General features: G+C 37.0%; 5 protein-coding genes across 5 annotated transcripts; 2 read left to right on the top strand and 3 right to left on the bottom strand.

Annotated features, from left to right (window-relative positions):
• Positions 1 to 5,411: 5,411 nt before the first annotated feature.
• LOC106180451 (T-complex protein 1 subunit alpha-like) lies at positions 5,412 to 16,941 on the bottom strand. Its single transcript, XM_087018928.1, has 12 exons — positions 16,764 to 16,941; positions 16,213 to 16,298; positions 15,470 to 15,598; positions 14,408 to 14,505; positions 14,064 to 14,174; positions 9,863 to 10,044; positions 9,316 to 9,442; positions 8,813 to 8,988; positions 8,430 to 8,553; positions 7,596 to 7,788; positions 6,951 to 7,114; positions 5,412 to 6,386 (listed from the first exon to the last, which is right to left on the bottom strand). Exons 1-12 carry the CDS (start codon positions 16,834 to 16,836, stop codon positions 6,173 to 6,175), a joined length of 1,677 nt encoding a protein of 558 aa, XP_086875054.1. The 5' UTR covers positions 16,837 to 16,941; the 3' UTR covers positions 5,412 to 6,172.
• A 118-nt stretch (positions 16,942 to 17,059) lies between these two features.
• LOC106176632 (uncharacterized) lies at positions 17,060 to 24,618 on the top strand. The gene is made up of 6 exons (XM_086994085.1): positions 17,060 to 17,261; positions 17,646 to 17,776; positions 22,761 to 22,961; positions 23,377 to 23,533; positions 23,762 to 23,920; positions 24,168 to 24,618. Exons 2-6 carry the CDS (start codon positions 17,743 to 17,745, stop codon positions 24,616 to 24,618), a joined length of 1,002 nt encoding a protein of 333 aa, XP_086850211.1. The 5' UTR covers positions 17,060 to 17,261; positions 17,646 to 17,742.
• Positions 24,619 to 26,654: 2,036 nt separating this feature from the next.
• Positions 26,655 to 35,710, top strand: LOC106180450 (uncharacterized). The gene is made up of 7 exons (XM_013564435.2): positions 26,655 to 27,564; positions 31,454 to 31,621; positions 32,313 to 32,410; positions 32,594 to 32,738; positions 33,130 to 33,279; positions 33,819 to 33,992; positions 34,306 to 35,710. Exons 1-7 carry the CDS (start codon positions 27,498 to 27,500, stop codon positions 34,392 to 34,394), a joined length of 891 nt encoding a protein of 296 aa, XP_013419889.2. The 5' UTR covers positions 26,655 to 27,497; the 3' UTR covers positions 34,395 to 35,710.
• A 6,935-nt stretch (positions 35,711 to 42,645) lies between these two features.
• On the bottom strand, positions 42,646 to 50,643 carry LOC106180447 (uncharacterized). The gene is made up of 7 exons (XM_087018856.1): positions 50,495 to 50,643; positions 45,016 to 45,155; positions 44,660 to 44,765; positions 44,343 to 44,461; positions 43,805 to 43,859; positions 43,208 to 43,341; positions 42,646 to 42,940 (listed from the first exon to the last, which is right to left on the bottom strand). Exons 1-4 carry the CDS (start codon positions 50,574 to 50,576, stop codon positions 44,436 to 44,438), a joined length of 354 nt encoding a protein of 117 aa, XP_086874982.1. The 5' UTR covers positions 50,577 to 50,643; the 3' UTR covers positions 42,646 to 42,940; positions 43,208 to 43,341; positions 43,805 to 43,859; positions 44,343 to 44,435.
• LOC147760192 (putative caffeoyl-CoA O-methyltransferase 1) lies at positions 42,788 to 44,389 on the bottom strand. The gene is made up of 4 exons (XM_086994086.1): positions 44,384 to 44,389; positions 43,805 to 43,859; positions 43,208 to 43,341; positions 42,788 to 42,940 (listed from the first exon to the last, which is right to left on the bottom strand). Exons 1-4 carry the CDS (start codon positions 44,387 to 44,389, stop codon positions 42,788 to 42,790), a joined length of 348 nt encoding a protein of 115 aa, XP_086850212.1.
• Positions 50,644 to 72,089: the final 21,446 nt, after the last annotated feature.

The raw sequence follows: 72,089 nt of genomic DNA on the forward strand, positions 1-72,089 counted from the left end.
TTGGCTGTTTGCTTTCTTACGGGAACAGTGACAAAGCAATTTCTGTGGTAATATAAACATTGGAAGATTTGATGGTATCTAGGATTAGCTTATGATGATTAGTATTACAGTAACTGTATATTTGAGCTGTACTTATTCAATCTACCCTTAATTGGTTCTAGATTGTCAGCTCGATCTTGATTTCATATATAACCCATGTCAGCAAAACTGTTGAAGCCCGTGAACAGCTTTGAACAGTCAACAATTTAGCTTCACAGTAGCCCTGACACTTGGGGCAATTCAGTCTGGTCTGGGTTCAATTTGTCAGCACTGAACTATTATGACTGTTCATAATTTTCTTCATGTCCTTAACTTTATACGCAGTGCAGTTATGGGTGTTAAACAGCTTGTTCACCATTAAATTTTCACTCTTCAAACAGCTTTTATTATAACACATTTTTGTAATTGAAAATTAATTGATTATATTTCAACATGATTTTTTATGCATGTCTTTGAATTTCAAAAAGCAAAACTTGGGATATTCGTTTTTTTTTGTTTTTTTTTCTCTCAAGCAATTTGAGCACATGACTATCGTACCCTGCTAAGAGCAGTGGTGTCTTAGGTTTTCCTACCTTACATTGAACCCCCTTAATAGCAAGACGTTCATGTATGAACAGAGCAATTAAATAAACGTGCAGCACTATTGATGGGATGTCCTATCGCAATAGCTCTTTAGTTCTGGCATTCCTTCCGATATTGCTCAGCTTCCCCCTCGTACTCCACCCAACCCCACCCCACTCACTGCTGAATGTGACATGGTTACACATTTGTTTTGTGTTCTTCCATGCTCTTGTCTCCACAGGCCGATATGATTGGGACAGGCAGCTAAAATGGTGTTGCCGAAGTCTTTTTCAGTCTTTCCTGATAAAAGCTGTCTATATTTCTCTGTTCTTGATGGTGGTATCATAGGGGACATTATTCTTATATCCAGCAGTCAACTCACGCAGTGACCTTGATAAAGGTTGTGTGTATTTGTTTGGTTGAATGCATTTCATGTATGATGATTTTAAGATTCCTCTTCTTTTTTCTTACACTACACTGTTAGTGTAGATCATTGGTTTTTTTGTGAATCTGGGGCCGGTTTCACAAAGCAGTAGTTAGTTAGCGATCGGTAGTTAGCCTCTCGCTAGTTATAGTGCCGTTTCACGAAGCAGTCGCTAGTTCTCTCGCTCTTTATTGTGTCGTTGTTACCATGGATATTTAGCGACTGGTCAGACCAGTCGCTAACTCTAGAGTTTCATCGTACGCATGCGTAATGAGTGAAATAAAAAGGTTGCTTAGTTACCATTGTCTGTCGTTTGTCTTTGTATCCAATATGGCGACGACCTTTTTTTGCTATCCGTACCCCCAGACGGCAACGTAGACTACGACGTTTTCATGAAAGGCAGAATCTATTAGAATATACACGCGATGATGCAATTTACGAGAGGTTGCGCCTAGCTGTGACAAAAAGAGCGGCTAAAAGGTGGTGGAGATCCTTTACGACGACCTCAAAGCAGACGTTCTTATGCATTTCCAGCCGCCGGAAATTGGAGAGTTAGTGCTTTCGCGACACTTTTACGCAAGAGTTCCACTTCCGGTAGACTGTTTCGAGACTACGGTGAGTAACGAGAGAACTAACGACCGAACTTTACGACTGAACTTAGCGATGAGTTAACTACTGCTTCGTGAAACACCCCTCGAAAATCGCTAAGTTTGCTCGTTAGCGAGGTAGTTCAGTAGTTAGTTGTTCTAACTAACTACTGCTTTGTGAAACCGGCCCCTGCCTTCCAATAGTGCGGTTGCTGGTGATGAGATATCACACGCACAATGTAGGTCACATTTCTGAGATCAATTCTGGAGGTCCCATTTCTCGCCTCAATCTCTTCTGGTTCAGAAGTGGAAGTCTGACGTTGTTGCACTTGATATCAAAATGGATGAGATGTTTGCTTCAATTTTCTAGAATTGCTGCATGAGTAAATAGATTGATGTAAAATTTTAAAAATAACCATAGAAAGCACACAGAGAGGGCAGATTTCTGCCATTGGCTAAACTCTGTGGGAACTGAGTATTATAGTTGGCTTAGACGGAGCATCTTCCTTTCCTAGCTGCTTAGCAAAAAAACTGGACAGCTTGCCTTTTGCTTAAAGGCACTGCTCCAGGGTAACTCCTTTTAATTCCTTATATATATATATTAAAATATATATGTGACAGAGAGAAATAAAGAACAGCAGTTATTTTACCCCGATCGGTTTCATTGCATCTTCAGGGGGTTTGTTTATTTTGATTGCTAAGTGATGTCATAAAGACTCAGTGTGGTGTCGCTGACAATGGATATTTGATCGTTGCTTTTACCAAAGTTTTAGGATCTGCTATTACCTGTTTAATGTAGGTTAAAACTTAATTTATAATTATTAATGGAGAATTTTTCTTTAATTTCCCTTTCTAGCTGTTTGGGTCTAATATATATATATATATATATATATATATATATATATATATATATGTGACAAAAGAATGTGGTTACATTACATAATAAAATAATGTGACTACATAAGCAACTTTTCAAAATTAGTACACATAGTCAATGTTATTCAATAAGTATTTCTTAGAGTGTCGGCGTTTGCTGACGAGTTCATTTTTAGAGTTCAGCGTTTTCTTTCCAAAGTAATGATGTAGAACTTTTCCCACAGGCAGAGCTGACACCGTTTGGTTATGTTTGAATATGGTCAAGCTTTCTTTAGTATTGACCATTTCAGCCCATAGTTGATTTTTTTGTCCTTAAGAGTCCAAATATAGCTGCTCAAAGAGGTGTGGTGACGTTTGGATGAGCAGTTGAAAGAGGTCTTATGGTTATTGTATCTATATTTAAATTCACATTCACATATACCAGTGTATTCTTTTGTTTCGCTTTTGCTTATCACAGTTGCCTTATAAACTACTTTTTTTCTAGACATTTGCCATTCATTGGGCATTCGCTTTTTATCCTCCAGTTACAAGTTATTACATCTGATACATTATCTACAACCCTAGAATTATTCATCAAACTGTTGTTCTTAGTTTTAATAATTTGGGCAATATTATCCATGCAGCTGTAGCTAACTTTATATATATATATATATTTACACACAATTCAAATTAATAAATAAATAAACAAGAGACATGTAATAACTGCGACTCCGAGTGTCACGATCGTCAGGAGGTTTATTTGAAAATGGTTTTATTAGCCGTTTAACGTACACGGAGTGACGACACTTGGGTCGCACGCCGTATTAGTTACGTCACCTTATGCCGACACATGGTAATTATTTCAGTTCTTTTATTCAGAGTATCTGGTGTTATCATTATTAACAGTTTTTCGTCCAGGCAAAAGTTGCATAGGTGCTGATTTCTCTATTGCGGCGCTGATTTCTTTATGATGTCCCATCTAATGCCATGCTGGGTGTTATTTTCTTTTAAGTTCCAAATGTATTTAGATAACTCAGTTTCTACAGCATATTTTTTGTATTGTGAGGGTCCATTTGCCAAACAGAGGCCCTTACATTTCACAAAGCATGTAATTGTTAGTTTTAATAAATTGTCTTTTCATAAGACACTGCTTTTGCTGCAACCAAGTATTGCTTTCTCATCAACTCTCTGAAAACTTCCACCTGTTTGGCACTGCATTACAAATATCAGTCGTCTTATACTGATGTTAGGACATAAATTTAACCATAACTTGTTCTAGCATCTGCACATGCGAGCTGATACTGCTGTGCAGAGATGTCAGTTCATCTTGGTCAAATGTCCTTTTCTGTCTGAGGTTTAAACAATCATGCCCAAGTCTTCTAGATTGCCATCTTGATGAATTGAAAGGGTTCATCATGATTTAAGTAATAGATAGACCCCGAGTCAGCGAAGGTTATGTGGCATACACGAGTGCGAAGCACGAGTGGATGTCACATAACCCTCGCTGACGAGGGATCTATCTTATTTAGACCACGGGTCTATTAGCGGGTTATAACGCATTCATGCGAGAAGTGTGGTTACGCGAGTTACACCACGTCCGAGTCTTTTGTTCTTGACTTCCACCGTGGTCTAAAGAGATATTTATGAACTAATTGGTAGTCTAGCAAATAGTATCATTATGAAATGTAAATAGTAGTTAATATCTGTTGGTACAGTGTGGTGTTGGAAAGAGAAACAATTTTAAAACTTCTTGAACTGACAGTAAAGGTCAATTTGGGTGGATTTCTTTTCATGATCTTTTTTTCTTCTATGGAACCTGTAGCTCTCTTTGATAGACTATGCTGCCAGATTTCTTTCCTTCATTCTCCCAAACGCACAAATGTTTGTGTTAGTAAGTGTCTCGGTACTCCAAGACTTGGTCAGGCTCAGACCCTTCTCCACCTTTCTTTGTACAAGCACTCTTCTTCTCCAGAGACATATCATACGTCTCAATACCTTTCTTGTTTGAATTTTCATTCTCCCTGGTGTATGGTATTTTAATATCAAGCTTAGGCTGTCATGTGACGTAATCATATTTTATTTATTTACTTTTTTTAAATAATTTTATATGGATTACGGATATTACTTTATCTACCATAGTCTTCATTCACGTCTTGGTGAAAATATCCCAATTTCATTGTGGAGGTCATTTTATACTAATCCTACACTAGCTACAAGTAATGATAATGGGAAATTTTGATATTTTTTTCATTATGATCACATTTATTAAATTTAATTAAATGCTCCGTGTGAGATTTCAGCTTATTGCATTCTTTGTACATGAATGTGATGGTGAATTCTTCGGGTGTTCAGGACTCTTCTGGAAAGTTTTTATCATCTTTACTGTGAGAGTGAAATAATTCCTGGAAAATCCCAGGATTATAATCACTTTCCCTTATCTTGGCATTCCTTTTGGTACAGATTGTTGAAATAAAAACCATGTTGTACAAAGAACAGAAACTAGACAAACTCAGATGCTTTGCATTGTTACGTAAAGGAATTCACTGCATTGCTATGCACATATATACATTTGATTTCAGAGATGGGACGCGTGTATTGAAGTTGGGATAGGTATAGAATATGAATTTATAAAGTTAATACCATCTCTCTATTGTCAATTTTTATGCCATGTTTCGCATAATTAAGAAGTCAAATTAAGTTTATTAAATTTAGCTTCTGATTTATCTGTTATTTAAGATTTAATTATTAAAGTTAAGTAACCTTATGTCAACGGTTAATTGTTAGGCAAGAGTAAAGTCACCATTTGTATATTAAAGTTAACAGATAATTAGGAAGTGCTTCATAATCTTTAGTGTAAACTTTGAGGAACTTGTTTGGCATTATTAAGATTTAAAATAACTGTATTCTTTGTTCACCAGTGGATTTTTAATAAACGCAAGGCAAAATATACTTTCAATTTTATTACAAAACAGTCGTTTGTCTGTATATATATATAACAAAATGTGTACAATAATCGCACTTCAGTATATGTATATATATATAAAAAAAAAAAAAAACACCCTTGAAGTAATCTCTGGAAAAAGAAGACTTCAAATTTTGCTAAAATTACAGGCTACTACAAGAAAACTTCAAACATAAATAACACTTCGATAACTTCTCAGTTTTGAGATTGTTTCAATCACTACGGGCAAACAGACACGACCAAATTCTTTTCTTGTTCTGACTGGTACAATAGCAGGCATGCATGTTATCTAGACAATTTAGCATAATGAGAGCAAAATAAGCATTTTGTATAAAGGCAAAAAATATTCAACATCCTTCAAAATTAATTAACTGGAAAGTTTGTTAAACATCTTAAGTAGAAGATACTTGTAAACAAAAGTAGACTGCAGAATTTTTTTCACAATGTCAATAACATCGCCTCAGACAAATGCCAATGGAATCATCTTGATCGTTAAAAACGACTTTTCTTAACATCCGAGTCACAATGAGGCAACTGCATTTGGATCTTTGACTTCTGTTTGATCTTATACCAACTGCACGTTTCATTCAACCCAACACACTTTCTTAAAACGGACTACTGTCTTACCCCTTAATCAGAATGAGTTCTTAGAACAGACTAAATCTCTGAAGGTCAAAATTGTGGAAGAATCGTCCCAATTTGGATGTATGTATGTTATACATAATTTAACATCTTAATGTCAATTTAACCATCTAGCGTGCCAGCATTTAGAGCATCTTGGTACGAAGGTCCTCCCTCTCTCTGTTCTGGGGCTAGCTTGATCATGTCATCTATTCTCAATATAGTAATGGCCGCCTCCGTGGCGAACTTAAGGCTCTTGATTTTGGACATGGCGGGCTCCAGGACTCCAGCGCGCTTGTTATCACGTACCACGCCTTCGTAGAGGTCCAGTCCCACCCTACAAGAAAAAGAATTGAAGAAACATTTGAATGAAATTTATTTACTTGTAAACAACTAGAAAAGAACTAGAAGGAGCAGCTCAATTTAATTATTATTAATGAATAGTGGATCCCCACCAAAATCTTATCAATTCTAAGCCTGTGCATTTCTGACCTATCCTAAAAAGTTTAATCAAAATGTCTAACTTTTTAAGTGGGGCTTTAAAGTGACAAACCAACAAAGACAACAACAACCTCCCTGACAGGTCATAAATACCTGGAAATGAAATTTCATGATCACTTTCCAACAGACTTAGAAGATAGAAGTTTTCAAAAAAAACATGTCACGCTTTCCTCAAAAGTAAACAAAATGTTATTAATTAGTCTTATTTCATAAATTTTCCCTGGCAAAAAAAAATTCCTATTCACAAGCCATTGACCAATTTTGAAAAACCTAAAAACTTGTTTTATGACTTAATACACAAACTTCTTTTCACTGCAATCGTATAAATGCAAACCCCTTATCTTTCAATTCCAGTAACAAAATCGGTATTTGACAAAATTCCGTTCTTCTGTGAACTCACCACTTCAAGTCTCTGTGTTCCACTTTAGTCTGTGATGTGTTATGATATGCCCTAAGTTTGGCTACGAGATCCGTGGAATCCTTGGCGGCATTCACAGCCAGTTGCTTGGGAATCACCAGCAAGGCCTGCGCAAACTCTGCTATCGCTAACTGCTCTCTGGAGCTCTGCAGATAGAAAAACAGTATAAGATCACAGACGTTCCAGATTCATTCTAGTGTAACATTTCCTTTTTTGCTATGGGTTAGATAATTTATTCTAACAGTTACAGCCAAAAATTTCAACTGGCTTAAAACAAAATATATGACGTTTAATCTATTTGACATTTCTTTGCTGAAAATGTAATTTTTTGGTAATGAAATTTTATAAATAAGTAGACTCTTAATCACCATATCTAAGTAACAACAAAAAAATACATTCTCTGCAAATAACAGATATGATCAAAGTTGTGAAACTTAATACATTTTACATCTTTAAAATTGTGCAAAAAGTTGTTTATTTATCATCACAAAATATGGACAGACTGTGACTTAAAGATGGTCTACAAAAACATGGAAGGTTTAAAAAATAAGCAATGTTTTCCCATCATCAAATCTTAAACAGATCCAAGAGAGTAAGGAAAAAGTCTCTTCGCTCATGTTCACTTACCAGTGAAGTAGCTAAATTCTCTAAATATATAGATAAGGCAGCTTCCACAGCGCCACCACCAGGAACAACACTTTTAGACTCCAACACACGCTTCACCACACATAGTGCGTCATGCACAGAACGCTCCATCTCGTCCACGTAGAAATCATTGGCGCCGCGCAACACAATGGATGACGCACTGCGAGCCTTTGGTCTGAAGAAGTAGTACAAGTTAAAATATATGTGGAAGGTTTAAGATATATATTTAAAAATATCAAAACCTTATTAATACAAGAAATTATACGAAATTATAAGAAATTAACATACAGGATTATTCAGGAAAAAAAGACTGATAACTATTCTTTCATCACCCTAAAACCTCCCTTACTTTGAAATGGAAAACTTTATGGGCACATCATATGTCGATAATAATCATAATACAACTCTAATGCTTGTAAAATATGTCAAACATCTTTTAATCTTGGTCTATTTATGTATATAAAAAAAAAGATAAGATAAATTGCACATCACATCAAGTTGACAGATAATCTTTTAATGAGTTATATCTTAGACTGTCCGAGTTGAAATCATTCCCATGCATCAAGAAAAGACAACATGGAATACAGTTCAAGTCCAGTTTGCTGTCTCCCACGCGTATAACTACTCACGCTAGCGTTTTCAGCATGGTAGCAAAATCATGGGAATTTGTATCCAAATATCAACAAGTTCATCAGAAGGTAGAGATTGTTTTCTCATTAACATTTTTGCGCCCAATAAGGGTGTGGGGACAGAAGAGGGGGGGGGGGGACGCAAGTGTGTTAGTGAGCAAAACGGCAGTCACTGCCAACTGCTTACCCCTTAATCAGAATGAGTTCATCATCACAAATTCTCTCCTGGACGACTTCTTCAGCGTAACCTAGGGAAGACACCTCAAAAGACTCTTCCCCTTCCATGTTAGCTAGCGTCAAGACTAGAGTACCTGGAGAAAAGTAATCAACTTGTTGAATGCTGAGAATTACTGGGAAATACAGGAACAAATACATAACTGATCTAAGTAAATAAGTTGTTTTATGTACAGATCAAAGCATATGTCTCTGCCATTTGTTGTTCAGGTAAAATAAGAAATAAAAAAATAAATTGAAATAAATTAATGTGTAATATGAATAAGAAATTTATCCCAAGTCCAACTTGCCCACCTCTCTCTCTCTCATACAGGCACACAAATCACTGCTCCTTACCTCCAGTTGCCTTGGCAATTCTCTTCAGATCCACCTTTTTACACCTGCGGACCCCAATGGCTCCAGCCTCCACAAAGTATTTGAGGCACAGGTCGTCTATACCACCGGTGGTGAGGACAACGTTAGCCCCAGTAGACAAGATCTTCTGGACGCGTTCTTTGGTAATGTCAGACTCCCTGGAAAGAGAAGATTACACTGCTTAATATTGGAAAATGAATTAATCAATTAATAAAACAAAACAATATGAGAGCACATGCAAAGAAATTGCCTTACTTATTTCATTGGCTAAAGTGTTTTCAAGATTACACATTTTCTAGTTTTGATAGTTCATTTGTAACTTTATTTCTTAGACTAGAAGATACAGAGAGAAGATACAGCTAAAGTGTTTTCAAGATTACACATTTTCTAGTTTTGATAGTTCTTTTGTCACTTTATTTTTGAGACTAGAAGATATGAAGAGTTGTTATCCCTTTAATTTTCTACATTCCCATCACTGGACTCACCTCTTCCTAATATCTTCTAACTTAGCAGGATCATCTACAACTACCTGCACTCCCATCTTCATCTTAGCCTTCATCAAACCAAAGTCCAGGAAGGCAATTTTGGCGCCCGTTATTTTCTTAGGCATGGCTGGAATAAGCAAAAATGTTCATTAGCTTGGTAGTTGGATCATGTATGATGAAAATCAAACACAAGCAAAAATACTTTCATACTGTAATCTCAAGGCTTGAAAGTATTTTGGCTGTTGTTTGATAATCATCATATGTTAGCTGGAATAGTTTAGAAGAGAGGTTGAGAAATCAGTTCCACTCAGAGGTGCTACCACCAGTGCCCTCTGGTAGGCATAATGTAAACGGGATCAGAATATTGTTACCTCTAATCCAGGTACAAAAAAAAAAAGAACTAAAGTCAGGTTTCCTGGCTAAGAACTTAATTACCAAGGCTACATGGGCACATCTTACCCTATCAGGAACAGTGTAACGGCACTCTCATGGAAATCCTAAGGGAACTGACTTAAGTTTTTTGTGAAAATGAGACCAGCCCACTCACCTTGCGATGCCACCGTACAGTTCAGTGCGTAGCCAGGTACCATGACACTCTCCCTGGCGCTGCGGCCATGGGCCTTCAGGATATTCACAGCTTTGATTGGGTAGCGGAACCCTCCCTTGGGGTCGCCCATCTTGATAGCCATGGCAGCATCCACCACCATATTGGCAAAGAATTCAGAGTCACTGAGAGAGGGGGTTAAGGAAGTGGCTAATAAAACTACACATAAACAGTAATTTAGGAATACAAAAAATGTATGTATTAATAAAATTTTGGACCTTACTTACTACAATTCAGGGACATTCTGATTTCTATATCTACATATTCTCAAATATAATTTAACTGGATAACTAAGAAAATATGCTCAAACCAAGAAAGTGTTACCAATCACAGCACACACATAATAAATAAACAAGGCAGCAAAGCTGTCAAATGTACAGACAAAAAACAGGAAATAAAGATGCAAAATAGGTCATTTTGTCAATTTTGATGCAATAATAAATAATGCTTATAATAGCACTGTCAGTCAACACTGAATTTTAATCTTGCACAACAGGTAACATGGTCAATAACAGGAGCGGACCCAGAGATATTTTCTGACAGTATTACAAAGTATCTATGTTGATCCATCCTCCATTTTGATGGTCTTCCAACAGAAAAAAATAGATACCAGTCAATATAAACTTAATAACCTGACTGTCTTCAGGAAGACCCAGAAGATGGTCCACCCCTTCAATAAAATTACAGTTTCAGGACCATGAGAGTTCAAATTCACACTATGAAACTCTCAATATTTGAAAAATGATGACAGTGCATAAAATAATATTACATAATGTTTAAAGACATAAAAAACAATACAACTGCTTATGTGGAAATACAGAAAATGTGCAGAGCCCCAGGCAGATGAGAGTTAAAAGTCACAAATGCAAGTGTTTGAGAAAAAATTATAAAGGAAAACATAACAAAGCTAGAAAAGCACTTTGAGAGTGCAGACCTCTGCCAAGGCAGCAATTGTTGATTATTATTGATAATTGATTGATTATTGTTCCAGACCACCACCAAAAATTAATCATTGTCCTCTTTGGCCCACTTCCGGCAGTTCCTGAAAATTTCTGCAAAATCAGTCCATAACTTTTTGTGTTATGTGGATGACAGACAAACAAGGGTGAAAATATGACCTCCTTGGCAGAGCTTGAGGTAAATATAATTCCAATGAAGATGCTATTCAAACTTTTAATCTTCCAGTTTGATATATATATATATATATATATATATATATATATATATATATATATATATATATATATATATATATATATAATTTAAAACTTATTTGCAATATTAAACAAAATTTACCTGCATAATTATCACTGCTTCCTTATTATTAATCTAGCAGAGAGCTTTACCTTTGGGAGTTTACAGGGAAATATCAACAAGTGTGCTTTATGTAATCTCATTTAATGGCCTATTAAGGCAAATGACTTTATAACTCTGAAATTAATCTAGTGATACCCAAGGGTAATTTACAGACTGACCCACTCAAAGGTCTTTCGGCCCATAAGTCACACTTTAAGAAAAGCACAAAACCATAATGCCCAAAATAGGAGACTACCAATCCTGATGCAATAATACATTATGTTTAACTGCACAGTCAACATCAACTTATGCACAACAGGTAACACAGACGAAATTAAAAGCATAAGGCTTCAGGCCCATCGGAGTTCAAGTTTATACTTAGAAAGTGCCAGAATGAGAAAAATGAAAATTTCACAAAAAATGCATAAATTCAATAAAAATGATAATCCAATAGAGCTGGTTTTCTCATATGAGCTGAAGGCCAATCCTAAAAATCGTACTTGTAAGTTAAAAATGATAATAAGTAGCACAGTTTTCTTTTCATAATGTTTGCAGTAGCAGTGCAAAAAGATTGTTGTCAATTTTGATGTAACATTACATAATAAATTAGAGAATAATTATCACCAATTTTTGTTTATTGACTATAAATAGGATGGACATGTAGAAAATATGATTACCATTCGGCTTCATGTCCATGGGAGCTCTGAGTCCCACAATGAATATGCCAAAAAGATAATGAATATTACACTAAAATGTATAGCTTCCAGAAAAAGAAGCCAATTAGACTGCTTTTCCAACTCAGGCTGCATTTTAGTCCTGTGTTTCTTTTTTGAAAGTTTGACAGTCATAAGTAACACAGTTTTCCCATAATGGTCATCAAGGCAGCAGCACCCAAAATTGTGTTTTCTTCTATTTTGATGCAACATTACATAATGCTTAACGGCATAATGACCATCGATTTTTAATAATAAAATATAAGTGTCATGAATTTTCAGAAAATGTGACTAGCATGGGTCTTCAAGCCCGTGGAGGTTCTAAGTCATACATTGAAAATGCCAATATGTGAAAAATTACATTTTCACAAAAAAACTGCTTAACTACCAGAAAAATTTACCAAACAGACTGCATTGCCTACTGAAGCTGTATTTTAGTCCCATGTTTTTTTCCTGTAAGTTTGAGAACAGTAAGTGACATGACTTTCATTAAATGGTCATCATGGGAGCAGTGCCCAAAATAGGGGTTTCTTCAAATTTTGATGCAATATTACATAATGTTTTACAGCATAATAACCATCCATTTTTCATAATAAATTATACCTGTCATGGATTTTAAGAAAATGTGACTAGCATGGGTCTTCAAGCCCGTGGAGGTTCTAAGTCACATCTTGGAAATGCCAATAAGTAAAAAATTAAATTTTCACAAAAAACTGTTTAATTGCCAGAAAAATTTACCAAACAGACTGCATTGTCTACTGAAGCTGTACTTTAGACCCATGTTTCTTTCCTGTAAGTTTGAGATCAGTAATTGACATGATTCTCCTTAAATGGTCATCATGGGAGCAGTGCCCAAAAAAGGGGTTTCTTCAAATTTTGATGCAACATTACATATTGTTTTGCAGCATAATGACCATCAATTTTTAATTATAAAATATTAGTATCATGGTTATTCAGAAAATGTGACTAGCAAAAGTCTTCAGGCCCATGGAACTTTAAAGTCACATATTGAAAATGCCAAAATGTAAACAAGACAGCACTGTTCTGAAATGGGTTTATTTCCATTTTTAACACTATTTTAACATAAAACAAAATAAACAGTTTACTGCCATTTTTATATGACCAATGAAGAAAATTGATGAGATGGGAAAAGTATCAATAGAACAGTGCAATAGAACTGCAATGATATGAGTTTATTTCCATTTTTGACACTTTATTACACAATACATGATAACAAGTTTACCATGTTTTTTACATAATCAACTAACAATGTTGTAAAGATGCAGGAAATATCAAACAAACACTTTTAGGCATCTTATTAGTTAAATAATGAGACTGTTAACATGCTTAAGAATTGAATCTGAGGAAATGTGAAAAAAACAGTATAACTTCTAAAATAATGGCCCGATTATGCTGATTTTCGAACTCAACCTGCGTTTTAGTAAGATTGACCACTCCTGTGAGTATAATTACAATTGGCCAATCCGTTTTTCTTATATTGTGTTATCAGTGTTGCATTTATATTGAAAATAGTGAAAAAACAGCATAAATTCCCTCAAAATAGCCCAATCATGCTGATTTTCGAACTTGACCTGCGTATTATGAATATTCATCAGTTCTGTAAGTTTAGTGTCAAAAGGTAAAATGGTTTTCCACTTATCATGTTATCGGTGCTGCATATATGCTGAAAAAAGTGAAAAAACAGCATAAATTCCCTAAAAGTGACCCGATCATGCTGATTTTCGAACTTGACCCGTGTATTATGAATATTCATCAGTTCTGTAAGTTTCAAGTCAAAAGGTAAAATGGTTTTCCACTTATCGTGTTATCGGTGCTGCATATATGTTGAAAAAAGTGAAAAAACAGCATAAATTCCCTAAGAGTGACCCGATCATGCTGATTTTCGAACTTGACCTGCGTATTATGAATATTCATCAGTTCTGCAAGTTTCAAATCAAAAGGCAAAATGGTTTTCCACTTATCGTGTTATCGGTAAAAGTGCACGGCGACGGCGACGACGGCGACGACAGACGCAGATGATGGCTATATGTACAGACACATCTGTGTCTGTACATAAAAAGCAAATAGGAAGATCATGATTAGGTAAAGATTAACGCTGTAACATAAAAGGATACGCTCCTATTAATTTACTAGACATGCTGGTCTTGGCTGCGTTCACAATGCACTCACGCCCCAATTCGTCTGTATTCAACATCAGGTGCTCCTGTATGTACTTGCAGGCTTCCCTGGAGAGAAAAAATGCATTATATAACTGCATTTGTTCAGTATTTTCATTGGTAGATTCTCTTCTGTTACCATTATATGTCAAGTTTTTTTCTCTCAACTTAAAGAAAAAAAGATTAACACATCTACTAGAGAAAAAATGTCTATTTATCATCATGATAATGATCTTTTTTTCTCATACTATCAGAGGGGGAATACACCTGATTTGGCTCAGTGTTAAGACTAAGCTACTTACTTGCAGGCCAGTCTGTATCCACTAATAATAGACGTAGGGTGGATCTTATTCTTTACTAGTTCATCTGCATTCTTCAGTAGTTCAGCTGCTATAATGACCTGTAGAGAACAAAAATTTCAAGGGCTGTTAATGAAATTTTGCACTTCTAAATCCAAGTTGGACAAGACATGAAATATGTTGCTGAATATGGTTGTAGGGCAGGGTGATACTTTCCATTCCAATAAAAATTACAAAATTAACTTATTAGTTAGTTATGAAGTGAATACTGCAAAATTCTTTTTTCATTTTATACCCTGATACTATACCCAAAGATTTCTAAAGCCACTTATACTATCCTTATTCACTAAAATAGCATGATTTATGGTGATAAATATATCAGTATTAATCATACATATGCAAAACTTCAAAGTAGCTGAAATATAGACAGGACATAGAAAAGATAAGACCACAATTTTCTCATAAAGCAAAACATTTTCAAACTGCTTCTGTTAATTTTCAAAGTAGCTTGTGTTAATTTCTATCCTAGAACAATGTGAGGGCACAGGTAGAAGATCATACACTGAAATAAATGTAGATCTTAGATCTAAGCACCATGTTCATCTTCCCCAGTGTATATACTGTGATTACAACAGGCGCAGTAACACAGCAAGTTGAATGGGGTGCAGCAATATTCTGTTGATCCCACAGTTATGAAATATGTTGTGTTGTTATTCAGTTGAGACATTTTCAAACCAAATGTACTAATTAAGACTTTAAAGATGACCATTAACTGGAAGGATTGATTGTGAAGTCATGATATGTTTAACAAAACCTGATTGATTATGATAAACCTTCTGATTGTTGTCTAATTCTATATGTTTGTGTGTGCGCATGCATGCGCGTGTGTTTGTGTGTGTGGGGAGGGGGGGGCTAACTATGCCCTACAAGACAATCAGAATGTTGACATTTTAAAATATTTGGTTACAGTATGCATATTACGGGTATAGCACCACTTTGGAAGCTTTGCACTTAAAGAGTCAAGACCAACTTTTTAGACAAAATTTCTTAAGAAGAGGCAATTACCACAGAAGTGGTTCCATCCCCGACTTCCTGGTCCTGGAGATCTGCCAGTTCACAGAGGATCTTGGCGGCTGGGTGTTCTACTTCCAGAAGTTTGAGTATTGTAGCTCCATCATTGGTGATTGTCACATCCTAGAAACAAAATCAATATATAAGTAAACAATGCAAATGAGAGGCAACAATGTTATTCATCAATAAATATCTTAATGATGACTTGCAGGGGGATGACTCATTTAAATAGCTGCCAAGTGTTCCAATTTCTAAATAACAGTTTAACCATTTGCATGTTTACTTTTCTGTTTTTTTGAATCAGGACACTAACCTAGTGTAACCATATTTATTATGAGAGGACAGTTTCATTAGCTCTATATGTATCAATTTAAATTATTGCTTTTCTTTTTCTGATGATGGTGACTGACAGTCACAGAAATATTGGAGGTAATACCCACATATTTTATAAGCTCTTGATAAAAGAAAAACAACAATTTAAAATTTAACATTTTTATTGTCTTTTTTAAAACATGCATCTTGGGACTATGATGAGACCTGCAAACTTTCATATATAGCAGTAAGTCTGAATGCCGCAGGCTGGGGCTTTTTTTTTTTTTTTTGTGATCTCAGCAGGGCTGTAATATAAGTCTGAAGGTTCATAGTCTAAAGGTTCGATAGTCTGAATTAATGCATGAATAAACCGTATAGTTTACTGGCAGTTAAGGCACTAGGGAGGTGTGGAAACCAATACTCACCCCCACGTCATCCACCAACATTTTGTCCAGTCCCACGGGACCCAGACTGCTCTTTACTATGTTAGCAATAGCTGAGGCTGCCATCACTGAAAAAAAAAAACACATACTGATTAGATGCTTTGGAGAAAAGAATGATAAAATTTTCCATAAATGTGCCTATTTGTCATTTTTCAGCATACACTAAGAACACAGAGAGCTAAACTTGATGCCTTGGTTACACGGTCGAGTCTCAACAAAGTCGAAATAGATGCAATGCTACAAATTCAATAATTAAAATACACATCTTGCTTTCAATTTTATACCTTGCAGGCAATTATTTTTAATCGTCGCCATGATTACAGCGAATAATTAGTAGTTTCAGGGAATGCAGTTACTGATTATTTTGACAGGTAACTACAGTCATATCATTAAATATGAAAATCACGCTGTCGCGCGCACGTGCTCAACGTTTCAAGTATAATTATGTATGAAGAGAAGAACGCAGTGCAACACTAGCAAACAATTAGGTAACTACATATATCTCTCTTTTAATCTCGAATATTGCTGCTAACCATTTTGAGTCCGTATCGACTCTCCCGTGGTTCTTTCTCCGAAGATGTGAAGAGCTCTCGCTGTATCCGCCATTTTGACCTACTGTAGCCTATGATGCTCTCGTCCTCGTGATAGCAGCAACTTTTTTCAGTTTACCACCAAGTTAAACAACAACTAAGATTGTACCAAATATTGATGCTGAATTTATAACGATTAGAGGTAATGTTTGAAAAAAAGATAGCTATACAAAATATCCCTTGAACTTTCACACATTTCGTCTCCACGCAATAACCTCGTTTAGAAAATGAACGTCCTAAGCATAACGATTTACCATATTGTAAACATCAGGAATGAGGCTATGCGGCGGAAAGTCCTATGACAAAGACGGAGCAGACAGGTCATGTACGGTCAAATCTGTTAGTATCTGTCTGCCGCAGTGTCCACATGTCTCCTGCGTGCTTTGTGTACTCGCAATAACTGCTGTCGATGTAGACTGCTTGGAGAAGAAAAACATATCGGTGAGTTTAAGAATACGCTGAATTTACATAGATACGTAGGACACCTGCAAGAAAAAGACGAGAGATGAGTTTGGGGGGGGGGGGGGGGGGATAGGCGACGGTCAAGCCATTGGACGAACAAAACATTATCCAAGGTCAAGCTGATGCAAGTTTTCTTATTGAATAATGCCTTATTGTTGCCATTGATGCTATATGGCTTAGGAAGTACATAACTAAAAGTTGTGCCCAATTCCAGATTGAAATTACTAAATATATTTGATTATAGTCAGTTAATTAATTAATTTATTTATATTTGATGTTAATTTCTTAATTCAGAGTTTGTTTCCTCATTTATATTTTTATTGACTTGCCAAATAAATATGTGTCCGTTTTATTTTGTTTCAGGGTTTAAAAGATATAGTATATTCTAGCTCTGCAAGCTTGGAGCAGGCAACTCCGTTACCTGTTTAGTTCGTGACTGCTATCTTTAATATTCTGTTTGATGTCATACAGTCAAGCAATGGCAGACAGTTCAGGTGAGTTGAGTACATAAGTAGTAATAGGGATGACTCCTTATCACCTTTCAAGTTTCAAAGCTAGGTATTATGATCTTAAATTGACTATTCAAGATAAACACCAATCTAAGTACAGTTCATGTTGAGTTTATAATATTAATAATAATAATAACATATATATATATATATATATATGTGGCACATCCAAACTATCCAGATTCATCCAGATATTTGGCTGTTGTATTTATGCACCCCTCACCCAACCACATTCTATGACCTAGCTAGCTACCATACCTATAACTGCACACCTGATTTTATTTTTCTGGATTTTTATAAAAGGTCCACCTTCATCTCTGCTGTATCAAATTGTTAACTAGAACAGCATATCTACTTGTACTGTGTAACTGTGCATGAAGAAACGAATTTATATTGCCTTACAGTACTAGTAAATGGTCCTTATCTTCATCCAGAATAAAATGTTGCACTAGTTAACTCTAAGCTGTGTTTACATCAAGTTAAACTTATAGGCCATTCACATTAGAACGTTAACCGCGGTCGAGTTTACTCCGATTAAACCGCGGTCAACCAAACCGCGTTCACACTGACACCGGCAGCGATCAGTAGCCATAGAATCTCAGCATGCGCTCTTACTAGAATCTGTGAAACATGACGGGAGCTCAAATGACGATACACTTGTGCGCGTGGGCTTTATATGTAGACATCCGGTCATCCGGTCAGGAGTTTACTCCGATTATACCCACCTCCCGATCTGGGTTTATTTCGACCGCGGTCAGGGCTACGTCGGCTGTCCACATTAAAAAAGTTAACCGTGATAGGACCGAGGTCAGGCCTTGACCGCGGTTAAAAGTGCTAGTGTGAATGGGGTATTAGTGAATAAATGACAGTTTTGCAGTCTGTCCCAAAGACTTACCAATATTAGTATTTGGGCAAAAATGGTGTCTAAAATGGTGTTCTGTGAAAATGAAACATTTTTACTGGGACAGTGTCTTTTTAGATAGGCAGTTGCCTCAGGTATCACTTAATGACACAAGGCTAGATTTGGATAATTCAGAGGATGCAATTCTATTGCAATTGAGCACCTGTTTTTAGTTTTTTGACTAGACGCAAGGTTTAAGTTAAGTCCTGTATGAATGCACCTAAAGTCAGCTTTCTACACCTTTAGTCAACTTGCATGTCAGGAAACATTAGGAAAGGTTGGACCCACTGTCCTTTCGAGTCCGTATCAATAACAGGTCTATAGCTGCATACTAGTAGTTTTTTTTCTCTAAATGATTTATATTTTACGTAAACTATGATATTAAGATCATTAGAAGGGCCATATCATCTCAAAATCATTTGCTAAACAAAATCATCCTTTCAAGCTGTAAAATATTAAAGTTACATGGCTAGTATTATGTTCTGTAACACATAAATCACTAGTTTCTTATATATAATAATAATAATCTTTATGTGTACAAGTTACATTTTACAGGTTCTCTTCTCTAATCATAACAACTTTATCTCTACTCTAATCATAACAACTTTATAACAGCTATACAAATCTATACAAATACTAGTACTTATGGAATGATTACTGGGAAGCAGCACATGTACAGAATAAAACGACTATATAATTGCTATTGATGGGTGTATCGTTTTTTCAAACTTTCAGTTATATACAGATATAAGGCTCTCAAGCATGATTCACATTTTGGACTGAGCAGCCACTGAAGTTTTTCCTGATCTGTTTTTTGCTCAGGAGGTATCATGAGTATACTTCTTCCGTCACTATGTTCTTCACATTTCAGTAGAAAGTGGATTTCTGTTTCAATTTCATTACAGTGGGGACACTTACGATTTTGAGTAGGGGTTTTAGGAGAAGTATAGCGACCCTGTTCAATTTCTAAGTTGTGGTCACTAATCCGCATTTTTGCAATAATCTTTATTTCTGATGGTGTGACTTTAATTAAGAGAGATTTTCCAGGGGTGTATATTATATCTAAGTTTTTTAAAGTAATCTTTATGTCCTAAGTTTACTGTAGTCATCACTTTCCAGGTCTTTCTAAACTAGTTCCTCAATTTTATTGTTGATAGCATCTCTTAGGTTTTCAAAATTATCTGGTATTTGTGTATCAGTTTTATGACCCAGACCCCAACATAAATGTTGTTATTGATTCAGACCAACAGGGTTCTTTTTCTTTTTGATCCTGTTCATAAATGTTCTTGACCAATCTGTTGGAAGGCAGCTCTTTCAGTCTGTCTGTTTTGCAACATCAGAATAGATTGGAAATCTTCCAAATTCAGCTCTACAACTCACATCGAGCCTACATGCCAGAAAAAAAAAAACTACTAGTACTAATACACATTATTAAAAGGCAACCAAATGACTTAGACTGGGTTCCCACAGATTTCGATCGATCCATCTGGATCGACCTAACTCCCTTGGGGGGTTCACGCTAAATTGCTGTCAGCTTCCGGGAGCCTAGCATGCACAAAAATTAATTACAGCTTTTAGTAGGCAGGACAGACATTTAAAGATGGTTAAGGCTTAAGCTGACAGCAATCTAGTGAGACTCCCCAGGGGGATAGATCGATCTAAATATCTGTGGGAATAGTCTCTTAGTAATGCATTTGTATTAGTGCTGTGCATGGAATAGCATAATCATTGTAATGAGATTTGTTGCAAATGCCTGGGGTTAATTATCACATAGCACAGAAAGAAATTTGAAAATTTATGTGCAAATATTTTATTACTATTGTTTTTTTTTTTGGGAGGGGGGGGGGGTTGCCATGATATGCTTTAAGTATTATTTAGTGTGAAAGATTTGAACATGTCAAATAGCTTTAGATGCACCATTAATCATGATGTATGATATTAATATGCAAAGGTGAGCACAATGGTTGCTTCAGCCAGTAGGCTTTTTGTTGAAACAGATTTTAATGTTTCCTAATGCAATATTTTGTTATTATTGCTCAGGGTGTTATATACAAAAGTTCTGAAAATAGGCGCCCACCCACGATGCTTTATTGTTTTATTGCCTTAAAAAGTTAAAAGGATTAAAGGCCAGACACTTTTCACTGTGTACAAAGATAAACAGTTAAAGAATGCCCACAATAAATTTGGAAAAAGAAAGATGTGCCAACTTATAGATAATTGCGATTGTATTTTATCGAAATACCAAAATGAATGGCCCTGTCGTTTGACCCTTTAAACCAATTACAGCAATGGAAAGGGGGTCAGATGACCTTCCCACCAAGTCTTCCAATGTTAACAAAGAAGCATGACTGACTCTAATGGAGATTCTGAGGAAGAAGTGGAATCTTCGCCTACTTCACATCTTTTTTGTTGTACGCAGTAGAAGGTTGCTTAGAGACTGTTTACTGGGAAACTTTTAGAATCGCAGCTAAACAATGGCGGAAATTTGGTGACAGAGAAGCCGCTGCTGTTCAGTTGATCCGTGCAGATTTAGACCCCATTCCCACAGATTTTAGATCGATCTATCCCTGTGGGGAGTCTCACTAGATTACTGTCAGCTTAGCCAGCTTAAGCATCTGTCCCGCCTACTAAAAACTGTAAGGGGGTAATTAACTTCCTAGGCGCTCGGCTGACATCAATTTAGTGTGAACCCCCAGGGAGTTAGGCCGATCTAGATGGATTGATCTAAATCTATGGGAATGCAGTCTAAGACAAAGGATCCGACGATATGGAACCCAAACCATGATACCACTATTCATGCTACAGAAAGCTAACAAACAAGAAAAGGCTATATCTGGTCGCAAAGAAATATGAGAAAGCTGAGAAACAAGGCAGACCTGCTGAAGAAGGTAATTAACTCAGCATATTGCAATGTGTCTTTAAATGAGCCCTGATCGTGTGATGTTTACATTGTACTTGTCTGATGTTACATAATAATAGTAAATAAAGGGTGAGTGATAAAAAGGATTTGAAGAAAGAAAATGATTAAAACATTTATTAATATTTTATTTGTTAATGGTTATAGGGGATTTAAGATTTGAAGCAACTTTATTCTCTGTTGAATAAGATAGTAACGATAGTTACTACCCCTACTGAATATCGACAGTATGATGCACTTTTGGTTTGGGGGGGGGGGGGGGGGGGGGGGGCTGCCCTATTGTTTGGTAGTGTTATTGGACTCAAAAATGTGTAAACGCCAAAAAAGTTGGCCTGTGGATTAGAAATGGATGTAAGGTTCATGTAAAACCGGCGGATCTCAAAAATAAAATTATTCTGCACCCCCCCCCTCCCAAAACTCCCAAAACTGAGTGTTGCATTTCTTTTTTCCTTGAGTGTACATGTAGTTCAGTTAAGAGAAGAGATACTTTTATTCAAGGCATTTTATATAAACCTGAGCAGCAGAGTGCTAGTTGGCTCCTTATTACATATTAGATCTATAAGCTTGATTAATTTGTCTTTGTTGTAACAAGTATTAAACAGTGGGTCTCATTTGCCTGAAGTTTGTCATAGCCGAGTTCCTTATAAAACATGCTGGGCCTCTGTTATGTTGAAAGTTATACCTACCCTATGCCCTTTCATTGAATCATGAGGATATATGTAATTAGTTGTTCATATCACTTAGTGTCAATCTTGTGATATATAAACTCACATGCTACGTGACTCTGGTTGTTGTCTTATATAAGTATTTATAGTTAAATCATAGTGATGGTATATATTGTTACAATTGCACTTGCATCAATCAAGAAATACAAAATACTTGTAAATTTGTGGTCTGCTGTGTATTTGCTGAAACATTTGTGTATCCAGGTGATTTTGTTTGATATTCGTATAACTATTCACTGCTGTCTTTTTATTTGCACAAGGCAACTGTTTTTATAACTGAATTTTGAGCACATTGCTGTTTTTACATATCTTTGTAAAAGACCTGCTTGGATAAAGTTGTTTCTATAGTAGTCAGTATCTGTCACATTATAATGAACTTGTATGTACGGGATGAAAATGTAAAATTTCATTTTGCTTGTTTTACAGATCCATCTACCAGTAGTACAACTCGTCCCAAAATACAAGGTCCATCTCCGAAGATGTTGAGATCAGTCTCAGGGCTTGGCATGTCAAAGTCACCAGTGCTGCCGCCCATCTGCATTATTTGTAAAAAGAAGGATAGATACATCAAGGTACGAGGGAAGAGAGAAAGGGACAGGTTATCCTGTGCAGAAACTCTTGATGGTGGTAAGCTAATATTTCTTTGGTCACATTTCATTAATTTAGGCTCTATTCCCATAGATTTTAGATCGATCTATCCCCGCGGGGAGTCTCACTAGATTACTTTCAGATAATCCGACTTAAATGTCCGTCCCGCCTACTACAAGCTGTAAGAGGGTAATTAACTTTCGTGTCCGCCCGGCTGACAGCTATTTAGCATGAACCCCCAGGGAGTTAGGTCGATCTAAAGTAGGTCGATCTAATCTATGGAAATGGGGTGTTAGATTATATTAGTGGAAATGGTTATGACTGGCTGGAATATCACTTTGTTACATTTCTGAATCAAATACTGATTTTAGTGAATTTATTATTGATTGTGGTAGTTACACTGGTTATGAAATACATCAGGTAAAAAAAAAATTGTTAATGTTCTGTTTTGCAGGCTCTTTAAGGAAAACAGCAGAGAGAAAAAAAGATGAAAGCATCTTGATGCATATAAGGGATAAAGATTGTGCGGCTATTGGGGTCCGGTACCACCACTCGTGTTATAAAGAATATACTCGTCCTGTAAAGCAGGACACGGCAGAAACAGCCACTGTGTATGTATGAATTACTTTTTTTTCTGAATTTTTCATTTAAACATTGAACAGCTCAGAGTTGAGTGCAAGTAAACCTGGGCATTTGTTTATTCTGAAAATAATTTAGGAATATAAAGGTTGGAATTCCTTTAAAACCCTATTTGCTTGATTTCATATGAAAAAGAAATGTGCTTTTAGAAAGTTAAAACTTTTATAATGACACTGTTACATATTTTTTTATATTTTCAGAGAAAGACATCCATACACAAAGTCATATCAGCACTTTTGCAAAGAAGTTGTGCAAAAAAGAATTATTGAAGGTCAGGCGGTGCTAAGGATGACGCAACTGCTACATTATTTCAAGAATTATGTCATGAAATTTGAGTCTGTAGATGCATCCGACTACAGGTAAGTCGGATATCACCACAATTTAAGTTAACTTAAGTTGGCTTATGATTCACTAGGGAGTTTTTATGGTTTTATATTAATTCAGTAGGTATTCTATTAGCCTATATGTTAGTAAATATCACAAGAGTATGATAGATATTCGTTTTGTTATGGAAGTCAACTGAGCATAAATGCAGACTGTTTGGTATTAGATTTAGGTATTTTACTTTCCATCTTTCTGTAAAGTTAATTTCTTTTGTAATTTCAGAAGTAGCCAGTTAAAATCTCGTCTCATGACCAACTTTCCTCAGCTTACATTCCACACATTATCATCAAAGTCCAGTAGTACTTTGGTATACCTAGGACCCCTTGAAGCTGGTAATATAGAAGAGAGATTAGAAAGTTTATTTGAAGGGATGACATCATCAGAAACTGACGCAGCCTCCACAGAGAGGAAACACCCACAACATCTGAATGGAGAAAACCTGAAAACTGTGTATTACGCAGGCCTTGAAGTAAAGTGGACGACGCAGGACCCAGCCCCTGAAAGTGTTTTCCTATCCGTTAGTTGCAAATGTTCAGCTTCTAAATGTGCTTCCAAAAGCTGTTCATGTCGTGCATATAAATTGTCATGCACTGATGTTTGTGGTTGCAATTATTGCACTAACAAATCTGGATCAGAAGATGAAGATGGCATTGACGCTGATAAACATTTGTAAATAATGTGAACTAGTAACACAGAAAGTTATATTTTCCTTGTGCCATTATAGTAAAAGTGGTAACCCACTTTCTGTTGCTTTGATTGGTTTGAAGGGTCGGCATTATGATACTTCAACATAATGCAATCACGATTATCTATATATGTTGGCCTATCTTTCGTTTTCCGAATTCATTGTGGGCATTCCCTAACTGTTTATCTTCGTGCACAGTGAAAAGTGTCTGGCCCTGTGATTCTTTTAAGGAAAGAGTTTTTCTAAACACTTTTCCCCCATCAGATGGGCACCTTAAAGTAGTGACTAAGATGATGAAGTTTTGAAAAAATATTATTGAAAAAAATATATTGTTATACATGTAGTTGAGGTGTTTGACATAAGTGAGAATTGCATATTTTTAAGATATATGTGCAAACATCACTGCTAGGATTGTCTGATGAAAAGATGTGGTCAGGTGATATGTGCATTGTGGAGTAAAAAATAAAAAAATGGTTATAAATGGTAATTTAACCCTTTGTAACGCATAAAAAATTTCTGATCAGGGTCCCGTAACTCAAAGGCATCGTGTATTGTGAATAACAATATCACATAGAAGCTAAAGTGTATTGTGTGGGGCGAGTATGGGCGAGTTGTGGAATAGAGACGCTTGTGCTCGGTTGCAATTGTGCAATGCTGTCAAGTTAGGGGACCCCGGTATCTTAGACCCCATTCCCAGAGATTAGATCGATCCAACTAGATCGACCTAACTCCCTGGGGGTTCACGCTAAATAGCTGTCAGCCGAGCGGGCACGAAAGTTAATTACCCCCTTACAGCTTGTAGTAAGCGGGGCAGACATTTAAGCCGGATTATCTGACAGTAATCTAGTGAGACTCCCCACGGGGATAGATTGATCTAAAATCTATGGGAATGGGCCCTTAGAATATGTGCATAAAGGATTCTTTGTATGATAATTGCATGAGTTTTTGGTTGTGCAGTGAAATTTTGGCAGAACTCCAGTGCATTATTGGTCATAAGGTTATGTGTTATTTTCAAACACTGTCTCTTTTTCCTGGTCAGCAGTGTTAAGTTGTTGGTCATGTCACAACCAGTATTCTACCATACAGAGATGAACTGTGGTAGAGGAGAGGTTTTCAGAACAATATCACACCTAACACACTGTTCTCTATCTCCTTTGGGCTCTTGAACAGATTTTAACAGATTGGTGACAAATGGTGCTTCTGTGTTTTTTTTAAGGCTGTTATTTATGGAACTGATTTAATAAGATTATTTTTTTACTTTCTTTCTGTGGATTGAAAAACATACAAGCCAGGGTGATTTTTATGCACTTTAAATTAGTTGAATTGCCTTCTGATATATCCAGATAGTTACAATTAATAAACAAAGAGACAAATTCTTAGATATGTATAAATAATATTATATTCACTAAGTGGAGACAAAATATAAATGAAGACGGTAGTATGTCCATTCAACAAAATATTGAATTCTACTCTAAACAAAAAAAGTTTTTAAAAACTTAGATAAAAGAATCAGAAATTCACCTGTAACAAAAAAGATCAAAAAATTATTGTTTTTAGTTTGAACTTAAAATATTTTTACTTGCTGTCTATTAAAATTTCTACAAGCAAAGATCAAAAAAGAAAGTGATGAAAGCTGAGGGGGAGGGGAGGTACATGTGGCTCAAACCCCCCATAACAAAAATTTTGTTCTCAAGTTAAGGTTTTATTTCCCACTTATTAAAATTCACTTCTCCCTGCAAAAGGTTAAAAAATAAGCTGATGAAAGCTGAAGGTACTCCATCCCCCTCCCCCTGCATTTAAAGTGGCCATCTTTTGCCAGGTCCCTTTTGTGATATATATCCAGGGCAGAAGTGAAAAGTGACCCTTTTGTTGGTGACCAAGAATCCCGTACACAAACATGCCATAATGTCCTATTGTAAATGATTTGGGATAACAATCTACAAACTGTAGATCACATTCCATATAGACTGTCTGGAGTTTTAATAGATTTAAGTTGAGATTTCTACTATATAATACAATATTACTACTGCATTTGAAAGTGCACTATGCCAGTTTCAGGGCACTTGTCAAATTAAGTCTGAAAGTTATATAATCTGAGTTTGTGTATTCTAGGACTGTTATGTAATGAGGTTTGCATGTATTGGATTGAGCGGGAAGTGGGCCAGTACAGGGTCCTCGCAGTTTTATTGATTGAGGACACACTAACTGATGACTATACTAGGCATGCGGCTGAATTAGGGAGACATTTTTGTGGCAGAAGTTCATTCAAAGGAGGTGGAGATTTAAAGCAGATTTGCTTGAAGAAATACTATAATTTATATAGAAGAATTCCTTGTGTGACATGATTTCATGACAACTTTAAAAAGTCACAGACTCACTTTGTATTGTCTTTTGGAAGGGTTGGCTGCATGAGCTTGAGTTGGTTCACCTTAGATGTGAGGACAAACACATTAATTGCGGAGAAAATTCACCCGGAAGATAGCTTAGTCATCGCCTGGTGCATTTATCATTATATGTTGTTGTCTACACATCTGTTGCCAAAATTTCATCAAGAGAGATTTTGAGAACGAAAACTGATTGATACCAAAAAATTCAGATTCTGAGACCACTATGGTGAAAATCATATGGAAATACATGTAGCTTAAATTGTCTAAATTCCTTTGTTGGAAAATACCCTATTATATTTTCTCGAAGCGGAAAATTCCATATCAGGAATATCTGTCAGAAAAGCCCGCCTCCCGGCTGTAATTATTTATGGTAGCTGTCAGCGGAGTGCATAGACCAGTCAACATTTTATGGTTATTTAATATGAGTGCACAGATCCGGCTTGCCTCTCATTGCTAGTATTTTGGTCACTTATATTTACCATGAAGAGGTTTGAGATAGGGGACTGTTTCTTTCCTCTCTCCAGGAAAGATGGACTTGAAGATGATGGTAAGTGTGTTTGTTATTGATATGTGGGTCATGTTAACACCTTGGTTATATGGTGACTTGCAATGATATGCTTTCAGTCTCTTGGGCTGATTGATGTATTTATACTAAGTGGATGGTGTAAAGGATGGTGTAAAACTATGATACCAGGGTGCTAGGTACTTAAACGCTGAGAAAAAAATATTTTTTAATTCCATTTTGTTGATTATTTTGGTGGAAGTCCCCAATGATATGAGATTCCAAGCTCTTAAAACTTATTCAGTAATGACTGAACCTTGTCAAAATTATCAGTGATTAGGGTACATAATTATAAAGATTTATATTCCTGTTAAGCATATTTGTGGGATTTTTATTGCATAGAATACAGTAGTACTTATATACAGTAGCCTGTTTGTTTATTTTTGTTTCCTCCACTCAAGATTGTTTTGTGAAATTATGACCTTTAAATAAGACAATGTCTGTAAAATTCACAATTTTCACCTTTGAAAAGATCAAGTCAGTATCATATATCCTTACCATATAACTCAAACTGTATATGGAATTTTAAACAAACATTAGTTATGCCCTGGGGAATTTTTTTTGAAAATTGTTAAATTGCATGACCAAGGTAGAATTGATTAACCTGCTTTTTGGTCAACATGGACAGCACTGAGAAAGATGACATGTTTTAATAGCTTAAGATGCCATCATTCTTAGGGAAACTGCTGTTGTTATATAGTTCTTGACAGCTGAAATCCAAAAAGAAAAAAAAGAAAAAGAAGAAAAAAAAACAGTCTATTCTGGAATTAGGGCATTTCATATGACTTAAGTTTAATGATGTTCATTTTCCTTAACCTGCTTTGTTGCCAACATGGACAGCATTGAGAAATATGACACTTTAATAACTTAAAATGCTGTCAGTCTTAAAGCAATCCTGCTGTTGTTATATAGGTCTTGACAGCTGAAATCTGAAAAAATAAAAATGGTCCATACTGGAATTAGGACATGTATTCCAAATGGCTATAATGATGTGCACTTTAGATGAAATGGAGTGATAAAGTTCTAGTAAATAGCTGGTCCAGATATAAAACAACCTAGAAAGTTCATCTGGTATGATATATATGTATATATATATATATATATATCATCATCATCATCATTGCTCTTCGTCCCGCGTGGGACATAAGGCCACATATATATATATATATATATATATATATATATATATATATATATATATATATTAGAGTTCATGTTAAAACATATTTCACTGTTATGATATGTGCTATAGGTTGACTATTGGCAATAATGTCTGGTGTAACTTTTAACCCAGAAATGTGCCAGTGCTTGTTTATTCATGATCATCAGAATGGTTTATTTGATCTACAGGACAGGCAAGACACCTGACATATCAGTGTAGGCTCTAGAAGTTGACTAGAGTCACAGTTGACTTAACCAGGACAAGGTCCATTAGTTTAGAATATGTTACTTTGACATTTTTATGTTATGAAACACTGCATTAAAATTTTTCGCATCATTGCTATTTCTCATAACATGACATAAAATAAAAAAAATCTGAGAAGCAAATTGTATCAGGCACTTTGTTTATAATTGCAAAATGATAAATATTGAAAAAAAAGTAATAACATTGGTATATATTATTTGAGGTATTCAGAGGTTCCCCATGAGTTTTGTTTATTAAAAAAAAATTTGAACATCATACACTATTACAGGTAAAAAAAAAAAATCAGCCACTTTCGTGACTCACAACATTTGTACCTACTGTCATAAATAATATGCCATCTTTGCACTTGTACATTTCCATGAAATGTTTTGATGCTGGGGTAGAGCTAGCAATTTTTCACTCAGCTTAATCACTGCCTTTTACTCCAGATGGTTTAAATATGACTAAAACATGGCCATTACGTGGTATTTGGTCTGCAGACCTTAAAATTTCAAAATAAATAAATAAGTAGAATATTTAATAATAATAATACTTACAAAACTTATTAATTTTGAAACTAGACATCACTAGACACCAGAATCCAAAAGAAATTGTAGGTTTTGATGATTAATTGTGACTTTATTCACACTTTTATCTGGAATAATGGGTTTAATATTGTAATGTCCTTCCAAAACAGTTTATTAATTTTGATTTAATAACCCTCTGAAATGTTATTAGTCAAAATTTTTATATGTTGTTGACACACATCATGTTTGAGGAGAATATGAAGTAAAAAGTTTTTATCTTTCGTAATTACTGAGAAAACTTCAAACAACAGGTACCAAAATTATCTGTGAGGGACATATATGCCACAGTATTAGCTAAAATCTACTAAGAAATGACACCTAAGAGAAAGCAGGTGTTTAATGAACAAGCTGACTCCCCAAATTATGCAAATAAATACATAATTATTAAACATAGCAAATAATTTTACTTTTCAAATATATTGAGTTTATTAAAAGGAGACTCTATGACAATAATCTGGAAAGAAAGGAAAGAACGAACAAGCTCTCAGAGGAAACTGGCCAACATTCAAAACTTTTACCTATGGGATGATGTCAGCAGAATGTGCCCAGGAAAGGATTGTATCACTGTGAAACTGCCGTATGGAAAAGTAAGAAAGCAGAAAAGAATAATGATTATGAACATCATGAAGCCCATGACATCTACCCTAGCTAACACCCAGATCATCCAGTGGGGAAGTCCAAATTTTCAGAGCCAAGACCACCATGTATTCTCCCACTGACTGAAAATGATCATGAAGCGTGTGCGTGCAAATGTCAAGAAAATGCTTCCCTTCTCATCACTGCCATTCACCGCGCTGTACCATCATTTCCCTTCAAGTGTGAGGATGTTCTTTCTCATACGCTTTGGAAGACATCAACACAACAGTGTCGTCAAGCAACTATCACTTGTGTTGTGTAGAGCTGTTAGATGACTTTTTTGAGGAAGCAGACTTATCACGAGAAATTCTCTACTATCAGTGGAGAACAACCACTGGAAAGGTGCAGAGGACGCCCATCCAAGGTGATTTAGAATCAGCAAAATGTGAACTTTATCAGCAACTGCAACAACTCTCTGGCCATGAATACGATACAAAAAGGCAGCAACTCAAGTGTACTCTGAAACCAGGACATATTATTCTTCATGAAGATTTTGCAGAAAATTATGCTATTTAGCAGCAAGGAGAAATAATGTCTGCAAATTGGTGCTTTGAGCAAGTAACTGTATTCACTGCCATTGTCTATTACAGACCAGATGACAACTCAAACCTCCAATTTCCTATAGGATCCTATAGGATTTTATAGGATCCTATAGGACTTTTTATAGGATCCTATAGGATTTTATAGGATCCTATAGGACTTTTTCGTTAGGGAGATCCTACACTATAGTTTCAGATGAGCTCAGACATGACAAACAGTGTTTAAGCTTTAATAAGAGCATCATAGATGACATTACTATTAGTAGAAAACTGCCTTGGGAAATTAAACACGTGCACTGTGCAGGTTCACAGTGTAAAAACAAAAACAATTTCAGCAACCTTCTTTTTCATGAGGAGAATTTTAGTTGTTCATGTGACTGGAGTTTTTTTGCAACTGCACACGGGAAGGGAGCAATAGATGGGATTGGAGGAGAGGTGAAGAGGAGCGTGTGGAGAGAAATACTTATAGGAGAGGCAGCTGTTAACTATGCACAAAAATTCTACTATGTGGCTATGAAAAAAAAACAGTGACTGTCCTCTTTGTGTGCGAAGAGGAAATTTCAAGGAAAACAATGCACTTTTAAAAAGAATTTTCTTTAGCCGTTTGAAGTCAAATTAAGTATTTGGCATGTTGTGCCTTGCCCTAGTAATTGGGTGAAAGAGAAAAGATACTGAAATATTAATGAATTGTTATTCCTTTTTTCCAGGCTCTAATTTCATAGAGACAGAGAGACGAGGTCCAGTGGTCATTATTCACCTCAATCGGCCAGAAAAGCGAAATGCCGTCAATGCCAAAATGGCAAGTCAGCTGACCAGAGCAATGGATGCATTCCTGAATGATGACAGCGCTCGTGTGGCTGTTCTTCATGGCCGTGGTAGGAAGTTCATAAAATTATTTTTCTTTTATATGTTATTTTTTCAAATTTTGAAAGTTGGCAACTCTCTTACTCTCTCCTGCAATATTAAAAAAATATTAAAGAATGATATAAAAATAGGTATACATGTGGAAATCAGTGATAAAGAAATCCAAAGAGAGTTGGATTGCCCATGTTTCAAAATATCTGTGCTCTCTTATTGAAAAACATTGCATGCATTAAGAGTTTGGTTTTCCATTCCCAGATGAAAATGTCTCTATAATCACTAAACTATATAGGATTGGCAGGATCTCTATGTTAACTGAAAGAAACTATTTTTATTTCATTTTATAGCAACTGTATGTGTCACATTGTTGGCAACCTTTGCCATTTTTCACTTTTTTAATGGATTCAATACTCTCATTTTTGTGAAAGATCTACATGTACGTCTACCACTACTGAATCCTTGGTTACTGGAGATTAAAAATTGGTTTTAAAACCTTAGAAGAAATAATTTGAGCAAAAATAAATATTTTAATTAATTTAAAATTACAGGGCATTTTGTCAACCCTGTGCATAAAATACCATATTCTATTTCATTGACCAACTTTTAATTAAATTATGTTTGTATAAAATACCATTTCTGTTTCATTGGCCACCATATTTATGTCAAATGAAGTCATTGCCTCACAGTTTTGGTTTTCTGTCCTAGGTGGTCACTTCTGTGCTGGTGCAGACCTAGAGGAGGTGTCCCAGCGTGACCCCCAGCAGCTTTTACCTGACCCTGAGAGTAGAGGCACAGGACCCATGGTAACAGCATAGTAAACAAATTACTGTAAACAAAACCGCACCCATGGTAACAATGCATATAGTATTGAAAATGTTGTTTACCTCCAGCAAATTAAATAATTATAATGACAAAAGTTTAAATTAATATGTTATGTTAGTACAGTAAGGGGACGTGATATTAGCTACTTGTTATGCTGTCTTCAGGGTCCAAGTCGTATGGTATTGACCAAGCCTGTGATAGCAGCCGTGGAAGGCTTTGCTGTGGCTGGAGGCATGGAGTTAGCCATGATGTGTGATCTCAGAATCGTGGACCATTCTGCTGTGTTTGGAGTCTATTGTAGACGATTTGGTAAGTCAAATGATCTATGTGGTCAGTGAACTGCTAGTTTGTGTCACCAGTGTAAGTGCTGGCAGTACACATTGTTTTACTCCTGACCTGCCTCATACGGCTCTTCCAGCTAGAATGAGGTTAATCTCCCTGGTGGGACAATACAGTACAGTGTAATTGTATTTTATGGCATAATTAGTATATGAATGTTAGTTCCATTTGACTGCATTTCATTCATTTCTTGGTACTTGTCTTGGGTATTTTTGATGTACTGAAGACTTGATGTATGGCCATTTTATCACATAACTGCACCTGTTGTGGGTTTCTTTAGCCTATCTCTGTCCTTGTGTATGGAAATTTCAGGAGAAGGTTATAGCTGTTTTGTATTGCAGTGTTTTGTTATTTATTTTAGGTGTTCCACTGATAGATGGTGGCACTGTGCGTCTTCCCCAGTTGGTCGGGTTCTCCAGAGCAATGGACCTCATCTTGACAGGGCGGCCATGTCCTGCGACAGAGGCGTACAACATAGGACTGGCCAACAGACTGGTACAGAATGGGAAAGGTGAGGATGAAAGAACACCATTTAGTTGTTATGGACATTTGTAGTTATGGTTTTTAAATTTGTAACCTGTAGTTTTGCTGTTTTTCTTCCCTTCCTCCTCTCTCTCTTTCTTTCTCTCTCACACACATTACACACATTCTCTCTCTCCCTGTTAATGAATTCAGATCTATTATGATAGTATCACATCTGATATTTTTTGTTGAAGGAGCAACTATAACTGTAAAGTCTAGCATATTTATGACATTCATTTTAACCTGAAAATAAAGGAGTTTTCAAAAGATAAATTGACAATTGAATGGGTGAAACTGTATTTTTTACGAAACTTTTGATGAAATGACATCTGCGTTGTCATTTTTGGGTAATTTTTATGTGTCAGTCGGTCATGTTTCCATTCTATATTTTGTATTTATCAAACTGCTGGAATCAGTGTGTTTTTAAAATGGCTGTTGAAAACGGAATAGTTTTATATAACTGTAAAAGTTGTAAACTGGAGTACTGCCATCTGGTTCAGTTATTAACGTTGTGCCTTTTTCCCCTAGCTCTGGAAGCTGCCGTAGATCTTGCTCAGCAGATAGCGGGTTACCCCCAGGAGTGCATGATAGCAGACAGACAGTCTGCACACCATGCGACATTCGATGCCAAGAGGTTCTTCGATGCGGTGCAGTTTGAGTATTACAACGGGAGTGGGGTTATCAACCATGAGGCAATAAAAGGTATGTTCATTTCTCTGTTAATTTGGACAAGTAAAATAGAAATGCATGGAAAACAAATTGGGTTAAAGGGATGTTGACATTGAAGATGGGATGACCATCCTAATTTTCGACTTTCTCTATAGGCTGTTTGATTACACTTGGAAATGTAGACTTTTAGATATGTACACACGCATTTGATTACACTTAGAAATGTAGACTATTAAATTGAACAACACACTTGCACACACACATACACACACACACTCGCACACACACATACAGAGAGAGAGACTTACATAATTGCAGTTGAAAATGATTTCATTTCACTCTGTAGGTGCTCAAAGGTTTATGGAAGGAGCAGGAAAACATGGAAGTTTTGAAAATTTAAATGATTCCTACAAAAAGAAGATGTCCAAGTTATAGCTGTAGAAGAAATTGTGGTAGCTGAGACAGTCATGATTGTGCCAGATGAGATGGTTGTGATTGTGAAGGAAGTGACTGTTGATTTTCATGGACAGGGATATTTCTGCACTCAAATCTCAGGAAAGACATATATGAGATGCTTATCATTTTTTTTTTTTCATTCGAAGAAATTTATTTTCTCTTAAAAAAAGACTGAATGAATGATTAAGACACTTGCACTTATTTCAGTATTAGAATATTGATTTGAGTACTATAACTTAGGGTGCTTTCCCAGAGATTTAGATCGATCTAAAGATTAAGATTTAGATTGACCTAACTCCCTGGGAGTTCACGCTAAATTGCAGTCAGCCGAGCGGGCACCATAGTTAATTACCCCCTTACAGCTTTTAGTAGGCGGGACAGACACATAAGCCGGCCAAGCTGACAGTAATCTAGTGAGACTCCCTACCGGGATAGATCGATCTAAAAATCTATGGAAATGGGGTGTTATACTGGTATACTGAAAATAAGTTGAAAACTGTTTTTTCCAGATGCACTATGCAAGTAACACTTAAAGACAGTGAAATATAATTGGGTGTGGAGGAAAGCTTTAAGTTATATATGGAGTGAGCAAAGATTTCCTGTAACGCACAAGAATCACTCCTATTTACCTCTAATACGACTCAAATAAAGTGTACATGTAACAAGATAAACCAAAATAATTACTTGATCAGCAAGAAAATAACTAAAAATAAAACAAAAAACTGCACCATCTTTAGATTTCTGGACAGGGACTTGACCTATTAATCTTTTCTACTAGTTCATCAAAGTCTGCCAAATCAGAAATGAAGCAGTAATATAAGAGGCATAACTGCTGCTCACTCAAAAACAAATATTCAAATGAAAGGTGGAAATGACCAAGGGTTATATATTGCACAGAAGAAAAAGCGAAATGTCAGTTCAAATATTGTTATTCGGGGAGTTTGAGATGATGCCTTTTGGTATATCTTCAAGTTCTGCTATTTGAAACTATATGATGGCATTTGGTATGGTTCAGTGGAAAAGATTTAACTTTATATGTAACTTTAAAAGCTGAAAATATTAGCTCAGAGATAATCTAAAGTAAAATAATGTTGAATTATGAGAACTCCAAAATGTGCCAGTCTGTTCTTTGGTTCAGGGATCCTTAAAGAGGCATCTTCCCTCGAAGTACACTGTTCACAGAATGTTAGAAGTGAGAAATTTCTGTTGTTCTTTCTAAAGCATTTCTCATCTTCCCTTTGATGTTAACTTAAAATTGATTAGGAAGTAAAGTTTACTAACTTGATTTTATATAACCAGTATTGTTTGATTTTATAGAACTAATATTGTTCAGTGGGGGCTGTGGTAAAGCAACAAAATATTTTAGAAGAACTCAGATGTTTTTAGCATATGGTGATATTTTGAAATGATGATATATATAAGTATAGTACATTTGAGTGATTATATATAATATATATAAGAAGATGATGAGGAGATATATCACAGTTGACCAGAGCAATCAGTGGAGGCAGGCCTAGCATTTACACTGCATATCCCTGAAATGTGAGATCTCTACTTTAAAACGTGGTTGGAAAATTAAAAAGCACTGACCTTGTGGTCTTTAGTCTCTCTGAAATGGGCAGAGGATAACATACATGAAATAATTATCATTGTACCACCAGCGTAGGCGCTGGCGGTACACATGGTTTTAGTCCCGACCCGTATGTTCCGCCGGCTCCTGCGGCTCCGCCGGCTCCTGCGGCTCCGCCGCCAAGTCACCGTTACCGCTTCTCCTCCTAGACGGTAAGGGCCTCCATACCCATCTCTTGGATTTAGGTCACCTATAATCTCAACTCGTTCCACGTAAAATTTGGGCTTTGTTGGTATTGGGGTCTAGGTGTGGCACTCATTGCAATGCACCCTTGTCCAAAAATGGCAAAATTAAATGCTAATTATCTCCCCTACGGAAGGAATTATGGGAAAAATTTCTACAGACAGCTTTCCAAAAGTCATATGTGTAGATTTCATATATGCCCTTGGATTTGACCTTTGACCTTTATTTCAAGGTCAAACAGGCCAAAATTTTCAAAAAAACAAAATTTTTGCCGAAAAAAAAATTATTTGCGGCCTTATTCAGATACCACACAGACTTAACTAATAATATTAATGGAAATTGTTACCCTTTGGGTCATCTTTCATCTCCGTGAATTTGGGGTCAATCGGTGCATTTTCACGGGAGTAGCGGCCATAAGATATCGAAACTTAAAACTGTCTCTAATTTTGGAACCGTTAATGCTAGACACCCATTCTTTTTTGCATTTTGTAGAGCATGTAAAGCCCAACACTGGAGGTGGTCTCCGTTTTTTTGTATTCCATACCGTTTTCGAGTTACGCTGTATCAAAAAGTACATATTGGTGGTGAAAGCAAAATGTGCAGTACGGTAATGGATAATAAATTTTGAACTCCGGAAAAATAAAACATAAGGCTTGGCAAAGCAGACAACTTGTGGTCAAAAATGACATTATTTCATCAAATTTGAACATCTGGAACTTCAGAGCACCTCCCATTTCAAGAATTTTGACCAAAATGACCTTTTCTTTATTTTAATTAATTTTTTCTGTAGGAAATTTATGGCACATTATGGTAACTCCAAAATTATAACATTTAGTCCCTTATATCTCCAAAACTGGCAGAGATAGGTCCATAGTTACTATTGAAGTTGAATAGGAAGTCATATACTGGCAATCTAAATGTGACCTTAAAATTGACCTTTGACCTACTTTTCACCATGAACTGAACTTTGCAAATTTTGCTTCCCTTTTATCTCCAAAACTGGCAGAGAAAGGTCCATAGTTTCTATTGAACTTGAATAGGAAGTCATATACTGGCAATCTAAATGTGACCTTAAAATTGACCTTTGACCTACTTTTCACCATGAACTGAACTTTGCAAATTTTGCTTCCCTTTTATCTCCAAAACTGGCAGAGATAGGTCCATAGTTACTATTGAAGTTGAATAGGAAGTCATATACTGGCAATCTAAATGTGACCTTAAAATTGACCTTTGACCTACTTTTCACCATGAATTGAACTTTACAAATTTTGCTTCCCTTTTATCTCCAAAACTGGCAGAGATAGGTCCATAGTTACTATTGAAGTTGAATAGGAAGTCATATACTGGCAATCTAAATGTGACCTTAAAATTGACCTTTGACCTACTTTTCACCATGAACTGAACTTTGCAAATTTTGCTTCCCTTTTATCTCCAAAACTGGCAGAGATAGGTCCATAGTCTCTATTGAAGATGAATAGGAAGTCATATACTGGCAATCTAAATGTGACCTTAAAATTGACCTTTGACCTACTTTTCACCATGAACTGAACTTTGCATATTTTGCTTCTCCTTTATCTCCAAAACTGGCAGAGATAGGTCCATAGGTCCATAGTTACTATTGAACGTGAATAGGAAGTCATATACTGGCAATCTAAGTGTGACCTTGAAATTGACCTTTGACCCACTTATTATCATGAACTGAACTCTGCTAATTTCTTTTTCTTTTAACTCCAAACCTGGCAGAGATAGGCCCATAGTTACTATTGAACTAGAATAGGAAGTCATATACTGGCAATTTACTGTGACCTTGGAATTGACCTTTGACCTACCTTACGATGAACTTAACTTTGATTGTACCATTTTTAGTTATATATATATTTTTTGCATATTTTGAAAATTCTTGTTGACTGAATTTTTACAGCTTGGCAAGCACAAGACTGGTGGCTGTGTTCCTTATTTTGTATATGTGGGGGGTCTATACGAATGCGCTTGCTCCAGCTGGTGGTACAATATTCGGAGGCGGTATCGCCTCTCTGATCCTCTAGTTGTTAAGTGATAACTACATATTCTAATTGTAACCTGGAAAAAGTTAACTACCTCTTCAGGCTCTTTCCCAAACTTTCAGTCTATATGTAGATTGATCCAACTCAACAGGGAAACTTGCTAAATGCAATCAGATGAAGAGATTAACCCCCTTTGTTCTAGCTTCAAGTAGAATTTAGAAAAGGTGGTGATTATACGAGTATATTGTAAACCAGAGGCATATTACAGGGGCGGATTTAGGGCGTCTTCTGGGTCTTCCGGAAGACGGTCAGATTTTCAAGTTTACATTGACAGGTATCTATTTTTTTTCTGTCAGAAGACGGTCAAAAATGGAGGATGGATCAACAAAGATAAATTGGAAGACTGTCAGAAAATAACTCTGGATCCGCGCCTGTATTAATCTGTTAATATGGCATGTCAGTATGGTACAGCATCATTTTGAATTGCTATTGGCCTTTTATTATTGATTATTGTTTCAAATAAGGGGACCTTAGAATTTGAGATTCTGCATTTATTAATTTTTAATTATTTTTTATCAGCAGATTGTTGAAGATAAATAAGATTTTCAGATTTACAAAGAAATAATTACAAATTTTGTTACTAAATCCTAAAAAATAATTGCCTTGTTTTAGATATGTTATTATTTTTAAAGCAAAACCTGGCTGCTTTGAGTAAGCTACAGTATTGCTGCACATTGTTATTTCCATAACAAAAAATAAAATCATTTCTTTTGTTTAAAACAATATATTTCTGTTTTTACTCATTTTGATATCACTCAATGAACTGTTTAAAACTCTTTTCATGTGTTGATGATATGTAACAATGAAAATGAAGTTAATATTATCTTTAATAGATTAACAGGTATTTTTTATCTTAATAAGTCTTAACTTATAATCATTTTTCCTTCAATTACCAAGTATTCCCTCCAAATTAAAAAAAAACCACTGAAAATGAAAATGTATTAAAAAATTAATTTAGTTATCAACATCTACATTGTGACTGTTTGAAAAGAAACACAGCACATGAAATCCTCTTGAATAACAATTTAGTTGCAATTCCAATCAACTTTAAACCACTTTCAGGCCAAGAGATGTACATTCCTTCAACACAAGTATTATACTAGCACCCATTTTACTTTACCAGTTTAAAATCTATTAAATGTGTGAAATGCCCGTGGAAACAGCACATCGCCAACCTTCATGTACCGAAAACTTGCACCAAATCTAACCAAGGCGATCAAGACAAGCAAATAGGACTTTTTTCCTTTTCAAGCCAAGATAAGACCTCCATCAAATAAAAATAAAATTAAAAACAATATTGTAGAAATACAATGTGCAAGTGAAAATGAAGTTATTTTATTAAATAAATCCTGTTTGAGAGTGACGCCATATAGTTGGCTGGGGTCTTGGTCAGTGCAAACACCGTTTTCTTTGGATGTCATTCATTTGTGAGTGTAGAAGTAGGTATAAGAAAATCAGACAATTTGCTTTGGTTCACGTAACATTTTGTTCAATAGCTTTCAAAAGTGCAAGTTCAAATCATTTTCAGCTTTGTACTTTTACAGGCTAAATTTAATAATCTTAAATTTAAAATATTTATTAAAATATTTTAATCTACTTCTGATAACTTTCTCCTATTTCTGGAGAGTGATTTTTTTTTTTTTTGGTATTTTTTAAAAATGTCCCTAAATTCTAAAGCATGTAGCCTTTCCTGCTGACAACTTCGTTTGCAACGTCTCGTTACAGAGATAAATATCACTTCCGGCCAGTTTATAACTCAAGGCAATATAATATGCATACAAGAGAAAAATGCAGTATTTTTCTTGATTTTGAGTTGCGTACACATTTCCCGTTATCCTTGAAGCGCAGTGCCCCTTTATGCTAAAAAAACTTTGAAAGATCTGATCGACACGCGCTGTTTATTAATCACATCATTGTAAAATAAACTTTAATAACACAGACGTAAATCACGTTTCCACGCCCAAGTCATAAAATTGTTAAAAAGCGCTAATACCTGCTCTTGCCGAAAGTAGGTCAATTGCCTGTATAAAAATGCCATACGATTATCGATTTTTGTGTATGGACGGTTTTTTTTTTTGGGGGGGGGGGAGCACGCAAGAGAAAAATTATCAAGATGCCAGTAAAATATTTGGGACTCTTGGAACCACTTCAAGCACAGTATAATGGAACATTTTTAAAGGCTAAAACTAATCAACTTTGTCAGATTTTCAACTAAAACTTTGCAGACATTATGACAGAATCTATATTTCATCTGTCTCTCCCTAAAATGTTGCAGACCGCGTTAACCTGTTTCGCTGTGGAGAAATGAGGGATATGAACCAGCAAACGATAGGGTTGGGTGGATGAGGAGGGGGGGGGGGGAGAGAGAGCTTAATCCGTCACTTTTTCCTGTCACGTTAGATTAGAGCTGGATGTGTGTGTGTGTGTGTGTGTGTGTGTGTGTGTGTGTAGGGGGGGGGGGGAGGGCGCCCATTTTTATGCCGCGTGAATATATACATATTGATACTGGAATAAGTAATAAAGTGTTAATACTCTAACAGAAGAAATAATTTTAAAAACACCACAAGAAAGAAGTATTTCATTGAATGTTCCCTTGAATATATTCTTTTTATATATATTATACGAGTATTACTGCTAATTAACTGAAAAAGTTTAATCATAACGAGGTAAATATCCAATCTTGAAGAAGGAATTCACCACCCCACCAAAACACTATCCTCGGCCCCTTTCTATATAAAAGATAGTGACTTTTTTATAAACCGCGTGCATACTCAAGAGTGTACAGTGTCATACACTGAAAACGAGGTAACATGCTTATACGTCCCCGCACCGATACATCACCGCACCGATACTCCCCCACACCATTGCTTCGATACTGAGGGGGATTATCGGTGCGGGGGAGTAACAGTGCGGGGGGGGGGGGGGGTATCGGTGCGGGGGAGTATCGGTGCGGGGGAGTAACGGTGCGGGGGAGTATCGACATGACCCCGAAAAGGTGAAGCCTTGCCCGGTATATGCATCGTGGATGTACCAGGAAGGCAGATGTACATGTTGTTGTAAATCACAGGGCAGTAATTTAAGAAGGAAATTATGGGGTCCGCCATATAGATAAACGTCTCAATAAAATATTCGTCCCTATAGATACATATGTGACGGCACAAATTGTCGCCCTGCACAAATTGTCGCCAGCTACAATAATGTATACAATAACTCGTGAGTGCAGAAAACCAATTTGTTCATTTCACCCGCAGTCTGTTGCTGGGGTTCACTCCCGTCAGCATTGTCTAGTGAAACACTGCATAGAAGATAGAACTATTCCAAATGCAGCACTTACTTGATCAAACTGTCCATAAGTTTTCCAAACAAAATAATACTGATTGCCTCTTTCTTTTGGTTAATAATTGCATATGTAATTTGCTAGAAAACACGACCCAAAAATGTATCTGGTCCACTGAATAAACCCAAATAGCATAGAACAGCAGCGTGACCGCTTGCACTGCTGTGTTTGGTGAAATATACACGCACAGCCGACATCTGCCATTATGTCCACTTCATAGTCCTTTGCTTACGACCAGCCAAAGTTGCATTCTTGAATGGATAAATTGTCCATCTATCTCATCTTTTCCAACACAATTGTGATAAAAGTCGCATTTATAATTTCAGTAAAAAAGAAAGATTTTTGTTACTATAACAAACGACTGATGAATATCGTCAGACACGAGAGAATGGATCTCGAAATGGACGCTAGACCACCTGTGGCACTCACAGCGTTTATTCCGAGAGGCATTTTCTCATGACTACAGGGATATATCGGATATATATCAAGCAAACCTCAGAGCATCTTCCTGTCAGTCACTCCTGAGCACCACTAGAAAGCACAATGGTCTGTAACTTCGTGTAATCTTCTTGTATTCCTGCGGGTATAAACTACTATAAAACTATTATTTCCACGTTACCTCCTTGAGCGGTTTGGGAGCTATTGTGTAACTTTCTGTACATATCGTATTTTAAGATACTTTATAGTACGTTCGGGGCATCTTCGTACGAAATTCCGTATTTGTATAGGTATCTGCTGTCAATTTTGGGAGTATGACTCCACCCAAACTCTTGCTACTGTTGCTAGATCGTAACAGAGACATAGACAGAAACAAAGCCTGTTTTAAATAAAATCTCAAACTGGGTGTTTTTACCTCAGCGGGTAACTTGTGCACTCGCTCTGTTATCACACTGAGCGGTAGATACATGAAATATATTTATATTGTTATATAGTTGGCATAGAATAAGATCTTATATTTGGCGATTTGCGATGTGATAAAACTACATAATTACCTCCCTGACGTCATCAAAAACATAATCATGTTCAATCCACATAAGAAACAATTTACTGACTGTAGAATTGTCGTTCACTCCCATATCTTATCTTAAAAATAGCCTCAACTACAAAACGCAAAAGGCAAAGCAGCAAGATATGGCAACTGATGTTCAAAGTTAATCTATTATTTCTTAAAACACAGAGTCACACCATCTGCGATATTTAACATGCTGATGTTCACACGCTGGTCAGCATAAACGTATTGATTCAGCTCACGTATCGCCAGTGTCTTTGCGTGTACTATTTCAGGATCTGCAACACTGTCTCCCAGTAAAACCTGTGAAACATTATTGTATGTTATTAAGCTAATTAATCAACTCAAGAGTATTTGAAAAGCTTGGATAAAAAAGATGACAAGATGCAACATCCAGTCAAAACTAAAAGATTTCAATGTGAGGAAAACACATTATTAAAACGAGTGACTTGAAAGGATTTTTCTTGAAATAGCAAAAGCTCTTTATTTCATTTTGCTGGTCAAGTTGTATTGCGTCCCAGCATTTTATGGATTTGACTAACCAAAAAAAAAAAAAAAAATCATACATACGTTATCGATAGCAATAATCCCACCAGACCGCACCAAGGTCATACAAAGTTTATAGTATTTCAGGTAGTTTTCTTTATCAGCATCAATGAAGGCAAAATCAAATGTTCCACTTTCTCCTGCATCCACCAACTTCTCTAAAATTAATATTACAACTGCAAGTTCAAGTCTATTTGACAACCTTTAAAACTAAAAGTCAAATCAGGTCTCTATACCCATGAATTATCGCATTCAGTAATGTCTTTTTGTTGTAACTCCGAGTTACGTTGGGGATAAGTTTCGGTGAATCGTAAGTCGGGCAGTTCGCGTGTATACGTAAATGTTATGGATGCGTTACTGTATGTTTTGAAGTTCTTTTGTGAAATATTATGACCTACATGGAATAAAGTTTATAGAGATTTCAAATTCTATGATAAAAAATTGCGGCGAACTCGCAATATAGGCCTACCACAAATTTAATCATCAACACGTTTTCGTAGGTATAATGCGAACCTTTAACTCGGATGTTCATAATAGCTGGATCTGGGTCATTCTCAACAAATCTGAAAAATAGTACTTACAATTTTTTTCGTATTTTTACGCATTTCTTCTCAAACTTACGTAGAGTTTCCAGAGCTGGTGCAATCCTGAGGTCAATTTTGTGATCTATTCCTGCCTAGAACAAAAATAAGGTTGCAAGTTTTACTTCCTGAGCTAATCGTAAATAAAATGGAATTGATTGGACAATTGGGTGTGAATTAAACTGTGACAAAAATCTAAAACTGGTATCACGAGAATCACTAAACAAACAGAATATCAAACACTAAGATTTCTTAAAAGGCACATTTACTACGCGTTGTTAATGACTACAACTCCTGAAATTCATTTAGATTTTCCTAAAACGTACGGGATAGAACATCTACCGCATTTTGAAAGCATTAAAAAAATTATGACAATCAAGTTTATCCCTCTTTCCTGTTTTTCAAATTTTGAGTGTTAATATTATAAAAGGCTCTTTCGTGTCTTTCCCCAAAACAGTAAAAAAAAACAGCAGACGCTATTTCCATTTTGCTCGTGCACGCAAATGTGTGTGTGTGGGTGTTTGTATGTGTCCGCGCATGGAATTGTTTGTTCAAGATTAGCATGCGGTCTACCCAACCTCTTTCCAAAATGGTTTCCCTATTCTTGCGAATTCCTCACTGACATCACAGGCCACTACCTTTCCATCTTCAGGAAGTACTAGTGCTATAGCCTATGCACTATAACCTGTGAACACTCCTAAAAAAGAGAAAGAAACCTCATTCGCGATCGTTTCAATATGTTTTCTGGTGTTTTAAAATCCATATCTTTACGATTGCCAGAAATTCAAAACAATGACCGTTATATACCCCAAAAGATAGATTAGATAATACAATTTAGTATCCAATGGTCAACCAAAGAAAGAAAATATTGAAAAATAAGGGAATTAAAATTTACCAATGTCCAATGTTTTCCTTCCTTTTATTAGAGAAACTAAATTTTGCAAAAGTTGTAGTTCATCTGTGCTGCCCAGCATTATGCGACTTGGGTGTTTCATTGTTACCTAAAATAGATATGAATCAGAATTATACGTGGCACGAGCGAAGTCATTTGGGCATCATGATCAAATTTAATATTTAAATTCTGAAATGAAGAAAAAAAAAAGATAGAGATACCTGATTCTCACAATTTAAAAAAAAGAACATTTCAAAACGTGATTTACCCATGTTTAAAAGCAAAAATGAATTTCAGAAAGAGTGGTAAATGGTAAAGAAATTAGCATCTTTAAATAAAAAAAATAAAAAATTCCGCACCTCAATCAATTTCCGCTGTACTTGGAGAAGACGTAATGAATTGTTTTCAATATATTTTATCACTTTATCTTTATGAAGATGGGACTTGCGTAAACTGACGAGACTTTCCACGATTATATCGGGTTGTAAAGACATGCGACCTGAAAACGGAAAAGCGAATTTTCAGTCTTAAAGCATAAACAAGGGCCCCTTTTTAAGTTCCGATTTTGTATGTTTGTAACTTCCATATCAAATGAATTTATATTAATTGTAGGAAATCAAAGAAAAGTGTTTAGTAAAGCCAGAAGGTAAGCTCTGCGAAGTGCAATAGAGGTAAGAGAAGCTCCGCGTCGTCCTATGCCAATTATCCATATAAACTAACATTACTGCTGTGAGGCGTGTGTGTGTGTCCAAAACACGGGAAGATATCACGTCTATATGACATCGCACTTTTATACTAAATCAGAGAGGCAACTGTAACATTATCTTCTTGTTTTTGGTAAATGTCATCAAAGTTCACAAGCTTCCATTAGTGGCATTCTTTGAATGACCCTTGGTCACCTACAGATTACACTTGATGACAGTTCTCAGCCATTGTTAAAGTAAACAGGTGTTCCTCATACTTTTTAATGTACATGTATATACAAGCCTAGCACTTCACAATAAACTTTCGTAGAAGTCAGACGCATTGTTGTTGTCTCTCTCCTGAATAGAGTCCGGCACGTTGGACTCAGTAAAGAGCCATCATATTACATGGTGTCAGAAGTGGTTGCCAGACATAGGCAACAGTGACGATCCGTGGCAGTTTTAACATTGTGTTAACTGTTAGCATGGAACTCACTGGTATCCCAACACCTTCCATGGACTGGAGTGCGTCTAATCTTCCTGAACAGTGGAAAAAATTCCATAGTCTTGTGGAACTTATTTTTAATGGGCCACTAAAGGAAAAGGAAGAGAAAGTGAAGGTGACTTATCTCTTGTTATGGATAGGAGACAAGGGGAGAGAAATAAAGTCAACTTGGACAAATCTGGACGAACCAGACAAGCTGCAGTCATATTATGACCGTTTTAAAGCCCATGTGCAGCCGAAACTGAATCCCATCTTCGCGCGGTTCAAGTTTAACAATGAAACTCAAGGTGCATCTACCGTTGAACAATTTATTACTCGTTTGCGGACACTTGCTGTTGACTGTGCATACACAAATGCAGAAGAGATGATCCGAGACAGGATCGTATTTGGTACTTCATCAGAGAAAGTGAGGGAAAAACTCATAAATGAAGGTGACAAGCTGACACTCGACAAAGCCGTGCAGATAGCCCAGTCGTACGAGTATTCAATGGAACAACTCAAGACAATGGGAAAAGAGGTCAGCAGCATTAAGAAACAACCTCCACGTACAGGCAACTGGAGACATGTGAACAGACAGAAGAAACAGCAAAAGCAGGACAGACATGAGTGTGACAATTGTGGCTACCAGCATGCCAAGACTGATAGATGTCCGGCTAAGGGTAAACAGTGTAATAACTGTAAGAAATTCAATCACTTTGCTAAAAAATGTCGCAAAAGTATTGCTAAAAAACATGTTAATGAGTTGCAAGCTTTGCCAGATCAGCCCGATTCTGATTCTGATTCAGATTCACAATTTATTGTAGATAGTATTGACACGTCAGAGGGTTTAGATCAAGCATTTTGCCGTGTAGAAATTGGTCCAGCAAAGATCAATGTTAAGTTTAAGATTGACACAGGTTCTCAAGTGAATATTTTACCCAAGCATGTGTTTGACTCAATTGGTCATGTAGACGACCTGAAACCTCCTAGTCAGAAGCTTACTGCTTATAATGGTCACTCACTAAAAAACTTAGGGTCTGCAAATTTCACTTGTCAGTATAAGAAAAAGTCCATTGGCCTTCTGTTTCACGTCGTTGATACAGAATCTTCACCGATACTTGGTTTGAAAGCATGTATGGACTTGTGCCTGATTAAGTTAGTGTATGCTTGCGATGTAGATGCTGATGTGAAGCGAGAGCTGGTCGGAAAAAGAGATTCTAGTAAACCCAGCCAAAATCTGAACAAATCCGAGTTTGGTAAAGACCAAATATTGCATGAATACAAAGACGTATTCGAGGGTATAGGATTGTTCCCAGGTGAATGTGTAATTCACACTGATCCCGATGTAATTCCTGTTGTTCACCCCCCTCGCAAAGTGCCGCATGCACTTCATGAAAAGCTCAAAAATGAACTTGAGCGTATGGAGAAGCTTGACGTGATTTGTAAAGTCACAGAGCCCACAGAATGGGTAAATTCTCTAGTGATTGTTGAGAAGCCTGAATCAAGCTCAGGTAAGGTACGTGTGTGCCTGGATCCCAAAGACCTAAATAGAGCTATTTTGAGACCCCATTACCCCCCTAGAACATTAGAAGAAGTATTACCCCAGTTAGCAGGTGCTCAATACTTCAGTAAGTTGGATGCCAGGTCAGGGTATTGGACAATTAAACTATCCACAGAATCCTCATACCTTACGACGTTTAATACGCCATTTGGTAGATACAGATATCTGCGACTGCCTTTTGGTTTGAGATCGTCGCAGGATGAGTTTCAGAGAAGGGTAGACGAAAATTTTGAGGGTCTAAACGGTGTAATAGCCTTAGTAGATGACATCATAGTGTTTGGAAAAAACAGAGAACAGCATGACCGAAATCTGTGTAATGTTTTACAAAGGTCACGTGAGTGTGGGATCAAACTCAACAGAGAAAAAATGGAAATCGGCGTGACTAAAGTAAAATATTTTGGTCACATTATCACATCAAAAGGCTTAGAGCCTGACCCGGAAAAGGTCAAAGCAATTAGGGAGATGAAAGCCCCGACTAATAAGAAAGAGTTAGAGACTTTTCTGGGTATGGTGACATACCTAGCTAAATTTGCTCCCAACCTTTCAGAGATTACCAGCCCCCTTCGCAAGTTACTTGCAAAAGACATGATTTTTCATTGGATCGATGAGCATGAGAAAGCTCTGAATGAAGTAAAAGAGGTAATCACAGCGGCCCCAAGTCCTACGTTAACGTATTTTGACCCCAGCCAGGTCACTACCTTACAGACTGATGCCTCTAAGTATGGTTTAGGTGCTGCACTGTTGCAGGATGGAAAACCCATAGCTTATGCATCCAAAGCTCTCAATACATCAGAAATCAACTATGCCCAAATAGAAAAAGAAATGTTTGGGATAGTTTTTGGGTGTAAGAGATTTCACCAATACGTTTATGGCCGTAAAGTAGTAGTGGAGACAGACCACAAACCTTTAATTCCTATATTCAAGAAGCCCTTGAATACAGCCCCTCCACGCTTGCAGAGAATGCTGTTACAATTACAGCGATACGATCTGGAGGTAATTTACAAACCAGGTACACAGATACCACTTGCAGACACATTGTCTCGCAATTTTGTAAAAGACACCTACCCAGAGCTCGCTAAAGGAATGGATGCACACGTACATGCAGTGCTCTCAAAAATTCCTATTAGTGATAGAAAGTTAGACGAAATTCGTCAAGAAACTGAACAAACTGAACAGTTTCAGACTTTGCGCAAAACCGTTTTAAATGGTTGGCCTGTTAAAAGGAGTGATTGCCCCTCTGAGATTATAGAATTTTGGAATCACAGAGACGAATTGTCTTACATTGATGGCCTACTGCTCAAAGGTCAAAAGGTTATCGTACCCCAGAAACTAAGGGTGAAAATGCTGCATTCTATACACACAGGTCACAAAGGAATAGAGAAATGCCAAAAACGAGCCAGATCAGCAATTTTTTGGCCAGGCATGTCAGGTGACATTAATGATTTTGTTTCCAAGTGCCCCATTTGTCTCATGCAGAGAAATAACAACCCTAAACAACCTTTGCAGCCACACCCCATCCCTGATTACCCCTGGCAAACAGTTGCCACTGACTTGTTTACATGGGATGGAAAGGATTTTATAGTTGTAGTTGATTATTACAGTCGATACTTTGAGGTAGCTCAACTTACCTCTACTCAAAGTTATCAAGTAATCAGCAAGTTAAAGGTTATATTTGCTAGATTTGGAATCCCAGAAACTGTCATTTCAGACAATGGTCCTCAGTACGCCTCTCAGGAGTTCACTGATTTCTCTAAGCAATATGATTTCAAACATGTGACCTCCAGCCCCAATTACCCTCAGTCCAACGGACTAGCTGAGAAATATGTCCAAATTGTAAAGAGACTGTTTGAAAAGTCAAAGTCTGATAAATCTGACCCTAATTTGGCCTTATTGGAATACAGGGTGTCCCCCCTTGACATCGGATACTCCCCAGCGCAGTTATTACAAGGACGGCAGTTGCGTTCTGTTTTACCTGCCACCAATCAACAGTTGTGTCCCCAGTTCATTGATCCTGGAAAGGTCAAACATAAGATAGATTCAAGTCGTCAAAAGCAGAAGAAATTTTATGACCATGGTTCCCGACCCCTTCCCCCTATAACTGTAGGTGAGTCAGTCAGATTTCAGCGAAATGACAAGTTATGGAAACTTGCCGATGTCATTGATAAGGTGAATGAAAATTCATTTGTTTTACAAGCTCCTAATGGTGGTATATATCGACGTAACAGGCGTCATATTCTCAAAACAAAAGAGCCCAATGTTCCTCATGACACTGACCCTCAAGTGCCTATTTGCACTGAGAATCTGGTTAATAAATCCAGTGATCTTAAAATTCTAGCAGATCACCCAAAGCCTGCTGTAAATGCCCCAGTTAAGTCCCCAGTTAAAGTCAAATCAACCCCTCAGAAAGATGAATGTCATTCGCCCCAGCCCTATGTAACACGAGCTGGCAGAGTTTGCAAACAAAAAATTATAGAATCTATGTAATTTTTGCAAAGTGATATAAAAGACTTTAGAGGAAATTACCCTTGGACAAAAGGATATGAACTTAACTTTATCAAGAATTTTTTCAATGACAGTATATGTTCACTATTGGATACACATATCTGACAGGCAGGACTAACAAGCACATATTGCCAGTGCAGGGATATTTCACCAAGACTATGACTGTTAACACCCAGGACATTTGATTGAAGAAAGGGAGATGTAACATTATCTTCTTGTTTTTGGTAAATGTCATCAAAGTTCACAAGCTTCCATTAGTGGCATTCTTTGAATGACCCTTGGTCACCTACAGATTACACTTGATGACAGTTCTCAGCCATTGTTAAAGTAAACAGGTGTTCCTCATACTTTTTAATGTACATGTATATACAAGCCTAGCACTTCACAATAAACTTTCGTAGAAGTCAGACGCATTGTTGTTGTCTCTCTCCTGAATAGAGTCCGGCACGTTGGACTCAGTAAAGAGCCATCATATTACAGCAACCAAAAACTTCATTTTTTTTTTTTTTTTGTCATCTGACCTAGTCATTTATATATTCCTATCGCGGGTTTGTGTGATTTGTACGTGATTCTCCTTGTGTAAAACAAAATTATTCATGTTAAAATACCTCTCCAGTATCCCACTGCTAGACTCAAGCCGATGGCACAAGCAGCACCAGCATACATGAGCCATTTGGAGTAGTCAGACATCCTGGAATAAGAGGTGCAACCAACAGTTCACTTTTTAAAAATAATGAACGAATAAGCAAATAAATCAACTAAGTGCCATGTAAATAAATATATGGAACTACCCCATTTAGAGCACATTGGTTGTCAAGTGTGTGTGTGTGTGTGGGGGGGGGGTCGATACTTTAGGATTTTTTCCTCTACCATTCAGATAATGCGCAAATACATGAGATAATATGCTGTTACTCATACAAGCTAATGACGTTACGCCGTTACGCCAGTGTTTTTAGAAGTGAAACTGTAATATATCTCCATCAACAGAGCAGGCATCAGCACCTTTATCGCTCATTTCATCACAATATAGAGTACTACAAGTCGGTGCCTGGGAATTTTCTTGACAGTCACCGACGGAAAAATGTTTCTTAAGTTTAATTTTTTTGCTCATTATGTTAACTGTGCCGTTTACTGACTGCAGGAATTATGATACCATTTAGATCTTTCACGTGTAACACTCGCTTCATTGGAACATGGAAGTATATCTAGATATATTTTATTTCTTGCAATTTATCCTTCCATACCGCGGTACTAGATGATGGGGACAGGTCATGAAGGTTTAAAAATAAATTTGTGTCTATATATATATATACCTCCTGAGGTGACTCTGCCCACTTAGTTTTAGATCTTTGTTAAAAGTGATCATGACTGCATGTTGAGAACTTGTCTGTCTAAGCCACGGGTACGATCTAACAAGTGTTCAAGTACCGCATTTAAAGCTTGCCGCTGTTCTGTCAATGTATCTTTCACGTTAACATGATTGCAAACAAATATTTGAACAATTTAAAATGACGCATCCTTCAGCGCAAAGAAAATAGTTTATTTCCAGTATATACTTATCCATGGAGCAGTTCATATTAGCGTGGGGTTAGGGGCCTGTTGAAGGGCCCCGAAAAGTTTGGGTACTTAAGAGGGCGAACGGTGCCATTTGGTACGGTTTACACCTATGATTAAGCTAGCCAAATTCTTATTTCAAGAGTGGACCAGAAATCGAAAAGGGGGGAGGGTAAGGACCCCACCGACCCCTCTAAATCCGCTGACTTTATATCCGACTTTATATCCCGTCACACAAAAAAGTTACAGTATACGTTTAATTCGAAATGCCCTTTTTGTGACTTCTAGTATATAATTATATTATAACAATTTGAAACGGCGTCCTGAGTTTTTAAAGAGAAAGGTAGATAGATGCCGTTGACATAAAAGCTGACACTGCACTTCGGAAATATTAATCCATTTTAATTAAAATTTTAATACAATTTGAAAGGATCTTTTGTGTTTGGTAAGTGAAGGTTTGATTGATTTACCTCGCTTCCATCAGTTTTATCATTTCAAAGAGATGACGTTTTGTAAAATTGATGTTTGCTGTTGTCAGTTATATGGAAGTTTTATGCACTATCACTAGTGCAAATTGCCACCCAGTCGGCTTGGATACATTGAAAACGGACACACACACAACTCATTCGTACATATAGATATCAGACATAGAAAGGATAGAAAAAATTCCTAACATAAAATTTTAATTTCTTATAAACCAGCCACCCCAATTGAACAAACTTGCACTATATACAAGAGGGAGACGGGAGGAAGAATTTGGTGGTACATGTAGGCCTACATCTGAAGGCCCCCCCCCCCCCCATCACCACCACCACGACAAACACACACATTCTCGATCAGCCAGTTTAAACATGGATATAAAAATGACGTTTTACGTTTACCTGTATCAACCTCTCAGCGTGATCGTCGATCTAGTTCACCGGTTACCCGCTGAAGTGAAAACCCCCAACAAGTTTGAGATCTATTACTTCAAACTGAATACCTTCCTCAAGATGTCTTGCTTGGCTGTGCGCTTCCCGTGAAAGCCACAAACAAGCTAGCAAATGTCCAAGTAACGTATACAGGTTAATGCTTGTATGAGAATGTCTTTCAAATTAATGTGATGACAGACAAATATCATGTACCAGTATATCATTGGGCCTTGCAAATGCAAAATGAGGCATTACCAAGCAATTTTTGTCCCTGTTCCCTGTATATTATTATAAAATTGCCGTCGTCATCTGCTATATATTTTTATCCATGTTTTGTCCTAATTTATCATTTTTATTTATTCTATATTTTGAAAGATTCCAACATTTCATAGACGTGCTAGAAGCTTTTAAAATAAACAGGAGGCACTTATTTTGAATGGGCGGTAGGTTTAGTTGGTATACCGTTCCAAACGTATTTAGTAAGAAAAGAAAAATGAAAGGTACTAGACAAAAGATGAATAACGCGAAATTTTCTTTCCTTTAGATAACTGTGCATGTGGTTGTGGTTGAAACAGATACAGTGTGAGCACTAGAAAGGGGACGATTCGTACCGACATCTAAGATATTTCAAAAGGGCATATTAGTGACATTAACGCAAGCCTAATGTTAGTCGTAAATCAACCACCTAGGTTCCTAAAGCCTATCATAAACGTTGTTATATTACCAGATGAGAATATGAAAATAAATGAAATTTCTAGAAAATAAATATTAAACATAACAAATTATTTGTTAATAAATATGATTGATGATTATTTTTCTATTATATTTAATACTTAAACCATTAAATATATTAACTAAATTTACCAAAATTTGAAAAAAAAAGCATTTGAAGTCGGGGAAAAAAGGCATAATGTTTCTTGTAGCCACGCGCGTCACTTGAAACCCCTCACCACGACCTACGCAAATTTCTCATATCATGAACGCGTAGCGTTAACTAACATTGAAGAACGTACAGCTGAGCTTGTAGTATTTTGCGGCTGCCCCTATTATGCTGGTGCTGATAAGTTAACGTGTTTATTTTTATTTCATTTTACCTGTTCTTATATTTTCTCTATTATTTTTAATGAATAAAAGTTTAGATAATCAATCATTTAGGACAACATCCAAGACGTTACCTGAATTGTGAGGAACTAGACTGAATGTTTATGATAAAAATAGAAAAGAAAGAGGAAAAAATGCACCACCGCACCATTTTCTTCTCTCTTTTTTTCTGACAAGAAACACAACACTTTTTAGACCTTATAATCTGATCGTTTATTAAATTCCTTTAAAAGTCTCTATACGATTTCGATCTTCTTTCATTATGGAAGATTAGTGTATTATTTTAAAGTCGCTCTCTGTGGTTTTTAGACTCAGTGCTGTGGTTTTATTATTTAAATGATATGCTAAAAATTAAAACTAGGGAGATAAAATAATTTTAACCGTTGGTTTCTATAATAGAATTGATAAACAGGCGTGTCCGCCATATATCCCCAAATGTAATTAAGTTAATTTCTAAGATAATGTTAGTTGATTTGAACAAGAAACATTATCTCTTGAACCGCATTGTTTTGAAGTAGTACAAACTTCTCCCATTGCTACTGGAGACCGGGAGATTGTAGCAGGCGAACGATTTTCACTGCGAGGCTGTATGACGGAGAGTGGGTCGTGGGTGGAGCAGGCTAATTGCGAATTTAGTAATGCCCTTTTACTAAACCCTTGGACATAATAACGTTATTATGTCCAAGCTAAACCGGGAAGTTTGTTAGCTATCCCCTTTTTATTAGAAAAATAAAATGTTGTAAAACATGTGCAACTTCTATTGTATTGTATCTATTGTAGACCGAGTGATTATCATATTATGCACATGAAGCAACATAGAAACTAAAATGAAAAATAATTTCATATAAAAATTAACAAGTAGTCAACATATAAAAGCAACAGGAAATCCACACAGAAGTTATCAAAACACATACACGAATTCCAATTGCTTTCTCACAATCACCAACTTTTTTTCTCTTTGTTTCTTCACAGGAAAGATGAGAGCCTGGTTACTCGCATTCCCTTCTACGACAATTCGAATTTAGAGCATTTAGAATAGATTTAAAATAGATTTAAATTTAGAATAAAAACCTTTACATCCTGTTTATATCTTACACGTTGCATGCCACTAAATGCAGTTGCTTCGTTAAATTATTATGGTGACGATCGCGTAGTGAGGACAGTTGAGAACCTGCATATATAACGTGGGCCTGAATAGGGACCGGTGTAACAGAGAGTTCCCCTCCATTTAGTTATAATGGTTAGGTTTAACCTGACCTATGCGGGTAAAAATCTAGGGTGATCGGCTTACCTGTACAAGGGAATGACAAGCGGACTCTATCATGGAAGATTCTCTGTTACGTTACACCGGCAATGTTTCAACTAGTTCAAGGCTGTGCTCAAATGTATTTATATTTGTGGAGATGTAAACTGCAAGCATCCGTCAAAATATTTAAAACGGTTCTTTGTTGTTTAAGGCTCTGTTCTCACAACTTTTAGATCGATCTATCACCGCGGGGAGTCTCACTAGATTACTGTCAGATAATCCCCCTTAAGGGGCCCGCACACGGTGAGCATTTGGCGCGCGCCACTTGCGCTGCGCCGTTTTCTCATCGTGTGCGGGGGTATTTTGGTGAGATTTTTGCCTCACGCGCGGCTGAGCAAAATTTCTCACGTGTTTGATTTTTTTGGTCTCTTGAGACAAATGTCTCACCGTGTGCGGGGTGCAAGCGCCGATTGCTCACGCCATGCTAACAATGCGCATGTGCCAGTAGCCGGAAACAAACAAAAATGGCAGCCCCCAGCGAAGTCAACAAAAATGTACACAGTTATAGTTAGTCTGATTGATTAACGTGGTCACCATTATCCATTACTATCAGAAAAAACAACAATATGTAATGTTTCCTTAAACACATGATCCCACAGTTCACAGTGCGTCCGCTAGGGGCAGGCCGGGAGGCATCTCTGCTGAGCAAAGAGCGCATCGTTTGCGGGGAGCTGAGGAGCGCGAGCATCTGGCGCAGCGCAAGTGGCGCGCGCCGAATGCTCACCGTGTGCGGGCCCCTTTAAGTGTCCGTCCCCGCCTACTACAAGCTTTAAGGGGTAATTAACTTTCGTGTCCGCCCGGCTGACAGCTATTTAGCGTGAACCCCCAGGGAGTTAGGTCGATCCAATGTAGGTCGATCTAATCTATGAGAATGGGGTGTAAGATGTGTAATTTATTAATGATTACGACGCACTGAAAATGAATATGTTACAAATGAATCTATGCCGTTACGTATCTGTATCTGTACGCTTTCGGCAAAGAAAAAGAAAGCTCCATTTAACTTTCGGTTTATTGGGGCTAACGGACAAGTTTTATTGATAAGTCTATATTTTTATATTACACCGCCTGCCCAATCCACGCACCCAGAGCATATAAAAATTTCAGGAAACTTGAAATGGCAAGGGTATGCTTTAGTGAAGAGGATTGTTTCAGGTTATCTCTGAAATTCAGGGTGAATCTACGTTACTGAAATCGGACCTGATCTTTATTACCCCCCCCCCCCCCCCCCCCGACCTCCTCCGTACTGTGAAAATAGTTTCACTGGATCAACAGGTAAATCAAATTTCAGGATCTATCATAAATGAAACCTTTCTGACTCTGACTGAACGATGTGCCAACACATCAACAAGTAAATCTCGTCTACCATAATTTGGTGAATTAAAAAATCGTCCTGAAAGGCAAACATTTATCCTGCGTGAGAAACCAAGCACAAAGTAATTTGCATGATAGGCCTATATACCAAACTTGTTTGAATTCGTTTTGTCTTTTGAGATAAGGTCATTTTTTGTACTCTCAAAGGTAAAGATGACCGAAAAAGATAAACGTGTTCGCGAGCCCACATTCGATGTAATTTTAATCCCCCTTAACAATCCAAAGTATTGAACACGGTGCGTTAACTACATTAGCCTTTTGGATGAGAAATAATTTGAGATAGTCTCAAAGGGGGCAGTCTTATCTCTGAAAAAGCACACTTGTCTGTCTATATAATAAACAGGACTGAAATTTCGGCACGAAGAAGAGCAGACGAGGCATTTCAGGACTCTCCTGAGAGTGGAGATTTTTTTAAATGTCCTTTCAGCGCTCTCTCATATAGGTAATAAAACCTTTCCTTATTGAAAGCAACAACCTTGCCATAAAATCATTGAAATTGTCCTAAAAAGGCAAGAAAACCAAATTCTTTCTAGGATTTTATGCAAACCTTCTCAATTATTATGGGATAAAATACTTTCTGACAGTCTCGAAGGCGGTATAGTTCTCTTATCTCAGCTCGCTCTCCTAGGTATAGGGCGCGCTTTCTTCCCGAAAGCTACAAGCTATACGTTTAAACCTTCGATTATTGAATTTTCCATTAAAAATCCAGGAAAACCAAATCCTTTCTAGAATTTTGTAAAGTTCATTTCAATTATAATGGGATAAGAATACTTTCTGAGGGTCCCTATGGCAATGTTGTTCACAATTGGGAAATATACGCACTTGAACGAATAATTCGTTTCATGCGTCCAAAGTACACGTTAGCCCACGTGATTAACTAAGCATGACGCTTTTGGTATTGCTCGGAAAAGATTCTTCCCAGAGGGAGAGAGCTACTTGTCAAGTTCTTAAGCTCCATGGGTCCTTTGCTTAATGAAGTAGTCAAACTCGCTGTGAGCTGTGTGTATGATTGTTTCTCCTCAAGAGGCATTAAGTAAATGATAGAAAGGAGTTTTAGAGACTTTCAATCAATTTAGTGAATTGACAGATTTTATAGCGTCTCTTTAGCCTTTCAGAAAGACATCGGAGAGAGAAATGAATAAACCCTCAGAGCTTTGTTTTAAGGAACGTTAAATTGGTTTTTAAAAGTACGAGGACAAGCACGCCCACAGACACTCGTTCTCTCGAGCTCACATGCGAGTGCTAATACACGCACACGAACGTATTAACTTATATTTCATGTCCGTAATTATGTTTTTTTTTTCATTTCGCAATCTCAACCAAACTTTCCATGTTTACAGATATAGGGTAAGGACAGCATTAAGGGCAATTTGGGCAAAATATGTGGACTTAGTAGCGTCATTATCGCTTAATTAATGCGTTGCATCATAGGACTAGCCACCCCCCCTTCCCCACCCCACCCCCAACCGGACGTGTGTCATTTGTATCGTAAAAGATAATTAGGTGTGGTCATTGAGAGAAATCCTGAGATTTTTATATTTGAGCTTGTGCAACCCAATGCTATAAACGCTTTTTATCTACCTATCTTAATAATTAGGAAATATGTGAGCATATGTAGAACGATAACAGAACCCCCAACATAGAAAGGAACTAGACAATATTTTAAATACTGCAGAAATATTTGTTTATATTCTTTATATAATTATACCGTCAATAAACGACATGTTAAAAGAAAAATGGAAAATATTGATCGTATATTACAATAACAAGTAACCATCTAAGGATATACCTCTTAGTATTTCAATTGTAAGGTTAACAACATAAATTGTGAATCTCTATTTCTACCCTTATATGCACTACTGTGATTGTACAATCTTTTTATACTGAGAGAGAGTGCAAGTATGTAAATGTATTAGTGTTTGTGTGTCCGTGTGACTTATAAGCCAAAAATTGTAAGTTTGTATCCTGTTTTGCTACTGGATAATAATAATAATAATAATAATAATAATAATAATAATAATAATAATAATAATATGTTTCTGCTTGCTGCCCTATCTGTAAACACTTATTAACACTCCTCGGTTGTACCTCATTATCCCAGAGCACGGAGAACGGGGAGTGAGAGTTGGAATACGCAGAGAAATCTAAAAAGTATCATTAGGTCCTGAAAACACGTAATTTTTGGAAAAAAATCTTCTTCTCCTTGGTCTTTGTTGTTAAAAGATAAAAGATAATAGGCAGACAGGTTTTTAATGTCGTGGTTCTTGTATTAGTCTGTTAGCTATCTAACTGTTGGCTTTGATTTGTAAACTAAGTAGCTTTTTACTTTGCCAATAAACGATGCCTTAACGCCAACGAGACGCAGGTAAATTTCACTGAAACCTTATACAGTTTGAACCGGAAGGCAGTTATAACAAAAGATAAAGACAAGGACAAACTTGCTGTCATATTACAGTTAAACACGCACTTTGCTGGCTACGCAATTTGTCTCAATAGACATTCAAGGCTTTCAGTGTTTAAAGAAATGACATTCTAAATGAACACCATTTTAACGCTCAAGTATCACATGGTATCGGTTTATTATTGCATACACTTTGAAACTCCTCACAGCACAGGGGGATGTTGGGGGGGGGGGGGTCGGGGGTTCCTTTGGAAAACAGAGGTGCAATCGGTACTCTACTTTAATCTAAATGAAGGATTCGACCTGACGGAAGCAACCAAATACACCGGAAAAATGCCCCCAAAATACAATTTTATGAAAGTTGCGTCCTGGAAAGTGGAGCGTCTTGAAATCCTAAGGTGCCTAGGCTACGTTTTGCCCACCCAAACCAAACCGCGACCAAACACGTTAACCCAGACACCAACCGCATCAAACGCGTCACCTCAAAACTCCAAACAGCACCCAAACCGGAGCATCATTGTTTTCATGCCAAGTTGTGCACATATATATATACACATGTGTGCGTATGCATACTTGCCTCGAAAGGCAATCATTAGCTCTGCACCCGCCTAGAAGTCCTTGAAAGAGGCCTACAAACATACCCATCAGAATCAAGGCACTGTATTGTATGTCTCCATTGTATGTTGTAGACGGATAGATGTAAGTGACTTTATCAGAGAATAATGTTCAAGGTATCAGATGACTTCAATCACTGAGTGAAGGCTGACTCTTCAGACCTTTTTGCACTGTTTCAGTATAGAGAGAGAGAGAGAGAGAGAGAGAGAGAGAGAGAGAGAGAGATTTTTACTTTTTTTGGGGGGGGGGGGCGGGGTTAATTTATCGTGTATCAATTGTATCAACCTATTAAATTGAAATTTTCTTTAGAAGTGTTACAGTGCACGAACAGCACATACTATATCAATAACAGTGGAAACTATCGGCAGCTGCAAATCGAATTCTGTCCAGTTAATGTGAAGGGAGATAACATACAGACCCCCCACGAAAATCAGGTTGAATAAAGTTTTTCTTTCTGATTTGTCCTGAATCCAGTCTTACAATTAAAAATCTGCTGAAATGTTGTAGCGCATGTATGAGGCGTATAAAAAGCAATACACAGTTACCGTAAGAGTACTCTATTTCAAACGAGAAGTGTGGTCAGTCTTTACCCAACGTTGATTGAGTATCAACACCCAACATTGACAATCTATACCCAACATTGACGGATTATCTGTATGCTGTTTGTTAAAGTAAGCAGCCATCGCATGGTAAGCCTTGTATAAGGCCGCATTCAGAACAGATTATCCGCCAACTAACCAATCGGCAATCCTCGGCCAATTCCGCAAGCTCCATACTAACCTCGGATGTGATAGGCGGAGAAATATGCACCAAATCCATGCATTTTGTCCGCCGGAAATGCCTTCTCACTCAATCGATCATTACGCTCATAAAGATGGCTGTCAATACCCCTGCTTTTTATGATGCTTTACAGTTTGCCAAACAATGCACTAAGATTGACTTTGATTTAAAAGATAAATAGATACAGGCGTTGAAAGAATTAGGTTTAAATTAGCGCGAGGTTGAAAGTAGTTCCTTCCCAACAATCAACAATCAAATATGGCTGCCTCCGTATTACGTCCGAGGTCATTGTCGAGTACGGAGACATCCGAGTAGTTCCGAGTGCCAACTAACTGATCCGCCGACTAAATATGGCCGACCCCACTTAAAAGCGATGCCGCTACTTCCCTGACTGTCCCCCGCCTTCACACGTGCCGTCGCTGCAGAGGCCTAGCAATTAAACCTCTGAGCCGGGATTTAATCCGTTTAGTCGGGGGATCAGTTAGGCTTCGTTCACATGCAATGTCTATTTTCTAATTTCTATTTTCTATTCGCGCTATCTTATGATCACGGTCTGTGCCCTGAATATCCCGCAGCGTAATTACTGGCGCTGCCAGTAATTACGCCGCGGGATATTCAGGGCACAGACCGTGATCATAAGACATACCGCGAATAGAAAATAGAATTTAGAAAATAGACATTGCATGTGAATGAAGCCTTAGTGTACGGATCATCTGTTCTGAATACAATCTAACACTTATCTGTCAGGACGAATTGTATATCACGGGAGGGAAAATGTTTTGACGGATGGACGACGTTTTATACTTGCCATGATCTGTTTTTTTTTCTTTTTTATATGCGTCTAAACACTGTTATTAGAGCCCTAACATTTGAGTCTGAGTTTCGTGAGAATTCTCTCCAATGCAAAGGAATCTTATATCAAATACAGGAATCATCACTAGGGGAATCAAGATATCAGGAATGATAACATTTATTCTCTCTTTTTTTTTTGCGTTACACTGGCAATGCCGCCTGGAACTTTAGAAGATCTCCATAATGACAGGCAAAATTGTTAACACTTTGATAACTTTTCTGAAAACACGCTTTAATTTCAAAGATGTTTACGAAGAAGGAGAATTTTAAGATATTTAAGTTTTTTTCAATCTGGCGAATGTTCTTTTTATTGTCAGTCTTTTGAATAATTTAATATAATTTGTGGGTTGTGCCTCAAATAATTTATTATTATTATTATTATTATTATTATTATTATTATTATTATTATTATTTCAGCACTGGGGTCCTATTGAAAATCATTGTGCAGACAGCTGAGAAAGCAAAGAACTGAACGACTGGCCCTGAAAAGGTCTTGTAGGCAATCAGGCAGTAGCAAGAGGATTTAGGGTATCAGCGCGGATAGAAAGACCTCTGTGGTCAAGAGAAGTCCTTGACATTCATTAGATGCAAGTAGAGTTAATTGAATCAAATACACAAGGGGAGTAAAAGGGGAGCATATTTTTCAACACCCATGAATACTCAGAAATGCAGTATAAGGGGAGGGGGGGAGGAACTGCGAATTTATTTTCTAAATTGTACCCCCCCCCCCCCCCTCACACACACACCTATGATTTGCTTGCTTTGCTCCTATAAAGACAGTCAGTCAGATGATAAGACATCGAAAAAGGTGGGTTTGATATCATGAGATAAATATGAATGTTAAAAGCATCTGACACCTTAGAAAGATTTGTTATGATTTGAATTATGTACCAGCTAGATAGATGAGGGGAAAGGTGCCAATGGTATATGCTGGAATATTGCACCCTACTTTTTTCATCAAATTTAAATTGCAAATGAACCAAGCCGACCTATCCATTCCCAGATTTTCCTCTTCAGCTGGTGCTAAAACGCATTTAAAGCAATTACATATTCCACGGGGAGATGTCTCAATTCTGTAAAACACAACAAAAAGACAAGATGTCTCACAACGCTGTGCTGTTTCAATTAGGCTAATGGTGCTATCCGCCCACGGTGTACAATGCTGCAGATCTGTCTAGGAGAGCTGAGGTTAGAGCACTGTTGCATCAACCCAGATGATTTGAACAAGCAACCTTTTTAGAACAGTTCCAATGAACAGAGTTGATTGCAATTGAATCGCTAGATACACATGATGTAATTCAAGCAAATAATGCACTTTTCTTAAAAGAAAGACAAAATGGATTGATTAATTGGCCCTGTGGTGTGACCCGGGGGAAGTTTATTGCAATCAAAACCCGCTAAGAGTGGCTTAGACTAACTAATGCGATACCTTAAGCAGGATGTAATATGTTAGTTTTACAACATAAACAACATGTCTCGATCCATTCACTGTATTTTTTTTTTTGAAAGTCTGCCATCAATTAAACATTCTATGGAGTAATAACAAACCAAAACAACTCATATAGCAGCCATGTCCTCTAATATTTTCGATTCCTGGGAAAAGATCAAAACAAAACTTATCCTAACATTTTTGTATGAAAACATATCGGTGGGTAATTGCCCCTCTGCTTTATTCAAACTATCAAGAGGTGTGCCAGAACGTTTTGGATATGTAGGGTGTCAGGGATTGCGTTCAATTCCTCTTGTCATTATTAGGTCTTATAAACGGTTAAGGCGTTTAATAACACTAGCTACAGATCTTTTAGCACTAACACCCATATTAACCACATAACCCACAACTTAACCAGCACTACCAGAATGGATGAGTGTTAGTGCTAGGTATTGTTTTGTTGGTGCTAAATAATTGTACGATGTGGTGGATAATTAGTGAGTTATAAAGTTTATATGGGGTTAGTGCTAAAAGATCTGCAGGTAGTGCTAATAAACGTCTAATCCGTTTATAAGGCGTTTAAAATCACTGTGAAATAGACAGAAAATGCAACAAATTCTATGGAGACCGGGCTTTTACTGTTTATGCTCCAAAATTGTGGAACAAATTGCCTTTTAGTATCAGAGCTGAAAGTGACTATAATACTTTTAAAGCCTGTCTTAAAACTCATTTTATGGTTAATGTTCCTTTAAACCTTTTAGTTGTTTATCATTTATTAAGAGTGAGCTTGGGTTAATTTTAGTAGTATTTTAAAGTTATATCAATATATTTTCTCTGCTTTCTTTAATTAATTTTATCAGTAAATGTTAAAATATTTTAGTATTGTTATTTTTAGACTTTTTTAATTATTTGTAAAGTGCATTGAAATGTAAAAAATGGAATGCGCTATATAAGAAATAAATATTATTATTATTATTATTATTATTATTATTATTATTATTATTTTTGGCGTCAAGTTTGGGTGAAACTTACCCGGAGCATACTGTTGGTTAGCAAAACATCCCTAAGACACAAGTACACGGCTTCTGTGGCTGAAACAAAAGAGATAGTTCAAGACGCATTTGTGTTGACAATAAATAAATAAAAAAAGAAAGAAAGAAAGAAAGAAAGAAAGAACAGAATTTCTAGGAATAGACTGGGCAATGATAGTTTCAACCCTAATAAACCTACAGTTCACTCTCAAGTCAGTGCTTAGCGCCGTGGGGTGTTGGGGGGGGGGATGCGGATGCGGTTGCCCCCCTCCCCCCATTTTTGATAAAGAGCTATTTTGGTGATGTGTATAAAGTGTAAGCACATTTTTGTTTCCTCTTAGTCCAACAGTCTCTTACTTTTTTTCAGTCATCTTCTAGATGAATTCCACAGGCGGCATTAACAACCCTATTTGCATGTATCGTAGTTCTTCAGCAACGTCCCCTCCGCCAAGCATAATTTTCTAACTCTCATTCTATGGTTCATGGTGACTCTGATCATGGAATTATTTGTAGATCAACTTCCATGTTCTGGTTATTAATAAAGCGTCAAAGTTCATGTACATACCATTTGCTTACCCTCTACCAGGGCGACAGATTGATTTTCCACAGATATTCACAGATATGTCTGATTCAGCCAAAAATGTCCACAATAATAACTGCGGCCCTGGTAGAGGGTACCATTTGCTCAAGGCAATAGGCTTTCTGCAGCTAGATGACTACATGTTGACTTCTTTTGTTTACCAGAGAGCTTGCTCTCAGTAAACAATGAAATGTACATGTAGTCACCTAGTTGCAAAAGGCTAAGGACATCTGTTCAATTCACGTCCTTGAAAAGGCCAATTGTGGATAAGATGACGAGTACGCAACACTCGCATAGTGACAGTTTTTCCATCAGAACGTTCTCATTATAAGCCAGCCAAATGAAAACACACATGTAAGCCCAACTGCTGGTCGAGTCTAGTGCAAAGAAGTAATATATAACAGGAAATATGTTAGATTTTAACTTCTCTCTTGTTACCCTATTTGGCTAATTTTGTAACAGCTAAGAGGGCTTTTGGTAACATAGAAAGCCACACCAAAGAGTGACTAGCCTCGTTAATGGCATATCACTTCAAACAATGGCCATTATGCGCTCTGGCAATGGACATAATTGGTTTTGTTACAATCGTTTGCATTCTAAAAGTAGGTTTACCCGCTGAAACGTGGATACTATTGTTGTCTTCACTGCAACAAAACCACTCAGAGAGAGACAACACGTTCTGAATTGAGTGACAATCAATTTTTTACTACTATGGGTTTGAGCTAAGACTGATTTGGTTAAACCTGATCTCAATCCATGAACATCAATTTCGTGTCCAATTTGCTGCAATGATTTGGCATAATAAGTATTTTCTGTGTAATCAGTATTGCTACGAAGTCCCTCAGGCGCCATTCGTTAAGGATGTGGATCCGCAAAGGAGAGAACGATGCAGCGTGACGGGAACGTTGAGCGTGATCGAATCATTACTTCCAGGCTGTACTTTTAAATTTATTGAAATTGAACTAGCTTTTGGAGAACCAATGCTAATTTCAAATTTAAGTTGTGCTTTTCCTTTTGCTTCTGCTTATTTAAAAAGGAGAAAGCACAAAAAAGTGTCATCTTGTTGAAAAAAAAAGAAAAAAGCGAAGCACGGCCGTAAAAGAAGGATCTCGACAAACTGCCTTTCAATTCGATTTTGTTATAATTGATTTTCTGTCAGATTGATTAATTATCATCTCATCACACAATTCAGATTAAACGCGTCGTCAATAAACCCTAATGATGGCGTTAAAGAGCGATTCAATTTTCTCTCGATAATCTGATCACGTGGTAATAATATATTTGAGAAATTTTGCTCTGGCTCAAACCGTTGGATCCCCCCTCCTCTCTCTCTCTCTCTCTCTCTCTCTCTCTCATTTTTGACATAATTTGGTACCTTAATTTCCTGACAGTACATAACAAAGTCGATAAAAGGTTGCTGTTAACATCCTTGAATAAAGTAATGGTGGCGCCAGTTGCTATGTCATACGAGCAATTACACCCCATTTGGCACATGTAAATGAGACCTTTTGTGGGAAAAAACTTAGCTCTATACATTGTACAAAGGACCTGTGTAGCCAAGTTGTTCGGAAAAATTGTCTTGCAATCATGCAAATAAACCGTATAGTTCTAAACGCAGAAGTAATCTGCTTTGCAAAATTTGAAACTTCAACTCTTCCAGGCCCGTAGCCAGGGGGGGGGGGGGGGGGGAGGGGTTCGGGGGGTTCGAAAGAACCGCCCCTTTTGTCGGAAAAGGTCCATTTTGGGTAAAATTTCATCTAGGTTCACATAAGTTTCATTATAAAAGGTCCACTTTTTCAGAAAAAGAACCCCCCTTTTGAATTTCCTGGCTACGGGCCTGTCTTCCGAGCCTCCCACATACAACACTGAGCACCCCGTACGTGTTTTACCACAATATGGTAAAATGAAACCACACCTACCCTTTAGGATTGGAAGCGAAAAAAAAATTAATAAAAGCATTGATCATTATTTTTCATTCAAGTAAAAGAAACCGGAGTGGTAACAATTAGGGTTTTGTCGTCAGTGTTACCTTAAACAGCATTATCTAAACCAGGCAAGGTCAGAGTGTTTCCTGTGGAGAAAAGTAACGAGATAGATGAGAAAAATGAATACTATAATACTATGCAGCGGTATTGCAGCCACACGCCCGCGCGCACCGTTGATAAAAAACCATCTCAGTCTAAGTGACAATTTCTTTTTCATGATTATTTTCTATGAAAAGTGAAAAATCTACCCTTTAACTCTTCTTGTCAAAACGTTATATGTTCGCTGTTTTCTGATTTTGATGAGCGTAAGATTTTCATATTCTGTATACAGTGGATGTATATAAAAATACAGCATAAAATATTGACAATAGACCATTAATACGACAACTGAACTTCGCCCTTGAGTGATATATGATACCGATTTGTTTTCTGTCTTTGGTGAGCTTAAATGAAACATAAGCATGTACTATATACAGTAGATGTACGCAGAGATACACAAAAGAGATATAAAATATTGAGATATAAAATATATAAAATATTGTTAATAGACTTCTGATGCATTCAAATCTTCCAATTTAAAACGTGAACTAAACTTCGCCCTTGAGTGATGAAGTGCTTAGCGACAGTATCTACTGCTACCCTTTGGTATCAGGGTACAACTAAAATACTATACATAGTCACACCGTGGGGTAACATTTTTGTAACAGACTTCTAGAGGCAAGAGAGTAAACTTTTGGACGGCTTCCTTTCTGCGTCCCGTAAAAGGCCAGTTGCGAGTAAAAAAATAATACTTCACGTGCCTACAACTGGCCGATTATTGAGCATACATTCTACAACCAAAGCGATGCTTATGCCTCTTTTCTACGACCACAGCCATGCCTGTTTTCATGGTGGGACAAAAGACGCAGCAAGGACGCCGTCCAGTGTAAAGGGAGGTTTAAAACACCACAGAAGAATATTTTATTGAGAGCAGAAGCGATGGTCGGATTGTAATGGCATGGGGTTATGTATGCAGGTTGCCACGCCTCACATACCATGTCAACGGCTAGTCTGATTTCCTGATTGTAGTGTAGTCGTTGTTAAATATATATTAAACGCCGCGGTGTACATGGGAGTTTTCCACGAGCAAAGGAGTATTTTCCCTCACCTCCTCTTCTCTTTTTCCCTTCTCTACATATAAACCTATCCGTGCTTGTAACGAAGTCTGTAAAATTACCAATCTCTTGTCACATATGAAATTGCCAAGAAGACAAGGACACTATGCATAAGACACATGTACGATTATTGTTTTAAAATAATGTTTATTGAAAAAATCTAGCCAGAAGGCTCAAATAAAGATTTCACCATTTCTTATAGAGAACCACAGCATTTTGTGTAAAAGAGAAGTTAAAGGTTTGAATTTCTTTTAAAACTAAGTAACGTGGGTTTGATGAACGCTATATAGCACATAAAACTGACTTTTCATTACAAAGGTTTTCTTTTTTTCTTCCGTTCTTCCATTTTCGGATTGAAAATTCTGAAGTCACATTTTCACGCAGACGACAGGTTGCTTGTTTGGAAATTTCCATTTCCGCGCGTGACATACTCAATTACTTTCAAGCTATTTTATTCGTAAGGGCGCTATTATGAGGCATGAGAGTTGTCGCCGTGTTATTATTAGGTTCACAAATTAAAAGAAATACAGAGAAAAAATTGCGTGGAAAATGGGTTTCGGGAAAGGAGATGATGCTATTAACTGTGGATGGCACGGTGACATATGAGAGAGGATGACAAGTCAATGCACTTTTACCAGACGATATTTTAATTTGATTGCACTACAATTTGGTAAAACTCGCTAAAACGGCGTGATCTTAGGCGAGGCAAATGATCTTGGAAAAAATCGTTTTTTAGTATCAGTTTTAAAATATAGCATATTTGTGCTACCAGTAGTAATAAGACCCGAACGAATGGCAAAGGACATTGCGGTTAATGTTTCCTGGTAACGAGGACATGACTTGAGTAAGGTCAGTCCATTCGGTCAAATAGCAGGGACCGATATTCACATGAATAACACATAGACATACGTAGCCTGTAACTTCAGTTTGTTTACTTGCACTGAAATAATGTTTTTTTCTTTTGCCAGGACAAAATAATGACGAGACCTTCGAACATTACTTGACACTTTTTAAATTAAAATATTTAAAAAAAGTTCATGGCGCTGACCATATCAAAATTTCAATCAAATAACAGCGATATTTTGTTCGAACATAAATTCCCTGTTTAACAAGAACAAAGCACACCGTCTCTATTGTGAGTTGAAGAACAGCATAATTACCGATCCTTGGGGACTGCGTGCTTTTCAGTTGCCTCCCTGGAGACGCCGCCGTGATGAACGACGCCATAATTGTCTGAAATCTGAATCCTCGGTCGTGACATATTCAGTCTCACAAAGTGGCTATTTTAGAGTTTGAAGGCATAATGCAAGGTTTGCGAATATTTTCCAAATTGAACAATTTTTAAAGACCAGGAGGCAAAGATTTGTGCTGAAATAGAGGGTACCGTGATTTATTGGCAGTAAACTCTGTGTTTTGTCATGTTAAAACAGCGGACCTGTATTGTTTTTAGTTGACAAGAACTTACAAGAACTTACTTTTGTATGACAAATTCTCACGCTTAACGTTTTAATATGGGACGGATTTCTTGTAGTCAGAGTGTCCGTTTTGGAGCGGGAGGACGTGGGTTCGACCCGTCCGTGACAATACCAGTTTTTCAGAAGTTGTACCTATTGTCCCCCTGCTCGACCCCCAGTATTTTGGGGTTGAAGCAGGAGTAAACTGTTTAGTCTTGCAGCGAAAGATTTTATTTCTATGCTAGTTTTCATTTCCTCATACTGTTGTATCCTCCCCTAGGAAGTGAAAACGTCTACAGCCAGTCTGAATCGGGACAAAAAGATATGCCATATCTGTCATTGCAAGGCATATTTGTCATTGTAAACCGCACTGAGAGGCAGTAGAGTACTGGATAAGAACTCTATAAGAACCAGGCTTGACTTGTATTATCTGATGGTATCTTTTCAATAACAGAGATATGTCAGTTTGTCTTCTGTGTACATCCTTATTGCATTCTAACTGAAAATATATTGGGATTTATCTGTTTATCTAATATCATATTAAATAAACCGTGGCATTGGCTTCTAATTTAACTGTCGTCCTCGTAATATATATGTTATGGTACATGTCATTATCGTTATTAAAAATGTACGTTGAACATGTCCCGGTTTAAACTAGTTACATATTTTTTACAATACGTCATATTCAATGGGCGCAAATATTCAGCAATGGCATGAATTAATGACACTGCATATAGACCTGCCGCGCCGCAACGGCCAAAGAAATGCTACAGCGGCAACCGTGCGTAGTTAACGAGAATAAGACAGTCATCATCGTTGGCATATATAGGGTCGAGGTTACCCTGCTGCGGTTATAGATATATTAACAAGCAAATGATAGACGGAGTACGTCTTGCAACCCGATAGATGCTGTGATATTAGCCAATACAAAACCAGAGCTGTTATAAGCTTGTGGTGGGATATAGGGATTTACTGTGAACGACAATGCACAGCCTTCATAGGTCTGGGAACATTATCGTCCTAGACCAGCAACGTGTTGCTCTCCAAGAGAGGTTGTTCCAACTATTTAACTTAATTTGGTTTCACTTTATGCTAGAACGGCAGATGAAACTGGAGGTTGATGAAGTTTATTGTTGAATATAGGGAATTGCGAAAAGAGCTGTATTTGCTTTATCGGACATAATTTTACAGCCGCCTGAGATGAGCTTAACATTGGAAACACCTGATTCCTGAAATCTGTATTCATCCTCGGAATAAGACAACTGCCGCTGCCAGAAGAGGGATTACCACATGCGCCAGAACCTTACTTATAATTGTCTCACTTGCGGTCTAGCGCTTGTGCTCAGACTACTGTGAGTTCACTTCTGTGAGATCGTTACCGAAGTCAGTTGGAAAATTCGATCTCTTTTCTTTTGGCTAAGATCTAGGAACGCTGTGACACCGACATTGGCGTTTTTCTACATTTGCAGATGTTGATGCTCTTGTAACAGGTAAGTCACTAGCAACATTTAGCTATTCATCTCACGTCTGTTTTCTCTAATATTACTTTCCTCTTTTGTGGTCGGCGGTGGCCGAAACTGACAAAAATTGTCTTTGAATTGTGGGTTTCTAAGAATCCTTGTGGACAATTGCCTTTAACGTATGCGGTATCTCAGTTGTTTCTAGGTTTATAAGAGAGCATTCAGAGCAAGACTGCAGAGAGGGAACAGAGTTAACATCGTGTGTCTGTGTCTCATATAATAATAATAATAATAATAATAATAATAATAATAATAATGAAGATTATAATGATAGCGGCCTCTATATTTTGCATGTTTGTAGTTACACAATTGGTTCTCCATTATGAAGTGTAGAGAAACAATGGTATGGTTTTTTTTAACTAAGTGAGTGACATACTGAGAGACTCAACAAAAGGACAAAAGACAGCAAAATGTCGATCCTTAAGCTCCGAGGTGTTTAGCTTTCATATTGAACTGTACTATAAAATTGTGCTCGCTTTTTAGCTATATGAAATTCTGCAATCTGGGTAGCTAGGGGTGTGGGGGTGGGGTGAGGGTGGTGGGGTGAGGGGGTGGGGGTGGTTGGTGGACCGCCCCACCTCTTCCTCAAAGCCAAAAGAAATGTGAACTTTATACCTGTGCCCATCCAAATCAACAGTTTGAGTTCCACAGAAAACTGCTAATTGCCCGAAATTAATTTAATTCCATTTAGGATACAGGACTGCAAACTGTGTCTGCATATTTACCTATTTTTGCGTAAGATCTGAATTCCTCAACTGTGACACTGGCTAGCGACTCATTGTTTTGTCTTACGCCTATCCTTCTTTCACCAAGAAACCATGTAACCCCGACAGCCATAAGGAGTCGGAAATTATCGCCTAAAAGCGTTCTTGCAAATTGCGACACTTCTGATGGATTAACACTCAACACTTGTACATGATGCGGAAACAGAGTCATTTTCAATACAGCACTTGCTTATTCTTCTTGCGTGTATTATACGCTGTATTGTGCATGGTGTAAGGATATCGCATGAAATAATTGTAATTTGCCTCAGCTTTTGATGGATTGCAATAAAGTGAACCGTAGGGCAGAAGAACGGTAATTTACTAAATAGCGTCTGCTTGTAACGCTTGAAGTAAGCATACGCGTGTTAACTGCGTACAGTATAATAATAATAATAATAATAATAATAATAATAATAATATTAAAAATAATAAATATTCTCAGTATTGTAGCATCAGATTCTTGTAATTTGAAGCAACTTTTGATAGGTAAGCGACATTACGTAATATACTCCTTGGAGTCAACGGAAGAAGCATTCGCCAGTGTCGACTTCTGTAACATGTTTAAACCAATCATCTCATTTGCTTTGCAAATTGCAGCGTTTTCCTTGCCGCATCAAAGTTGTGCAGAATATGAATAATTTTGTAAACCAGAGGAACCTCTTCCTAATTGTCCTTATTATTGTGCATTGCCTGGGGTCGTGAATGATAACATAAAGCAATTGGAGAACGGCGCCCTGGCAGTCCCAAGTCGTGCTGAATATAGCTGACCTGTGCCGTGAACGAGACTGAAAGGCCAGCTGGGACTGAAGGGGACTTCTGGGACGAAGAAGGGTCGTTAGGAAATAAAGACCTACGTCTGGAGACATCGAATGACATTATGTGGGCGGACAATCTGAATTGATTATTTAGCTTGTTACAGAGCGTATTCAGAACAGCGGACTAACAGATCGGCGGATCAAATATGGCGACCCACTAAAAAGCTTGCCTCTTAATTCCCGATTAGACACTGAATAGATTCCCAGCGGGGATTATGCAACAAGCATTCAAATAAGTAGCCATATTTAATCTGCGGATCTGTTAGTTTGCTGTTCTTCATGCGCTCATGAATATGTGCAAGTGGTTCCCTGAAAGAATATATATATGACTTCGAAGACAATGTGTTTTTCATGGATCAGGTGTTTCAGTTATATAAAAGAGCCTTGAAGTTGTATGACATATTCTATGCAAGTACTTGATGCGTTCTTTCCGTGCACATTTCCCAGACATTTTCCCAATATGGAATGCGCATCGTGGTGTCTGCTCTTGTCTCAATTTGGGACTTCTCAAGGCGCTCATTATTGCGTCTCAGAATGTCTGAATCGCTAAGCATAAGAGTCGATACGCACCGAGCATTCA

The sequence above is a fragment of the Lingula anatina genome, chromosome 8, assembly GCF_051362555.1.
Source record: "Lingula anatina isolate TDL-2025a chromosome 8, LinAna3.0, whole genome shotgun sequence".
Lineage (NCBI taxonomy): Eukaryota > Metazoa > Brachiopoda > Lingulata > Lingulida > Lingulidae > Lingula > Lingula anatina.

Excerpts from the sequence above, each read along its gene's own strand:
- LOC106180451 (XM_087018928.1), bottom strand. The coding sequence starts at position 16,836 with ATGGCGGATACAGCGAGAGCTCTTCACATCTTCGGAGAAAGAACCACG. Across the intron at positions 15,599-16,212 it reads TGTTGGTGGATGACGTGGGG|GATGTGACAATCACCAATGA; the intron begins GTGAGTATTGGT and ends TTTTGTTTCTAG. Across the intron at positions 10,045-14,063 it reads TCTAGTAAATTAATAGGAGC|TGACTCTGAATTCTTTGCCA; the intron begins GTATCCTTTTAT and ends CCCCTCTCTCAG.
- LOC106180450 (XM_013564435.2), top strand. The coding sequence starts at position 27,498 with ATGAAGAGGTTTGAGATAGGGGACTGTTTCTTTCCTCTCTCCAGGAAA. Across the intron at positions 31,622-32,312 it reads GGCTGTTCTTCATGGCCGTG|GTGGTCACTTCTGTGCTGGT; the intron begins GTAGGAAGTTCA and ends TTTCTGTCCTAG. Across the intron at positions 33,993-34,305 it reads CAACCATGAGGCAATAAAAG|GTGCTCAAAGGTTTATGGAA; the intron begins GTATGTTCATTT and ends TTCACTCTGTAG.
- LOC106180447 (XM_087018856.1), bottom strand. The coding sequence starts at position 50,576 with ATGTCTGACTACTCCAAATGGCTCATGTATGCTGGTGCTGCTTGTGCC. Across the intron at positions 45,156-50,494 it reads AGCAGTGGGATACTGGAGAG|GTCGCATGTCTTTACAACCC; the intron begins GTATTTTAACAT and ends TTCCGTTTTCAG. Across the intron at positions 44,766-45,015 it reads TACAGCGGAAATTGATTGAG|GTAACAATGAAACACCCAAG; the intron begins GTGCGGAATTTT and ends TATCTATTTTAG.
- LOC147760192 (XM_086994086.1), bottom strand. Across the intron at positions 43,342-43,804 it reads ACCAGCTCTGGAAACTCTAC|AGAAGTTGGTGGATGCAGGA; the intron begins GTAAGTTTGAGA and ends TATTAATTTTAG. Across the intron at positions 42,941-43,207 it reads GGATTATTGCTATCGATAAC|GTTTTACTGGGAGACAGTGT; the intron begins GTATGTATGATT and ends AATGTTTCACAG.
- LOC106176632 (XM_086994085.1), top strand. The coding sequence starts at position 17,743 with ATGTCATACAGTCAAGCAATGGCAGACAGTTCAG. Across the intron at positions 17,777-22,760 it reads AGCAATGGCAGACAGTTCAG|ATCCATCTACCAGTAGTACA; the intron begins GTGAGTTGAGTA and ends CTTGTTTTACAG. Across the intron at positions 23,921-24,167 it reads GTAGATGCATCCGACTACAG|AAGTAGCCAGTTAAAATCTC; the intron begins GTAAGTCGGATA and ends TTGTAATTTCAG.